Source organism: Pinus tabuliformis, chromosome 7, assembly GCF_031772625.1.
Source record: "Pinus tabuliformis cultivar Carrire ecotype Pingquan chromosome 7, CPIR1, whole genome shotgun sequence".
Lineage (NCBI taxonomy): Eukaryota > Viridiplantae > Streptophyta > Pinopsida > Pinales > Pinaceae > Pinus > Pinus tabuliformis.
This window is the reverse complement of record NC_142293.1, coordinates 894,813,170-894,885,258: the sequence shown is the minus strand read 5'-3', so window position 1 is coordinate 894,885,258 and position 72,089 is coordinate 894,813,170. Positions and strand designations below refer to the sequence as shown.

The window sequence follows — 72,089 nt, the reverse complement described above, 5'->3', positions numbered from 1 at the left end:
AATGATGTATTATTTTGACTTCAATTATATTAAATAAATTGATCGTCGATAAGTAGCAGTTTAAATGTGTTAATTATTCCCTCTGAATAATAACAAGATGCAAGTATTGGTGACTAGATCAATGACAATCCTATCAAGCAAGTTATTAACAAACGATATAATTATTCACGAAAATGATGGGCAACATGATCATTCTCATAAAACTATGATTATAAGAAGTGATTAAGAAATAGTTGTGATGATTTATTAAACTTAAAATAATAAAATAATGTATTTACTAGTTCAGATTATTTTTAAGGAAAATGTATTTCTTTCAATATAAAGTACATGAGAAGTGTTTTTTTATTAAAAAAAATTATATCTAATCTATGCGTTTTTATCTATTATCTTAGTTAATTGTTAGCAATGTATTAATGGGATATAGGTTAAAGATTAATAATTTAATGGATAATAGAACTACATTAAGTTAGGAGTTCAGCTAAATTATAGAAAATACTAAAAGAAAAAAGAGGTATATTTAAAGGAAACAAGGCTATTGAATTATATGTCAAAAATATATTTTAGTAATTGTGTGAAACAATTTAAATGGGTTAGGTTTTAAGTTATTAAGAACTAATAGAGGATTAGAGCTAAATTTAAGTGTTATTGCTTATGATATTTCTGCAAATGGATGAGTGAATATTTAGATGTTGTGAATTAGTTGTTAGTGGAATGCAAGTTACATAATAATTAAAGTTTGTATATTGCGGATCAATAGTTAGTGTGGAATTATTAGACATGGGTTATACATTATGCCTAGTAAATATGAAATACTTTTCAAGAGTTTTTCAAGAAACGATATGGAAAAGTTGAAGTAATTATTTGATCTACTAATGACAAATCTGCAACATTCAACAACTTGTATGGCATCAAGTCATTGTAAGGAGAAACAAATTCACTGTCAGTACCAACAAAGTATTTTGTTAGATCATTTATGTAACTATTTCCATTAACAAAAATAATATAAATTAGTCTATGACCTATCTACCCTAGAGTATCATATCAAATCTTAAATAAAACATATCAACAACATATGTACAAGATGCCTTAAAGAATTGATATATATAAAACAAAAATACAAGTCTAGTACTTAAGGTAAAGATCATAAGCTCCATACCATAATAATTAATAATGAAATCAAGATTTAAATAAGAAGAAACAAAACTTGAAAACTATAAACATGGCTAGGAGCATGAGACAAAATGGGGGCATAATGGGAAACCAAGGAAAGAAGGAAGAACGTCATAGAAATTGAATGAAGATGAAATAATGGGTTGAATTTTTTCACTTGTGGTATCAACGATTTTTTTCATAGAATAAAAATATATGAAATTAACAACGATCCTAACAATTAAAACTACTTTAAATGAAAATAAAAACATAAGTAATATTCAAATGAGTTTAGGATGTCTGTTAAAATCACCGTAAAACAATAGTAAGAAAGTGGTTAATATTCATAGTTAATATTGTAAATAACCATTAATATTACAGAAATAATGAATATTGCAAATAATATTCTTTGTAAATAATACATTGTTTTGAAGGTGGTATATTGTAATAATAAAATATTCATGTAAATAATATATGGAATATTGCCATGAATTGTATCGGTTTTCTTTGGTTAAATTATATTCTTAGTTTTTGTGGGTTATCGTAAACCATTACAATAAGAAGATGGTTCATAATTTACATGAATTAAACTGGTTTGAGAAAACTCTAATGAACCATTAATCACGCCAAGTGATTTTTCTCCATTATTTTCTTGTTTTGAATCATATTTTCTAATGCATGCTAATATGGAGCAGGCAATATGAGAGGTGAGACAACTTGAATTACCTTTAGTTATATGAATTTGTTGAATTGCATAATCTTGTTGTTCTCTCAGTGTTTTTTGTCTTTTTTTCATCCTTTCTTTAGCTATTCATCACACTTCCTTCGTGCTTTACACTCTATCTCCTTTTCGAGATCGCAATTTCTAATTCCTTATGTTTGTTGTGAATTCTTGTGTAATTTTCATATTTTGTTATTTTCTTATGAATTATGTTTGCTTATTTTTTTATGCATGCAGAATTCAAATTTGTAATTTTTCCTTTTTTGGGGGTGACAACAGGAGCTTGATCAAGCTCCTAAGCCCGTCACTTCTCATAAATACCATAAATAATTGTTGGCAGTCGGTAGGTGGGAATTACGTTTCCAAGGGCTCGATCAAACCCCTGATTAACCGTGTAAATCGCTCGAAAACCCTCAATTGAACTATTTGAATTATATATTTCAAGCGCTCAATCAAGCTCCTAAGGTCCTTAAAAACACAAATTTAGCACATTTTCTACAGATTTCTCTGCAACACCATTTTGTACCCTATCGAACTTAATCTAGAATTTGTCCTTAAGTAGCGGAGTTGATCATGTTGGATTTGTGAAGGAATCCTCTCTCCAATGCCATATGGGTTTGACATTTTCGAATTCATATGATATTTTTCATCTAATTTCTTTTAAACATAATGCTTGAAAGTTTTTTGGACAATTTCAAAGAGGTTGAATAAAAAATCAATAACATAAAATATACGAAACGAAAAAAATTCTAAAAATACTAGCCCCTTTATTTACAAGTCTTCTTCAAAAGGGTACTCTTGGTTTTTGAATTTATTTAAATAGTAGGAAAAAAAAAAAAAAAATCTTACATGAACACAAGTGTCTGAAAAATGCAATTGAAATATTAATTCGCCAAATTCGAAAAATAATAAAAAATACAATTTTGCATAGAAAAATAGAGTTTTGATATGCATACCCTAGTTCTCTCCGTGTAGATCATGCTCATATAATTTTTTTTAATTACACATTTTAGACCTAATTTATGCTACATGAACACATGCATGCCTAATAAGATGTGCAAAAATTTGTAAGGACGAGCATTTCATTTAATGGAAAATTGACAAATTATATGACACTAAAAAAATTTGCAAACAAATATCATTACGACAACAACATAATTCTCCACAAATTGTATTTTTACTCTGAATTAAAATTCACAACGCTTATATGAATTTTGAGAGCTTAAATTCAATAAAAGAGTTAAATTTTAAAATTTCATTGCCACATTTGGCTCAAAGGCGTAACCCATCTTCATACATTCACCCAAATAATTTTTGTAAAAAAAAAATGAAAATATTAACTCATTTTTAAAAGCTCAAGTTAATTATGGTAAGAGCTTATTAATTATGGTAAGAACTTATCATGGATTGTTTTAAAATATGGTAAAAAAAAACATGATTTCAAGTAATACAAATAGTCATTACATTCACAAACAATGTATACATAATATAGTTTAGGATGTACATATATGTGTCGTGTTTCCTTTTATGTTATATGTTCGATAGCATAACTAATCATTAGATCCACAAAAAAAATGTATACATAATATAGATTAAGATGTATATATGTGTGTTTTATTTTTTTAATGTTATTGTAGTATAATCTAGTCAATCATGGAAATTTGGTTTTTTTTTTAATGTTTTTCATTACTTTGAGATAAGTAAAATTATGTGATTTTGGAAAATCACACCAATTTGGATAACACATTTTGCTAAAGAGTTTAATGTTTTTATTGTAATTTTGGTGTTAGTGAATGCTCAATTTGTACGATACTTCAGAGAAAATCGTAAATCCATTTCAACCTAAAATTTGATCATGTGTGGACATTGTGACATAAATTTATTTAGGTTTTATCATTTTCTCTTAAATTTATTTAGGTTTTATCATTTTTTCTTGGTTAGTTTTAAAATAGTCCTTAGTTTTGAAATTTATTCCTATTATCAATTAAATGATAATTAAGTATTGTTCATTTAAGTGAATCATTTTTTCTTAAATATATTTAGGTTTTATCATTTTTTCTTGGTTAGTTTTAGAATAGTCCTTAGTTTTGAAATGTATTCTTATTATCAATTAAATGATAATTAAGTATTGTTCATCTAAGTGAATTTTTTTGTTGGAATTTTTCTTACATCCCTTATGGATCCTATGAACTCAGGGATATTTTGTAATGCCTAGAGTAGCAAAACTATCTTATGTACATTAACAAAAATCAAACAAATTAATTTATAACTTTCAATTGATAATAATACAAAATTTTAATTGGTAATCAAATAGTCCACATACGAGTAGGAGGAATCTTACTTACAAGACGAAGAAACCAACTTACTAACAATGTCATAACACAGATCTATTATGCACCAGTGTTTGATCTTGCTAACGGCAACCAATATGTGGGGGATGAATCTCCACCCAACCATAGGCTCAAGTGCACCATATCTCTATACTTAGCCACCCCCAAGCCTTCAATTAACTACCTATGTCAGTGTATCGTTGCTTTCCATAATTTTCTAAGAAAAAGATGTTTCACATCCTCCTCATTTGTTAAATAGAACTCCTTTATTTAAAAATTGAAGGAAAAGCTCCATGCACATGGTCCATTTGTCATCATGTATTTTTATTCTTATCTTAACATTTTCTTAATTTAGCTTTAATTAGCTTTCACATAAATTATCTTTACTTATTTTATCATTTTTCTTTTTTAAATAAAATATTGGTTATTTATTTATTTATTAAGATGTTTTATTTTACTTATTTATTTAATAATGCAGGGCATTACATATTAGAATTTGTTAAAGTTGAAAATAAAATAAAATAAAATAAAGGACCAATCCGAACAATGGAGCTCCCCCTCCTCATCATTGTGGCTAGGGTTTAACCCTAACCACTTAAACTTCTCGGTCTCCCTATTCCCTACTTTGTTCACGTTGCTAGTCGTCAATCCATGGCATCTGTAGTTACAGTTACTTCTTCAATTGTCAATATGGGTTGTCCCCCTCCCTCTAGTGAGCCTTTCAGGGAGGAGCCTACATCTAATCTTATCAATGGTTCTTCTAGAGATTTTCTTTCAAAGATGTCATAATGCTAAAGTCTTTTACTCACTCTCCCTCTTCTTTACTACGCAAAGCAACATCTATTTCCATTTTTGTTGACCCTATTGCTGATGAGTAGTGGATTTTCTTGGTTCTAGAAGATTGATTTATCTTTTTTATGGGTTTTGGCCTTGGTTAGCAAACCTTCAAGACTAGATTAATGAACTATTAGATTCCAATGATCAAACAAAAAGTTTCCATTAACCCTTATGCAAAGGGCTTTTATGTTGCAGAGTTTAACACCATCAAAGATAGGGATCTAATTTTTAACTTAGGTTTGTGGTTTTGGGACAACATAGGCCTCTGGATGCAGCCCTGGTCTCCCTCTTTCAATCCTCTGACAGACATTCTAGGAACAATGCCTATTTGGGTGAGGCTTCCTAATCTTTTACTTCACCTTTATGGTTTACTCACTATTTGCGCCAATGGATCAGCTCTAAAAATGTTAAATGTTGTCTCTCATGAACCTCAAAGGTGAAATATAGCAGCATATGCAAGATTGTGTGGAAATGGATTTCAATTCAAGGTTTCCAAAAAAAAATATTTTGTACGATCAAAAAAATCTTGGACCAAGAATTTAGATTATGAGAGAGTGTCCTTGCATTGTGGGGCTTGTTTTCAAATAGGCCATATCGCAACTCAATTCCAAAAGGGTCTTCGAAAAGAAGGAAACGCCAACAAAAATATTCCAGGTGGGTTGGATTTATTAAGGATTATTGTTATCTGGAAATCTAGTGTCTATGCAGAGCTGCTAGTCCCACTAAGACGGGTAGCTATCTTAGAAACAAACATATTAAAGTTACTTTTGTTTTCCTTTATGAGAAGTAGACAGGAGAGGATCAAAGAATACCAACCTCGATCTTTCGCTCGGTTCTTTTCTTGTCCCTTCTCCTCATCGACAGGTCTTTGCCGCTTCTCCCTTGACCACTCCGCTTCAAAGAGTACCTGTAAAGTCAAAGCAGCATAATACCTTCAAAGTGCAAAGATCTACAATCATAAACAATATAGGACCAGATATATATTGACCACACAAATGCATATACTATCAGACATATAAGAATGTGGAGGAAAACTTGAATAGCTTTATTGATATAAAGATTAGAAGAGAGGATTACAACCCATTGATCTAACCCAGCGTCATCCTCCCAGCATGAAACCCTTCTTCACCTCATGAAAAGCTTATATCACCCAACACTATGATATTCCACCAAGAAACCAACAGCACTTCCTTACAAGACACAAAATTCCAGCCTCTGGATCTCTGGGATGAGGGATCCATATATAGATGATTGCAAGGAGGTGAGTCAACTTCTGGGATTTTGATTAGTGTCTTCTCTCTGATAGTTCTTGATTCCACTTAGAGATTGATGATCTCTTACTCATATCTAGGCGAATTCAGAGAGGCAAGTGTCACAGGAGAAGTTTCTGGAAGATTCCATGACCATCCACCTTACAAACTGTCTCTGCCATTTGTCCATGCTCGCCCATCGCACCCTAAAGAAGGGCTTTTCAGTGTGCATCGCACTTTTTGCACTGGGCAGGTGAGATGCATTGCACCCTTAGCACTGAGAAGCCTATATGGTCCAGTTTTGGCCAGTTCTGAGCAGTTTCCTGTGGAGAACTTCTGGGAGATGATGTAATCAGCTGACCTTGTTTCTTTAGGGCATGAAACAACACTTTTAGGGACTCATAACCCCTTGGTTTATGGACATATATGATTGGGATTGTAGTGCCCAAAAATGTCTATAACAGTTGCCCCCTAAAGCAAGAGATAGTTAATCTTTTGATGTCGGGTGAAATGCTTTATCATGAGGATCTGAGGTTTTTCGAACTGGAAGGTGACCTGTAGTAAGATACAATACAATACATTATCTCCATAATATTTTCATGATCTAGCTGAGGCGGGCATTCCCATGCTCAGCTTTATAAATTCATTTTCATGTACATATGACAGACAACCGTCTATGTGGCAGACTGATGATTCTGATAGAGCCATCATCCTTTGATTCGGATGATCATTTGTGCAGCAATGATGTACATTTGATGTCTTTATTTTCCTGAATATATCGCAGCCCAGATGGATGAAACTAGATCCGGGGTCTTCAAACTCGTCCAATCTTCGCCCAAAGTACAAGTCGATCCATGTGAAAAATGTTCTAGAGTCGAACATGGAAAGACATCGCCTGATTACCAGCCAATGATGTAAGTTGTTAACAGGCGCGAGAGGAATCACCAATAATGATGATGACCCTCAAGGTACGGCAGTACAATTCGCGTGGTGTGAAAATGGGACTTGGCGTCGAACACCACGCAAAATCTCTCGGTCAAAGGCCATTGATGTAAACCTGTCACCGAAAGTGAGAAACTTGCCATTGAGGCATGCAAGCTTCAAAGTACTGAAAGGGTTGTTCCTAGGTCGACTTCTTGGATAATGAGTTGATGTCGACAAGAAGTGACCCATCATAGGAGGGCCTTAATGAATCCCACATCTATGACACGGAACGGAGCAAATGACTTTTGGAGGTGAAAACGATCTGATGATACAAGGTTCAAGGTGGTGGTCATGAAAGAATGAAGTGTAAAGGTATTGCAGTGGATGAGACACAAGATGGGTTGGTGAATTCTCTAATCGACTTCTCTTGAACATATCGGCGACACTTGAAATGGATTTGTAGCATTAACCCCAAAGATGGATGGTATGATGGACCAATGGTAATATTACCGGTGAACGGAATAACCCGACGCGACTCAGACATGGAGTGAAAGTGTTATGTTCAAGAGCGACTTTGCTACCAATAAATTTTCTTCAAGTTTTCTTCCAAATTTTTCCCCACTCATTGCTGACCAGTACCTCTATTTTTATCAAGCTTGAGGAGGATAACATATGCTTGTTCTATAATATTCCCTTCGGGCAAACCCGTTGCTATGTTTTAATGAGCCTAGCGACAGTGAAACTCGTTCTTGTCTATATCGACAAGTTTGTCGCTATTGGTTTTAACGAGTTTAACGACAGAGATAACTCGGTCCTTTTCAATTTTAGAGAGTCCGAAAGGGATGTAAAGGAAACTCCAATAATCCTTTTTCGTCATATAATCCCTTAAGTCCGAAAAAATATAAAATAATACGAAAGGGATGAATTTTCGATAATTTTAACGAGCCGAACAAAACAAGCGCTCGATCTTTTTGTGTAATAATCCCTCAGGTCCAAAAAGATTAAAATCTAGAGGAGGGATAGCACTCCCGGTAGCTTTAACGAGCTGGAGAGGCCAACTGCTCGGCAATCTTTTCATATTTTACGAGTCAGACGAAAAGAGCTTAAAGGAGACTCATTTTTTGAGGAACGAGTGATAATTTCAGGTAGCAGTTGATTCCAGGTAAGGTTTGGAATTTTCCAATCACGGTAGTGTCACAAGGATGGCTAATAGGATCACTCTTTGCAATTGTTCCTCAAAAAGGGGTAAACAATCAAATGGAGGTGAATGATCGGCTAAAATAGAGTGGAGGTGATGATGAGAACACGACCAAGGCTCAGGAGCTGATGATAATGCATTCACAATGGTTATTTACCGGAGATTGGTTCATTTTTTAATGAGCTTAAACTCTGGGGAAACATTTGCTCATTGCTTAGGTTTAATTTTTAACAAGCTTGAACTTCACATAAAAACTGCTCGTGCCAGTCGTATAATAAGGATGTCTCATCGATAGATTCCATTTTTATGGAGCTTGCACCTTTCGAAGCTTTGCTCTGTATCCTTCCTTTATGTAAGCTAGGAACGACCAATCCTACGAGTTTAAAGGGTTTGAGAACCTACAAACTAAGAAAATAAATGGTCGCTCTTCACTTGCACGCAAAAGGTTTGCATGCCCCCAGGTATAGTGAAGTAGAGTTTCGAGGTTACCCCTCAATTTGCAAACAAAACATTTGCTTCGTCAGGAAAGGCCTACCTTTTATAGGTTACCCCTCAATTTGCAAACAAAACATTTGTTCTATCAGGAAAGGCATACCTTCTAACGGAGGTATCTTATCTGGTCTAATCCCATTTTCCTATACGGACTGGTGTCGGACCAGTCATATATCCTTCACTGCAACCTACTCTATACCCAGAGTTTTCCTGCCGGAGCAGACCAGGGCGCATGCCCCCTGGGTTTTAGTCACGACCCTCCAAATTACTCGCGTTCTTCAGGTGGACGAACTGGAGTTTGATGAGACATTCCTTGCATGAAAAGACCATTTAGGGATGGCATTTGACTATTAGCTATGTGTGAGCTGGGGAATGAAAGCTGGTCTATGAGCTAGACCAATCGGCCTTCATATGGAAAACACATTACCCGAAAGAGTGAGGAGACAATGGATCCCATGCAATAAATATAGTCACGCCCAAGGAGTAGATTATAGTCTAGAGGTCCTTGGACTACCATTATGTTCATATAAACAGTTTTCCATCTTAACGTTATAGGCACATTGGGGAGGATCCCTAACAGTCGACTGGTTCCTTTGTCGAAGCCTGTCAGATTTCTCATCTCAGGCAGAAGCGATGGCGAACCAAGCGCTTTCCAAGCAGTTGAGGAAAGGATACTCACAAAAGCCCCTTCATCTATGATGGTACCGACCATGACCATTTTGTAAGCTTGTACAATGATTCGGAATGGTACATTCGCCGGTAAACGGGGTCTGCCTAGTAGATTCCAATCGAAGGAAATGACTAGGTTTCTTGGAGGTGGGACTGAATAGACGGCCGGATACGACTCTGACGAACTTCCTTCCTGCGGTAAAGGAATGGGTAGATTGCCCCCATGTTCATCGGAGTCTGTGTTTACGAAAAGAATTTGAACAGTGTCGTTCTCATTCTCTTCGGTGATTGTATCATCTGAAGATGGACCTTCTGAAGACAAGACCGGGTCGACTGCCGCCTCAACCTTTTGACTTTCGTCTAGTATGGATTCAGCGGGTTTATCTTCAACGATAGATGTTTCGACCGACCACAATGGCGTGTCAGTCGAATTTTCAACTAGTGATGGACTCGGCAAGAGTTTCTTGTATCCAGGAGGAAGCCGTAGCGGTGAAGCAGGACGGTTATCCAAGACTCTTTTAGCTTCGTCTAGGAAGGGACAACGGTGGACGACGTGATCGCCTTCACACAGTTTACAAGGAAATTTACATTTCCTTTTCTGTCCAAATACTTCGATTTCACTAGTTGATGGTGTACTTTCAACATGATCTTCAGAGGTTGATGACACCGGATTGTGAAAACGAAGAGACCGGTCCCTTAAGATCCGAAGGATGCAAGGACAATCTCGATGATAGTGGTCTCCTTTGCAAATGACACATGGAGATTTAGGCTTAGACGGTGCAGTGTGTGGATTTTCACTAGACGATGCCTGGTTACCCCTTTTTGCCTTTGGCTGCTTCTTCTTCTTCTCTTTCCCCTTCTTCTCCTTCTTAATTACTTGATTTTTGAAACTCAAGGAGGAGAGGGAGAATCGGACGAAGTAGAAGGTTGGGGAGTAACTTTAGTATCATCTAGTTGCTAACTCGATTGTTTAGGAACCATGGTGTTCTGAACGACGAAGGTCGAGAAGAGCCATATTGGCAAGCCAATCGCCAATCCTGGAAGTGACAATGTGGCCATATGAGGTGCACCAACATCTCCCCAAGAGAAGAAAGGACTAGGATTTCCTCCAAGGGGAAATCCTTGGTTGGTGGACTCCATTTTCCTCAACCTAAGACCAACGTGGGAATAGTGATATTATTCCGATTAAAATAAATTTTAGCACTTTGACACAACTTGTTTTTTCAATTTTTAAGAGTCGAGAAAAAACAAAAGATGACTCTAGTCGCCTTCGATTTTTAATGAGCCTGAAGTGACAAGTGCTCAGATGGACCTTTTCCTTTAAGGAGTCTGAAAAGGAACGAAAGAGACTACTCTGGAAATCTAGACAAAGGGATTACCAAACCAATCGCAAAACTGCAGAATACTTTTTACGGTACGGCAGTCAATCTTCCTAAATGCTATGTTCAGTGCATTGCAATCGATAGGGCGGCAGACACGACTTCCTATAGATAAAGGATATAGCCTATTGTGGTCTCCCAATATATACTCGACAGTACGTGGGAGCACAAGTCCGTACTGGCACTTTTCGTCTCAAAGAGGAGGAATCACCCAACCAACAATGAAAGCGATAGTTACTAGGCTTTACAACGCCGGAATACGTCTCTAGCCTAGACTTCTAGATGTTGTGCGTTATGTTCCAAAGCGTTTTTATGTTCATTGAATTTATTTTACAGTTGATCTTTCTTAAGAAATTTGCCTTTCAGGTTCACCACGTGATGTAGATATACAATTCTTAAAATGCAATCTAAGATGATAAACAATTGTTTAATCTTCTTTTTGCAATGAAAATCCTAGCTACTAAAGAAAGAGGGATGATATTCTTTCAACATAGAGCAGAGAGCACACACTAGATGCACACGGGAGGTGCGATGCATCCAGATTCCCAAGAGGAGAAAGTGTGATGGTCCAGGGACGAGACTTCAACTTGGTTCTTGGTCACATTTTGCAGCTTAGTTCAGGGATTTAGGCCGAGCTAATGATAGTCAGTAAATAGAAATCACAGGGGCTGATCTAATGAGGTTACTAGAGCCACCACTAGGGCAATTAGGATGTTTGCAAATCGATTGTTCAGTTTATAAACAAAACCCGGAGATAGACTGAAGCAGCATTGATCTACTTTGCACTTGCATAGCAAATGCAGTTCGAAGGCTAGCTGGCTTAACTTCAGGCTCCGTCTGTAAGTTTATAAAGCAAACAAATGTAGACAAGCAAACAATATATTCGCTCCCCAGCAGAGTCGCCATTTTGTTATCGTGGAATCTAGTGTCTATGCAGAGCTGCTAGTCCCACTAAGACGAGTAGCTATCTTAGAAACAAACAGATTAAAGTTACTTTCGTTTTCCTTTATGAGAAGTAGACAGGAGAGGATCAAAGAATACCAACCTCGATCTTTCGCTCGGTTCTTTTCTTGTCCCTTCTCCTCACCGACAGGTCTTTTCCGCTTCTCCCTTGATCACTCCGCTTCAAAGAGTACCTGTAAAATCAAAGAAGCATAATACCTTCCAAGTGCAGAGATCTACAATCATAAACAATATAGGACCAGATATATATTGACCACACAAATGCATATACTATCAAACATACAAGAATGTGGAGGAAAACTTGAATAGCTTTATTGATATAAAGATTAGAAGAGAGGATTACAACCCATTGATCTGACCCAGCGTCATCCTCCCAACATGAAAGCCCTTCTTCACCTCATGAAAAGCTTAGATCACCCAACACTATGATATTCCACCAAGAAACCAACAGCACTTCCTTACAAGATACAAAATTCCAGCCTCTGGATCTCTGGGATGAGGGATCCATATATAGATGATTGCAGGGAGGTGAGTCAGCTTCTGGGATTTTGATTAGTGTCTTCTCTCTGATAGTTCTTGATTCCACTTGGAGATTGATGATCTCTTACTCATCCCTGGGCGAATTCAAAGAGGCAAGTGTCACAGGAGAAGTTTCTGGAAGATTCCATGATCATCCACCTTGCAAACTGTCTCTGCCATTTGTCCATTCTCGCCCATCGCACCCTACAGAAGGGCTTTTCAGTATGCATCGCACTTTTTGCACTGGGCAGGTGAGATGCATCGCACCCTTAGCACTGAGCAGCCTGTATGGTCCAGTTTTGGCCAGTTCTGAGCAGTTTCCTGTGGAGAACTTCTGGGAGATGATGTAATCAGCTGACCTTGTTTCTTTAGGGCATGAAACAACACTTTTAGGGACTCAGAAGCCCTTGGTTTATGGACATATATGATTGGGGTTGTAGTGCCCAAAAATGTCTATAACAATTATAATATTGTTTTGCGTGTTAAATCTCCACATGTATATGCTCTTAATAAATCAACTCCAACTTCTTAAGAAAAAGAACAAGAACAAGTATCCCAAGGCCTAAAGACAAAATATCTAGTCTAACATTATTCAAGGCAAGAAATTGAAAGAAATCTAGGTTGTCATCCAATGGCAAGTTGGGAAACCCAACATGAAGAAGTTGAAACTCTATAACAAGAAGAATCATCAGTTCAAGATACTCTAAGCCTGGAAGAATCATTAAGTACTCTACCTACTTCAAAATATGTAGGTTTTAACCATGTACACTTGATTGTTGCAAACAGATTCTTAATCAATTAGAAAAGATGCAATGAGACACACACACACATTTAACACAAAAAATTTACCTTGGAAACTCAAACCAAGAAAATCACAAATATGTTTCAGTGTATTATTCTTTTATAGCATTCCAATACAATATGTATATGTCATAGCATCCATAAACCCCGAATCAAATAAACCATATATTAGAGTATAATCATAGTAAACATAGTACCTTAACTGGAGTTACAAAACCATTGGTTGAACCATTGTGTATCCTAAAACTGTTAAATGTGAAAACCATGTGCCAAAAACTACCAAAAAATGAACGCAAAACCCCATCTAAGAAAATATTTTTATAGGCACTGCCCTGAAACCCTCATGTACAAGGGAAATATGTGGGATCTTTTGCTCTCTTCACCCCCCTCCCTCCCCCACTACCCCCAACACAAAAAATCACACATGGGGGTAGTCGCATAAATAATATGATACATACCCAATAAAAGAAGCCAGACTAAAAGTAGGGAAGAAGAAGAAGAAAAATCCTTTGTATAACCTCAACCAATGGTGACAAGAAGTTGAACCCAAAGCCCAATTCAATCGTGTGTTGTTTTTGTATCTTGATATGAAACCAATTTGTGTGAAAATACTCATGTAAGAAATGTTGGAATGCATCTCTTGTGAGTTTCTATATAAGTCAATAACGTTCTTTTTAGGTGTTTTGACAGTCACTAATATAGATCCATCTACCTCATACTTTGGGCAAGAAAGTTATTTTCAAATTAATTCAGTTGTGTGTCCCAACCACAAATTTTTTCTATATATATAATTTCCACATCACCCTGTATTGAACTAGTATAACACCACCCCAAGTGACCACATCAAACATTGCATATTCACATCACATCTCCAGGGAAGCACAAGTACTCTCTGGCATTTCTTCTCAAATTTCAAAAAACTAGACTTAAATCTATCTCAAACTATCAGAGCTCCAAGGATCTAGACCACTTTTAGGTATATTAGAGTTGTAAGGCACTAGGCCACACTTGGTATATCAAATCTCTAAGGCACAAGACCTCATCTTTGTTTATCAAGGCTCTATGGCACTAGATCGCTCTTGGTCTCTTGGGGCTCTAGGGCACCAAACCTCATCTTGGTCTATTAATGTCACGCCCCTACACCTGCGGTAGTCTTCCAACCGCTTGTAGCAAGGTGCGGCACCACCGAACGCTTTCTTTTCACCAATACTAACATTCGTGGACTACGCCTACTTTCACATTAACATTACTTAGCTTGTGTTTCGCAACCAAGTAAACTTGCAATTATCCTTTATACTTAATGAAGCCCATACTCATTCATTATCATCATGCAATTATACCAAGAACAACAACAATTGCAACAAGTATAAAGGGGAGGGGCAACTCCCCGTAATGTGAGTCTGCCCGACAATATATTAAGAATATCAGTTTTACAATATACAAGTGTGCCTTGCCAAACCAAGTCTCACACTTAGCCAAATATTACAAAGAGAGGCAACCCTGCCTTTTACAATACATGTACACCTCTTGCACGAAGGGTGGTGCTCACCCGAGCCACCTAGATACCCCTGCCAAGTCCTGCACAAATCTGCACATCCACCGCACCCCGGGCACACCTTGCCCACTCTTCGACCGACTCAAGACAACCTCCAAGTGCACCTTCAAGTGGAGCGCATGAGATATGCGCAGCTCCACTTATTTCTGCGCACTTCTAGTTTACCCCTTGACTCTTATGCGTAGAAGAGATGAGAGAATGTGATGATCAAATGAGCTCTAAGGCTCACACATATATATCCATCCTAGCGTGGGTTTACATGGGGTGTGCAGCCCCTTGGCCGACCCCCAAAGCCACCAACAAGCGCCCACAAGACTCTTCTTCAAGTCGGCTTGTAAGCTCTCATAACCATCGTATAAGTTTCGCTCCACACTTAGCCATATTTCTAAGTGTCGTGCCTTTCGTCGCATTTTGTTCACGGTATCGTCGCATTTCTTCCGCAGCACCGTCGCACTTGTGTTTGTCGCGCGCCCATCGTGCGCCCGTCATGCGCCCGCGCGCCCGCCCGCGCCCTCGTGCACGGCGACTTTGCCCGTCGCACAATCGCCCGGACGCCTTACAATTAAGGCTCTAAAGCATGAGACCTCTCTCAATCTATCAAGGTTCTAAGCCACCATACCTCATCTCAATCTATATGGGCTCTAAGGAACCAAACCAAGGCACCCATTTCCATACTCACAAGCCCATAAACTCCCTCCATTATAACTCCCTTAGATACATGGCCCTAGACAACAAATTTTAATCCCACAACTCCACTAGTGAGAAACACTCCATCCCTTCCCTGGACTTTAGCATCACAACTCTAATATTAGGCACTCCACCTTCTCCAAATGTTCCTATGTCTCATCAAGAATTATGCAAAGAAATGGTGTTACTTTGTGGATATTCTCCCTCATAAATAGGGGCTCCCATGATGTCGTCAAATAAACCAACCCTCTTAGTCCATTAATGGATTCTTTGTCAGTCATCAATTCAAAACTTGCAAACAATGCATTCATTATAATCATAGCATCATCATGTCCTAGAAAATAATCCACCTGTCAACATCAATTTTATCACATCTTGAATAGTAAGACACCACATGCTCATGCATTCCATCATTAAACATTTCATCATAAAAATTGTATGCAATTAACATGTGCCATCACATACTGAAATACTATCATAACATTAACATATCTTTTATCAAAGATATCGCATTAGATTGACATAATAAATAAAACTACATGTTAATGTAACATCATAGCAACACAATCACTTGCAAAAAAATAAAACATTAGGAATTTTTTTATTGTGATTCATCAACAAAAATCAAATTCATTAGCATTCATGTCAATGAATACCAACTATTACATTACAATGATTTCATTAAACATCTATCTCAGATCTCATTGGCTAAGTTAGATAGTCTATGTTATATCGTTATTACTACGAGTATCATGTGATCATCAAAATACCAAATGCTTTCCAATAATCATTTCATCTTCATTCATAAGGTAACTTTATCAAATATATATATTCTAATATTGAAGATCAAACCTATAAGTTTCTCTTCCTTTCTTAAAAGCCTTCTTAATAATAGGTTAATGTAGTCTAGTTCTATAGAATATATCACTTTGGGAGGTAATAATGTCTAGCTTATGTAGAAAGAAACTCCAATTTTATGTAAAATAGGTATATCTCACATTCACCATGGAGCAAAATACCCTTGTAATCATTTTTACATAAATAAATGAAATTATGTTATCCCACATGCAACATAGGAATGTAATATCTCAATAACTCTTGGTATATAATAGAGGTTACGATGTCTCCTAAGACACAAAAAATGTATGATAGTCTTATCATTGTAAAATGGCAAAGCATTTATGGTGGTGTTCTTTCTAAGGTTGAAGATTTCTTAAGATAGTAAAGACACTATTCCATTCCCATGGATGTTTCCCCAATTGAGATTTTACCACATAAATACAATATGTCCTCTCATTTTTTGTTTCATTTTTTTTATTGATTAAATGTTGTTATTATACATAGGAGGTTAGTAAATTTATGTTGTGTTCTATAGTGTTATATGTTTATACAGATTTTCAATATTCAAACATAGTATGAAAGTAGGTAATTGATTTCTACCTCTTTCAGTTAAAAAAATTGTAACAACATTTTTTTTTCAATTTAGGCACTTATTATTTTGTAAATTCGTCACCATATCTAGTAGCCATTAAGGCTTTTCTTTATATATGGGCATTTCACTACACAATTGCAACAACAAAAAACTAAACATGATCTCATTGTCCAACATAGTGAAATCAATTAAGAACAACTATTGGTTTGTAAAATTTGGCTTTGGTTTGTCCATTTTTTAATCGATTTTTCCTAACCTGGCTTTGGTTAATTTAATTTTTGTTTGAACCTACCGTTTTTAGGCACTTTTCAAGTTTGGTATTTACCACGCTGCTACTTTTGCTTCTTTTTCTTTTTTTCTTCTTTCTATAATAAGTACAAAGCCTAATGATTTCTTCCAATGCATATTGGTGTCCATTTTGGGAAAAAAAAAAATTTCTAACAAGTTCAAATTTGTGTGATCTATCGGTTGTGCCCTTTAGAACTCAGCTTGGAGCACTGTACAACCTTGTATGGTTTTATGCGGCCATATAGGCTTTGTTGAATACATATTTTTTGATCAACCTATTTTTTTTTTGTTTCACGAGCTACAAGCCTCAAATCGTGTGGTCACTGGTCTTTGGACAATAACATATGAACAAAGTTTACTTCAGGTGACCACCCAGTGTCGCTCCTAAGTAATGTAACCAGAAACCACATTAAAATTAAGCACATTCGCTTTACCCTTGACCATGTCTTTCAATTGTCAAGGTTTTGCATTCTCATGCACCTATGCGGTGGTGTGGTAAGTCACAAGGAAGTTTTTTTGTTAACCTTGTTTTTAAAACCACAAAAAATAAAAATAAAAAAGTTTTCACTTCTGTTTTATTTTAGGTTTAAGTGTGTTTCAATTTTTTAAAGAATTTCAATAATAAGTATTTTGATTGTTATATTCTTTTTTATTATGATAAATAAGTATTTGGTATAAAATAATTTTTCCCTCCTTATAAAACTTTCATTTTATTTGTTTTGAAAAAAAAAAAATATTATAACATATAAATATTATATTAAATATTATTTGGTGTTTGGTATAGTAGTGTTTGTATTTTTTTGAATCTTAAGTGCTATTTTTAAGAAATAAAAAATTTCAGCAAGGTTATTTTCAATTATTTTCATTTATTGCAAACATATCGATCCCAGACACAATAATCATTTAAATAATAAAAGTTATTTAAGATTTGTTAATCTTGGTCTAGTGAACTTTGATTGGTAAGTTTCTCATAGGTACAAAACTATTTCGATTTGCTTGTCTTTTGTGCTCGTTTTTTATTGCAAAGGTTTAGTTTAATTTTTTATTTACCGTTATGACATCATATGTAGTTCTTGTTCCTACGTTAGTAGGCTCTAGCTATTTTCTATGAAAGAAAAACATGGTTAGTGTTCTCAAAAGTATAAGCCTATGGCAATTGGTTAATGGTGAGCACAAGTAGTATATCGATGTTAAAGAGTTGGCTATATGGAAAGAATGATATGATCAAGCAATAGGACTCATTGGCCAAACAATTTCAGATAGTCTTCAAGTACATACTGAGATTGGAAATAGCTCAGCTAAGGTATGGAAACGCTTAGCTTCTTTGTTTCGTAAATCTGATTATGTATCTACTTATTACCTAGAAAAGAAAATCCATGAATTAGATTCTAAAGATTTTGATAAGATGGAACTCTTTCTTACTAAACTAGAAACTCTTAATGAAAAACTTAATAATTGTGGCAAAGATTACAAAAAACTTATACAACCATGATAATTATTGTAAAATATAAATTGTGATCTTTTGATATGTTCATCCAAATTAAGAATAGAGCAAATGAAATGTCTAAAGGATATATGACACCTCTATAAAGGTCTGATTAATGAGCAAGAAAGGTTAATTGCTTTTGAACAAATAAACCCTAATAAATCTCTCACGACACAATAAAAAGAATCCTAAGAAATTTGTCAATAAATCTCCTAACTCACATGCTAAAGGATCTCCCCAACACTCTCCTAATGATGCCTCTAATGAAGCCAATAAAACAAACGTGTTTAATCCTTATAATTATTGTGGAAAAACCAACCACCATGAAAAAAATGTGCTTTAAATAATAACATGATCATGCTAAAGCCAAGAAGAAATCCTCCTCCTAGTAGCAGGTTGCTATTTGCGCCTATTATGTTCAACCAAACAAATCATATTCTTCTATGGAATGGATTATGGATTCCGGTGCCTCTAACCATATCCCTGATACTTCGTTGTTTTCCTCTTATGACACTAACAAGCACACATCAGTGATGGTAGACAAGTTTTAGTAGTAGGTTTTGGTAATATTCAAGCTCCTAATGGTATACTATAGGATGTTTTCCGTGTTCAAGCAATTCCATCAAGTTGATTTCTATTTATCGTGCATGTCAAAAAAGGTATATGATTGAAGCATGGACATGTAAGTATGTTCTTAAAGATATCAAACACAACTTCAAAGTAGTTTCTTCAGGTCTTGTTGATCGTGATTTTGGTTTAAATACGCTTACTATGATTTTGGTTTATATACGCTCATTCAATTAACAATTAATCTTTTTATTCCTATGTTGTTCATGCTAGTGAGCAAAGTAAAATATGGCGTCAAAGATTAGGTCAGTTGAATTATGGTAAAATGCAATTGCTATCTAAAAGGATACTTGGCTTACCCCATGTTTCTTCCCCTGAAGGTGTTTGTGAAAGATGTGTACTCGGTAAACAACATATGGAAGTGTTTGCTAAAGGTAAAGCATACTACAAAACAATTGCAACTAATTCATAGTGATATATGTGGTCCACTTTGAAACCCCTCCATCTCATGTTGACTATTTTATTAATTTTATGAATGATTATAATAGAAAAACTTGGGTTTATCATTTGAAACATAAAAGTGAAACTTTTGTTAAATTTAAAGAATTTAAACCCATGGTTAAAAATGAATCCGCTAAAAGTATAAAAGTATAAAGGCATTGCAAACTGATAATGGGGGGAATTCACTAAAAATAAATTTACTGCATACTTAACTATGCATGGTATTCAACATCAACATATTGTTCCTTGTACATATCAACAAAATGGGATATCTGAAAGGAAAAATAGGACTTTAGTTGAAAAGGCTAGATGCATGTTGTATTCAAATGGATTACATAAAAGGTTTTGGGATGAAGCGATTTTGTCGTGCTAACTACATTTTAAATCGATTTCCTACTAAGGCAGTTATGTAGGTAACTCCCAAAGAAAAGTGAAACAGAAGAAAACCTTACATAAGTAACTTTGCGTGCAAGTCTCACAAATGTATTTGTGTTGGTTATAGTGAGGATTCTAAGGATTACAGGTTGTTTGATCCATCTATCCAACGTGTCATCATTCAGCAAGGTGTTTAGTTTAATGAACTTTTTCCTTCCCTTGAGTCTTCAGAACCTCGTGTTCCTTTAACTTTGCCTTACTTTTTCCTTCCCTTGAGTCTTCAGAGCCTCATGTTCCTTTAACTTTGCCTTCCTCTCTTGTTACTCATATCTCGGTCTCGGTTACTCCTTCCAACTCTCTGCCTAATATTGATCCTAGTTCACCTACCTCTTCAAGTGATCCCCCTGAATTTTCCATTTCTTCATGGGTTGTAGCTATTCCGGTATCATTGCATGCATGTTGTTTAGAGTTTTTCAGAATGTTCATGTACATTAATCTAAAATAGGAGTAATTGAGGTATAGCAAGAAGTTGGAACCTCTTATTTGGTACTTTACAAGATACAAATGGTGTGCAAGTCGCTCTACCAGAATAATCGATTAAGTTTTATCAAAGTTCAAATGTATCTGCCCACGAGGCTTTGCATTGACGGTGAATGGGTGTAGTGTTAAGGCACTAGTAAGGTCCATATTCACCAAAAATCAATGCAAAGTACACATCTGATCAACCATGGCTTGGTCAAATAGTTACTTCCAAGGAGAACTACTGGATACAACATAAACAAAGTAGTTGCCAAATGGAACAATTACAGTAATATGTCTTACAAATATTCATCTCCAAACACCATAGGATGTATAACAACACTAATAATATTATGAAAAGCCGTTATTCGTAAGTGGTACTGTTGCTCTAGAATCTCCAGATTGAAGATAATGTTCATAGCAATAATAATGTCCAGGGCAATTTTATTAATGCCAAAATTCTTTGGCATAATACTTGTTAAGGGTTCACAATTTGGTTACAGCCTATCCTTCATTATTTTCAATCATTCATGAGAGACAACACAAGATACAAAAATCACAGGCTGTAGTTTGGCAGGACTGGAGTTGAGGGGCAAGCGATCTTCCAGGGTCTTTCAATCAGGCTCTAGTATTCAGGCACTACAGGACATGAGGAGAAGTAGAGTCGTCCAACTTCTCGGGCAAGAGACTTTCAAATACTTTTCCTGATCCTGTGAATAAGGGCGTACAAGTTATTGGAGGTACTGGGGTTTTAGGTAGAAGCCTGGATTTGGAACTTGAAATAAGTGGTGAAAACGTGGAATGCACAGGTGAGAATGACTCTAGGAAAAGATACAAGGGTGGAACAGGCTGCAAAACTCGTGGGGAAGAACTTAATTGGAAGGTTTCAAGGTAGGAAGCTAAACAACAAAAGCTTGAATGACTGTCTACGGAAATGGTAGTTTCCTATGTTGAGTAGCCGGCCTATCTTTCATATATTGGCTCGGGGCCAGTTAGAGTTTTCCTTTCCTAATGAGGAAGACGTGTCTAAGTCTTTTAAGGAACAGTGGTTCTAGGATTGTTTGTACCTATCATTAAGGGCTCGGTTGGTCTGTTTTGATCCCAAAACAAAAGTCTCATGGAAGAGCCAGATCTGGGTCACACTACTGGCCTTTCCCTTCAAATTTTGGATCAAGAAATCGATGAGGGTAATAGGGGATTCCCTCAACAGGGTTCTAGAAGTGGATCTATCCTACCAATCCAATCCTACATAACTGTAGCTCACGAGTTGTTGCAGATAGACTTAATAGGTTCTAGTAGATTCGTTGGAGATCAGAGTGGGAGATAGATGTCACATACAAATTTTGGACCACTGTAAAATTCCATTTTGATGTGCACATTATCATTTGTATGGCCATGTAGTAGCTAAATGTCCTCGACATTCTTTTAGAATGGTTAGTCCAAAAAAAAGACGTGTTTAAAGGTAAGAGGGTAGAGATTAGAAAAATGGGTGATTCCGTTGATATTTTGAATGATGTGGCTCCAGCTTCAAAGTTCAAACGTTGTAAAAGGGGTGGAGCAGATTGGTTTTGGATCAAGTCCTATCAACCTATTGGTAGAATCAAGCAGTGTCCATAATGCTTTACAGGGTCAAGTAATTGAAGGGCCAGTTGTTGTCTTAAATATAAAGTATCGGGAAAATGCCTTGGTTCCTAATTCTAGTAATCGCTCTGTCAAGATTTCAATTGCTTTGGAACAGTTTCAACGTTGTTCTTCCATTAGTAAATCTGGGGAAACCACTGATAATCCCATGAAACCACCGATAACCCCATGAACAAATGTGGGTTCCCAAGTAGGCTTTAACCCTGAAAAAGGAGGGGAAGGATTCGAAACATAGATAAGAGAAAGTAAGTGCCCTAAATAGGGAGAAGGAGTTCCCATTAGTTGAGGTATAACCACTGGGACCTAAACCTCTGTAAGTTGTTAACCCCATGCTCCTAGCACCGAGAGTAGACTCACAAAAGGTGTATCTAGTTCTCCTCGCAATAAAATTGAGATGACTAGTCAGAACTTACTATCAAATCTAGTGGAAAGGAAAAATGGTATTTAGCTCCAACCTCAAGAAGTTCACCCGACAAACCTGAGGTAAGATTCCTTCAACCTGTGATAGTGAGTATGGGAACAAATCCTCTGATCTAGGAAGATATTTCTTAAGATCAAAGAAAGGAGCTCCTGTTTAGAGAGTCTTCCCCTGGGAGAGGCTTGGATAGGGACCCAAGTATTGAAATTGTCTCATGCTCAGTAGGGAGACGGTCCTTTTTGAGACATGCACAAGCTGGAAACCTGAAACAAATCAAACAACGAAAAAAAAAAAATCCTTGTTGGGGGTCCTTAGAGTGGGACTAAATACCCAGTGGGATCCTAAATGATTATTCTTTCCATCAAATGAGGGATCTAGGAAGTACCCAAAAAGATTTTCACTGGCTTGTTTGGTGGAATTGAATAGATAAAATGTTCTTATGGCACAGGAAACTACAGGGAAGGGATGTGAAATTGTTCACGGGTTATCTCGTTTGCTTAAAGATAGGTTGTTTTGTCATTAGATGAGACTGGAAATTTTGGAGTTCTTTTAACAGTATGAAGAAACACTCTCCTAACATACACTGTCATTGATTAACGTATCTAGACCAAATTATTTTCAAGATTCCACACAGACCATTTCAGTTATTAATTGTTATGGTCCTTAATACTTATGAGGACAAACAAGCTTATTGGAACTTTTTCTTTGATCTTCAGCTAGTTAAAAGGGAGAGGATTTTAACAGGAGATTTTATAATCTCCCGAGCTAGGATTTGGGGTCAGTAGGCTAGGATAAATAGAGAGGCACCATATTTTGAGCACACGCTAGAAGACTCTAGTTTTGTGGATGTGGAACCCTTGGAACTAACTCTGACCTAGCAAAACAATAGATGTGGATCTGAAGGGATAGCCAATGGACTATATCATTTCTCCGTATCTGAACTCCTGCTGCCAAAAGTGGTCTAGGGCATGGGGAACTGGTTGGTTTTTTAGATCAGTATTATTTTCCTACAAATGGAACATCAAAGCGGCAAACCACCAAGTCCCTTTCAATCCCCATTGGTTGGAGGACAAGTACAGAAAACTGGTTGTATATAAATGGTCCAAGTATGACCAAAATTCAAGGGAGATGGCCAGTTTTGAATTCATCTCTGCTTCAAAATGGTACGAAAAAAGGCTTCATTGAGTGGGCATCAAATAAAAGACAAGATATGGATAAGGAATTAAAGGAGATCAAGAGGGAGATAAATCCTTACTTCCTATTTGTAGATTGTCCTTTTGTTTATAAATAGCAGTTATAGAGAATCTAGCAAATTTAAGGAAATATTAAATCTATATGGAAATGCAATAGGAATGGAGATTTATCATTCATTTGTTTCAAGGAAATATTAAATCTATATGGAAATGCAATGGGAATGGAGATTAATCATTCATTTGTTTCAATGGACTGGGCGATTGGGGATGAAAACAGATCCTTCCAAATTTTCTTTTCAGAATTCATCATCTTAATGAAGGTTTTAAGTACTTGGGATTCTTGTTAAAAACCTGACAGCTATGCTAAAAAGGGAATGGGGGTTGGTTCTTGGAAAATTTTGAAGCTATGACTAACAATTGGAGCAACAGATGGCTGTCAACTGGTTGGTTGCTGTTTGAGATTGACTAAATCTGTCCTAGAGGCAATTCCTGTAATCTGGAATTCTTTCGATTTTATCCCTATAGGTATTTTAAAAGCTATAAGGAGCCTTGAACATAAATATTAAATATATTGCCTCAGGGTATTTTTTTTAGATTGGATAATAAATCATAGGAAATCTATCAGGAATGTTTCCAATCAAATGGAAAGACTTGGTTCAATCTTTCCCAATTATTGATGATTACATAGGTTGAAAAATTGGCTTGGGCAAAAAGGTGAGACCAGGTACTGATACTATTCTAGGATGTGGACACAGATTCCTTATGACAGAAAATACAGTTGACTCACTTCATCATGCGTCTCGTCATGCTATACCAAGTTGCAGATGAAGGCACAACAAATAGTTGGCAACAAGGTCATATATAGCTGATTTTTGGGGTTTGGAAGGTGAACAGCCAAATGATTGAAATTCTATAATAACTATCTCAGAAAGGGTCATGTCAGATTGAAGGATGAACCTGATTTTTTAGCGTGGGCCAAGAATAAAGGTGGAGGGGAATTCACAGCAAAATCGGGATACAAAACTATGTTTGAAACAAATAATTTAGAGACTTGGTGGTGGTGGAAACATCTATGGAAGTTAAAGCATCAAAAAATCTGGAATATTTCTCTAGTTAGCTCTATTGAACAAGGTCTTGAGTTCGGATAAGTTGCAAATGAGAAGTAAATATGGCCCAGGCAATTGCATGTTGTGCAGGAATGATGGTGAATCTGTTATTTATTTGTTTATTCAGTATCCATATACACAAGCTTTGTCTGAGGAGAGAAAAAAAAAATTACAGGTATACAGGATGTAGGTAATGGGAACACAGTTAAAAAATATCTGAGAGCTTGGCTTGAGAGAGAAAAAAACAGAAACTTGAAAAATTAAGGGCAGTTCCTTGTCTGGTACTGTGGGGTGTTTGGTTGGCTAGGAATTCTAGCATCTTTGAGGACAGCCCCTTACCTTTATTGCACACATTTTGTACAGATTTCAGCTATAGCACAGTTGTTTCACTGAGGACTCAGTTTACGGCCAAAGACCTATCCATGAGCTATACTACCGATTGGGGATTCTTTGATGAAGCTTATCAAAGAGATCAGGATTATAGCAGCACTGGAGGAGTTCCTTATTTCTCAGATACACATTAGATGAAGTTTAAACTCTAAAGCTGGACTTGGTGTCGGCATAAACAACAACAGAATTAATGGCATTGAAATTGTTGCTGAGATGTGCATTTCATAGAAACATCACAAGACTTCAGATATACTGGAAGTCTACTCTGGCAATAAAGTGATGAATAGGACCTCGTGACCACAAAATGTGATGCTTAGTTCTTTGGGAGGCAATCTAAAGTTGCTCAGTTCACAGTTCGAGGTTCTCTCTTACCCATGTCTTCAGGGAATTAAAGACAGTTTCAGACTTGCTGTCTAAGGAAGGTCAAAGAGTGGAAGAAGGCCAGATGATACTGATGGAGATTAAAGGGAGGATCACTTCTGTGACTATTCATCACATATATATCATAAGAAATTGCTGTTTTTCTCTGTTCGACAGAGTTTTGCTTAGTTTTAACTTTTAAGCATATAACTTGACAATATTATGTTTAGACAGCTATTCAATATGCTCTTCTTTGTGGGCAATGTTGTAATAGGACTATTGAGGACAGCTATGTAATGTTATCAGCTACAAGCTATAAGTTTCAATGATCATCTTTATAGATGAGTAAAGGGGGATCTCTGATTGAAAAATGCTCATGCACATGAATAATGTAACTTTCATTCTGCCTATGAATAAAGTTCACATTTTCTGTGGTTAAAAAAAACAGTTGTGAGAATGAACAAAATACCTCAAATGCATGATGGTGTTTGAATGAGCACAAAATCTAGATATTTTTTACAGAATGCACAGAAAATTGGCCCGACAGGAAAAAGATTTTAACAAATTTTAATGCAAATCTAGCTCTTATGCCAATAAATCCAAATCTAAAAGCACAAGGAGTTAGGTCAATCACTTATCCCCATTATTGTTGGGAATTTGGTTCCTTCCAGGCTAGCAGATGCCAAATTTGAATCCCACTATCTTAGGCACACTATTCTACATAGCAATGTTTACTGAAGATGCCATCCATGAATATGGGGAACCATTCCTTGGGTTCATGAGATTTTCTTGGAAAATAAAACTGAAAGCTAAGGAATAAAGTTGGGTTAATTTAATATGATCTTTTTCCTTTGAATCGGCATAGATCCAATCTACCAAATTTGAAGCCATTAAAATTGCCCATCAAGCTTTGAATATTATCAAATAGAGGATTAGTTCAAAGGGGACATATAATTATACATCCACAGAATCAGTAATTTTTTTATCCCAACAAAACTTATTTTAATATCAACTATTTGTATATGAATGACAGCATCCTCTAAACAACACTACAGTTCACTTTGCCTCTCTTACGTTCTTAACATTTCCTTTGTTGGTAAATAACAGTGCAACATGCAGCTGTGAATGTTACTAGTACAACAACGGACTAAGAAGCACAATTTATTTCCTGTCCTTGAGAGAGAGTGATGTGGAGTAACGATTAATCCATCATCAAGGAATTTGTTATATTATACCAGAGATTCATGTACATTAGAAATCAATGTCCTATCTCTCAACAGCATCTCGAGTGGAAATCAAAAGGTGCAGCAATCTATATGGTAAATTCAAAAATCAAAAAAATCCCTAGAACCTCAAACACGTGACTACTAAACTAAAAATTATGTAATTACAAATCTTCCAATAGATGAGGCCTACAAACATTAACATCAATATGAATCCTGTTTATTGAATTAACTCAACAGATCATCTTGATCTACAGCTAAACCAACAATGTCGATGCATTCATATTTTCCCAAAAACTCAACATCCCAAAGAACTACAAAGAATACAGCCACTAGGAAGGTTGCGGATCGTGCCATACTTTACACTTTAGCAAGAGCATCCTCCCGCTTTTTGCTCTGCTTGAGAAGAATTAACTGTAGGTTTCAAATTAACATCAACCATGTCCTCCTGCTTTGTTGATGAGAGAGTCTCCATTCCTGGCAATGCAGCAGCTATCTTCCGGAACAATGCCTGCATTGGTCACTTGAACTAGAATAAGATACAGACCTTGAACACTGCAAACAATACAGTTAACTGAACACTGAGATGGCAAAATATTGAGCATGAGACATATTTTAAAGTTCTTGATAAAGAATTCACACCTTGATGTTAAACCCTGCTTTTGCACTGGTTTCAATAAACATGACCCCAAACTCCCGTGCTTTGGCGTCACCTTCCTCAATAGAAACTTGCCTGGCAGAAAACATTAAGTCAAAAAAAAACGATGTGTTACACTTACTTTCCAGAGTTTAGTGAAATAAAGCATGAACCTCTGCTACAAGAACTACCGTAATAAGGACAAACAGAATCCAGAGACATTAGAGAGAATGATGTTTAATTCTTCCAAGCACACAATAAATACATAGATACAGAAATGTAAAGCTGGGTAGCTGAAATCACATGAATCCAGATTTAACAAAAATGCTCTTTAGAAATATAGGCAAATTTCTAGACTAAATTTAACTGCAACTAGAAGGTGACGAGATAAATATCATCAGAGTTTAACTACAACAATGAGGCATTGCAAGGTACAAAATTCAAATTCTACTATTCCAGTAAAACACATCATCCCACCATATGATTTTGCAACCTCGTAACACTTTTCAAATTAAGATTCAAGTATGGACTTGAGAATGAAACGAGATCACAGTTTCATCCTTGAATTGTGAAAACTCCAAATTTGACTTAAGCTTGTGTGATTGCACCAAAAGAAAGCAATAAACACAGACTGTTAAAAGCTGAAGCATTACCCACATCCCGTCCCCTTTTTTGAGATGAACATGAAAAAAAATCAGTGTTACATAAAAGCCATAAATTCTGGCACTTATCACTATTAATTGCATCCAGACATGGCTTTGCAAACCAACAAGTGTGGTTCATCATTAGGACCAAACGAATATAGCGGTTACTTATTAATATTTGTTTTTAATAAATTAATAAACTAATATCATAATTTAAATATTATTTTTCAAAAACTAGTAATATTTGGTTTTAAATAGTGTGGTTTATCTGGTCCTGATGATGAACCACACTTGTTGGTTCGAAACGCGTCGGCCAAAAATTTCTCTTATGTGATTTCTACCGAAAGACTTTGCTTAATTCTTTCCTTTTTCTCTGCACTATGTTTCCCCGGCACTTCGTTCCCTCTTCCGGCACTTCGTTCCCTCTTCCGGCACTTCTTTCTTCTTTAGTGTAACAGAAGTGCAGCCCTTATTCTCGCACATGTGAGAGGTACCCTAGAGAATTAGGGTCCTTTTCCTTCGATAGAGAGAGAGTCTTCTTCGCTTGACTTGAGAGGCCTTGTAGGCCTAATTTCTAACCCAGACAATGATGAACATGTGACTGTGACCTCACCGCTGATATAACTGCAGACTGTCCTATCTTTTCTCGCCTGTGTGACTGTATTAACGCTAGAAAACAGTCCTTAAATCTTCAGTGATGACTTCTCCTTCTTCACTGTCCTTGGAGGCTTTTCTTTCATCCTTTAACTTCCTTTTCTTGCCTCCTTACTTCGCAGATTTCAGAGATATGAAATGCGTTATCTTTAGAGGAGTGGACAGCCTCTATATATAAAGGACTGTCCCTCCTTTAGGCCGACTTACTGCTTTGAGGCCGACTTGTCTTCCTTTCCTGTGATAGGTGCTATTAATGGTGCCATTGCTTCTTTTGATGGTGTCTTTGCTAGGGGAAGACTTGACTTTGCTTGGAGGTGTCTTCTTTGACTTTTATACATAAATATACATAATGTAACATACCCTTAAGGTCTTCAACATAATTCTTTTGACTCTTTCACTCACCTATAGCACTTTAAAATGTGCTAGACCTACTTCAATGAGCAAGAAACTCATTGACATATATTATAAAAATAATATTTCTTTTCTTGAATAAATACAAATATCAAAAGTACATTTATGAAGACCGAACCTAGTTACATTTCCTTCATCAAAAAGGACAATTGGTTCAAATACCATTTTTTCAGTTTAGCAAATAATTTAATACAGAACAAGACTTGCTTAAGCAGTGAAAACCTTTACAGTGAGGGATTTTATGGTCTCGCGATTTGCTTTAGGGAAAAGGATTTTCCATCTTTGATGAACCCTGTCATTTGGGTCGTGGTTCTAGCTTGGGTGGTTAAAGAGAAGTCATTAAACCCAACTAGGTTCAAATCTTGCTTCTGACATGTTTGGCCCTCCTAGACCAATTGGGCCTGGCATGGTACCAGCAATCTGACTCCTGGTAAAGTTCTTGAGGGTTGGGCAATATGTTCCAAACATTTTGAAGTCAGTGGGTTATAGCTAGGGTTGTTAAGAGGAGTTGTTATCAACCCCATCCATGTTCAAGTTTCTCCTATGACATGTTTGCCTTGCGTGGTCTGATTTAGGGCAGCAAGATACCAGCAACCTCACTCTCACTTGAAATGCTTGAGGGTCAGACAGTATTTCCAGACATTTGAAACTCAACTGGTTGTCACCCACATGACTGGGCATTTGGCTAGTTCCAGGCCAGCAGTTGCCTGGCTTGAATCCCCCTAATCTACACCAACAGGTTTACTAGGAATCCTATCCACAAATGTGGGGAAGCATCCCTTGAGTTCATGAAGACTGATAGTAGAGCATTGCAAAAACTTCTTAGAAAGAGCACAATGCAAATATATCCTTGCACAACATTCCATCAAAGGTTTTGACCTCAATTCAATTAAAAAAAATGACAATTCAAAATCCAGAGTCCAGACTTTAGAAAGAGAGACTTCAGTGAAACATATGCTATTGATAAGACAAAATTATATGCAAAACAAGATATAGGCACAAAGGCAGTCTCAACACAACAAAACACGTCAACGTAAGAATATCCAAAAGTGAAGGAGAAAGCATGCTCACAACTACATATCTGCCAATCTCATCATGACATTTCAAAGAAAACTAATTTCAAGCATAACACACAAAATATATCAAGCCTAAACTTCCAGACCAGAGATAATCTTCCACAGCTACATTATAGGAATTTCATACTTGTATTGTTTATGACCTAAAAGCACATGCTGCATGAAAAAGATGTGTGCACAGCATTCAATATCATCACAGTGATGAATCTATGAAGGATCAGAAAATCAATTTTCTTCATGTAATTTATTATTTAAGTTTACAAAGGCTACATAGGAATTCCATAAATCATTACTGCGCAAGTTTGATTATATATTTTTGTAAATGTGTCAACTGGATCTAGCTTGGGTAATTGGAAGGAATGATTGTTATCATTCCCATGTGGGTTCTATTCTTGCTCATGAGATGTTGACATGGCCTTGAACACTGAAGAATCCCCTAGGTACCATCCTCAGAATGAGGGGAAGTGCTCGGTGGTTTAACAGGATATATTTTCCAAAAATGTCAATTGGGTATAGCATGGGAGGTTGTAAGGAAAAGTTGGTACCCTCCCAATCCAGGTTCATATCCCACCTAGTAACATGTTTGCTCTTACTGAGACAATTGTTGATGAACTGTATATGATATATTGAGGAGTTGTTGACCGCTTTCTGCCAGAAAAAACTTAGGGTTTACCCAGGCTACCGTCCTCTAAGGGAAATGCTTGGGAGGTTTCCCACAGGATATATTACCGCGGAAATAAAAGCGGATATGTGTATGGGCACAGACATGTTTCTGTGTATAGTTTGAAAACCACTTCTTGTAGTTAGATATACTTTTAAGTCAGTTTTAATTCAATCTCATTTGATCTTTGACTTTCTAAAGAAGACGCAATTCAGTTTCCCACGAGATTTAAATTCTTTGATCTGCATTGCTTCACACTTGGTTAATAAAACCAATTTGTATGGTTTTTGCTTCTAAACTTGGTTTCTGGAGCGCTTGTGCATGTGATTTGGTTTCATGGATGAAATTCTGGTGTTAGTTTACAGAAGATAGTCTAAGCATAATAACTTGCAACATTATTAAATCTTACATTGAAGAAATTCATATTTTGAATCTTACAAGGAAAAAACAAAATACAGATGCTAGAAACTGAGTTATATCTATCGTAAAAGTACCAGTTCAAGAGAAAGAATTGCATTTAAATCACAGAGCACTCAAATTTCCAGTTTTAGAACGGGAATACCATGTCCTGTGTACGTAATAATTACCACTCAAAATCAACTGCAGTTAGTCTCTTTATTAAGTAGAAATGCTAATCTTTCCAATAAAAAATGATGTGTGCTTCTGCTGAGCATTGAAAAAGTTATGGCCTATTCAAATTAAAATTTTGAGAATTCCCAAATTTTGTTGAACTTTGTAGCTATGGTAAGACTTCATAATTAATATTTTAGCCCTTGAAATATATGATGAAATTGTAAGACATGTTATTTATGTCATTTTATTGATTAGTCTTTGAAAATATTAATGTAAGACATGTTCTTCATGTCAGTTTCATAAGAGAAATTTTTTAATTTTGAAATTTGAATTTTTGGCTCCAAACTTGTCAAAGTTGGCCCTCCTTCAAGTCAAGTCGGCCCCATTGAAGAGACACCCATTCGGACAAGCAGAATGCTATATATAGAGCACTTGACCTCCTCCACAAAGCACCATTCGACCTCTCACAGGACAAGATATTATCGGCATCCAAGTCGGCCCCATTGAAGAGACACCCATTCGGACAAGCAGAATGCTATATATAGAGCACTTGACCTCCTCCACAAAGCACCATTCGACCTCTCACAAGACAAGATATTATCGGCATCCAAGCAAAGAAAAAGAAGGACGAAGAAGGATGAATTCATCTCTAGTATTTCTCTCTCTCTCTCTCTCCTTGATTCACACATTTGACTTTCTGGGCATATTCTGGGCAGCAGGGTCGAAATTCTCGGCAGCACGGCAGAGTTTCTAGGCATACTCTGGGAGGCCAAAATTCGGCATAGGTAGATCAGAGAGGGCCGAAGTTGTTGGGCAGGAGATTGACTTGACAAGAGGGTTGTTTGACCAGGTTTAACCATAGCATTGTTGGTCAGTTTGGCCATCATAGTTGACTAGCAATATTAGGTGCATCTATTGTTGAACTGAAGAATTTCTCTAAGAAAAAGGTTGCTGGCTTTTCCCCCCAAGTGGGTTTTCCCAAGGTAAATCTTGTATTCTCTATAATATCCCCAATTTTGATTTTCTGCGTTAGAGACGATTTTTGGAAGAGGCAAATCCAGAATTGGGACTAAGGAGGAAAAGGGGAAATTGCAGCTCTAGTGGAACGTGCACGCCCACAAGAGAGAAATTTGGCCCAAGAAGGGAACTCGCACTCTTGGAGGAGAAAGAAAGGAGGAGGGGGTGTGAATTAGAAGAGAGAAAGAGTGGGGGCCACCAAGGGAGAAAAGGAGGCCAACAATTATAAATAAAGAGAAGAGGCCTTCATTTGCATCTTTTGACGATTTAACTTCTAACACAAGTTTTCTTGAGTTGTTTAGCCAAGTCAACAGGTGTTGTTTGGCACGACAGATTCCCAAGTGGGAATTCCATCTCTACCTTCGGTGAACTCTGAGTATCACCGTAGGAGAGTAGAGAGAAGTCTATTTCAGGACTTCTAAAGGAGCTACTTTGCAGATCATTTCCAGTTGGTGCGTATTTTCCTTGGGCACAAGAGTTGTTCGAAGCACCCCAATTGAGATCAGCTATAGATTGCTAGAGTTTCAAAGCATTTGCAAGAGTTTTTCCCACACATTGCAGGAGATTTTGTAGCAAATTTGTTGGGCTGTGAGGCAAGGATTTTGAGGAGCCATTTCTCTCACTTTAAACATTGTGCGGGTGTTTCTAGATTAGCCTATGCAAGGGAAGAAGGGAAAAGAATTTGCGGAGAGATAAGGGTTGGAGATAGGAGGTGTTTCTCAGTGGAGAATTAGTCGAAGCTGGGAGAAATTTCCCGTGGTAGATTTCGGGCATAATTCACTAATATCAAAATTACGGGGCGTTTTCTGGCCAGATTGGGCAATTTGCACTTCTTGGGGGTCACCGGGGTCGGTGAATTCAACCCAAACCCTTTCTAGGTTTTTGTGGGTTTGGTGAGTGAAGGCTAGGATTAATTTTGCAAAATTTTCTGAGCACTTCTGAGGGAAGAATTCATAGTTCCATCTAGCAGCCGGCAACAGAAATTGGAGAGCGTAGTTCACCTTAGGACCATTTCCACCACTAGGGTTCGTGAGATATTTTTGATTCTTGCCAGGTATCTAGTGAGGAGGCCACCATCAGAGTTTCAGTTCATTTTGGGCACTCTTCAGATTAGTCCTCCAGTTTCCTTCCAGTGACAGCGAGTAGTTCTTCTTGGACATGCGCAGTTCTTCTAGGGGATCTTTCTAGCATTTGAGCATTGTAGTCATTCTAGAGTTCTTGCCATAGCTTGCAGTAGCAAGCCCAGGTTCCTCTGATCTCATTTATTGTACTCATATTTATCAAAATTAATACAATGACTCAGAGTTTTTGCTCATATTTATGTGTTCAAATGTGTATGGTTGTGCATTTCTGAATTTTGTAGTTGTAGCTAGTTCATTGCTTCTGTTATCTACGGTATTTTTCCAATTGGCATATTACAGTGGTATCAGAGCATGATCTTGGCCAATTGTGGAGTAGCCAGCAAGGTCATGGAAGAATTGGGCATGTATGTGTTGAAATATGTAACTAGGTTCGGTCTTCATAATGACATATGTAATCATGATTTTATGTATTTGATGTAAAGAGAAAAATAAAATTATTATGATTATTCTTAAGGCATGGGTTTCATGCTCAAAGTTATTTGTTTTAAAGGTCTGGCACCTATTGAGTGCTTTTAGGGCTTGTAATTGACTCTACACGTCAGAAGAGTCAATGTCATGTATGTAAGACCCTTTTTGGCATGTTACATATTGTAAAGAAAATTTATGTAAAGTCAAAAGTGTCAAATAGACCCTCAAAGACCTCGTCATGGTGCAAAGATCAAGTCGGCCCTCATAAGTGGGCAAGTCGGCCTAAAAGAAGCAATTCGACCTAGTAGGAGATCTATATATAGAGGAGACCTCGAAATCAATTGAAAAGGAAGACAAGGAACTTATGAAAGCACAAGAAGAGCAAAGGATACCTAGCAAAGAGAAGGAGAATTTAAGGAGAAGAAAAAACAAAGTTTTTAAGGATTGTCTTTGGGCTATACACCTCATACGTGCGAGATATTTACGGCTACTTTTTGCTGCAAGAAGTGGAATTGCTGAAGCCAAGTTAGGGTTCCAAGTAGCATACTTTGCAAGTCAAGTTTCTTAGAATGAAGGATCAACTCAAGCGAAGAAGAAAAGAAGAAGAAATCATTGTTAGGGTTTCTGTAGAAGAAAGTGTTGGGGGTCGAAGTTACAAAAGAATTTGTTGGGGGTCGAAGTTGCACGAGAATCTATTGGGGGTCGAAGTTACAGAACTTTTTGAGGAAGGAAAGTTCATCGAGAAGGAAGGATTGACTTGGCCTTGGAGGGGACATTGACAAGGGTACTAGGTCTTGGAAATCGTCATTTGAAGTTCTACAATAAGAGAAGAATTCTTGTGGGTTTTCCTCTCAAGAGGAGAAGTTTTGGCCCTCGCTGATAGCCTATATCTTTTGGCCTCTTGTCTCTTTGTTCTTTATTGATTAGTAGTTGTTTGATGATAAGAACACAATAATAATTAAGTTGAAGAAGAACCTAATCAAGATAAGTAAAAATATATCACAAGTTGTTATCAAGTTAAGAGAAATCACTGAACCTAGCTACCCCTAGATTTCTCAACATGGTATCAGACTAAGGTGACTACATCAAGGAAGGCAGCTTAAAGAAGGATACTCAAGGGTCAAAGCTCAAGAAGATCAACTGGGAAACATCAAGAGCATCAATCATCAAGAAAGATTAACCCGCTCATCATCTTAAAGGATGTAACTAAGAAGCATCAAAGAAGGCCTCAAAACCCTAGCTCATTCAAAGAAGGGTTCTTCAATTGAAGCTTTCCTGGGAAGCTCACGCATTGAACAATCTTCATCTTAAGGGAAAGAAGACCTCAAAGACCCTACCTCCACTCAAAGAAGGACTACACATTGAAGCATCTCAAAGTCTCTACATCCAAGTGAAGCAGGAAGAAGCATTGTTATCATCATCAAGGAATCAAGGTGATCTCCCTCTCTTTGAGTCAAAGGAAGACATCTTCTATTATCAACATCATCAAGAAAGGCATCAAGTAGAAGATTTCATCATCTAGGAGTATCTTCACTTGACAAGTAAGTATCTTTAAATCTATATCTGAATCTAACAAAATGACTTCATTTTGCAAGGAAAACAAAAAATTGGTTGGGTCATCGAACTTCCTTGCATGGAAAAAGAGGACAGATTTAATCCTCATAAAGAATGAAGTTATTGGACACATCAATGGTAAAGTCTCCAAACCATCACAAGAAGAAGCTCAAGCACTATCAATGCATATGAAAGGGGAAATAAGGGCTCAAAGGATTCTTATAGAATCCATGAAGGATCCCCTCATCCCTTGTGTAGAAAAGTTGGAGACACCAAAAGAAATCTATGATAAGCTAGTAGAGCTGTTTTCCATAAGCACTATCAGAGAGGTAATATCTTTGAGAACCGAGCTACACAAGATGAAGATCCAAAGGAAGAAGGAATAGCCTCATACTTTGAGGGTATCATAAATAAGAGACCAACTGCAAGAGTTGGGGGAAATAATGTGCGACAAAGAGATGCCCACCGTGGTGCTCAATGCACTACCAGATGAATGGGCCAACTTTGTATCAAGCATCTATGGAACGAAGAAAGCCACCCCATTCAGTGAACTCTAGTCATTGTGTAAGATTGAAGAAACCGGGTTGAAGGCAAAAAGCGATGTAGGACCAAGCGAACAAGTTCAAGCATTTGCTGCCATGGCTAGGAGAAAAGGAAAGTTTGGGAAGTTTGGTCCTCAGAAAAAGAAGAAGATCGATATGTCAAAGATCTAATGCTATGGCTATTAAAAATATGGGCATTTCAAGAGACATTGTCTGAAACTCAAGAAGGATAACAAAAAAGGAAAGAAAGGAATGAAGCCCATGTCACCGAAAAAGTGGAAGAACCTCAGAAGAAGAAATCAAAGAAGGAGGAAGTGAAAGATCTCTACTATCATTGAGATAATCTCCATCACTTAGTTCTTTTGAGTTATTGTAAAAAATAGCTATCATGGTAGGAAGCATTGTAAGTATGATAGGATGCATCATATTAGGAGATGGCATCATGGTAGAAGCATATGATTGAAGCAAGAGCTCATTATAGAAGCTTGAAAGGATAGGTGAAGTAGACATCTACATGGATGTAGCAGTCATCATAAGGAAGTAGCTCTTGGTAACCTCTTTGAAAGCACAAATAGTATATATGGTTGAAAGAAAGTCATCTAGCATGATAGAAGATAAAAAGAATTCATCATGCATCATCATCATTAGAAAGGAGCATTTGCAAGATGAGGATAATCAAGATTGTCCATTGGAATCTTCATTAGAAGGTTCACCTCTACTTGGATTGATCATTCCACCTTGTGTGGGATCCATTGTTTAGATGAATGATGGTATGGTGACAAAGGAGTGCAACATGTCAAAATAGTTGAAGAACTTTCAACCAACGAAAGGAAGCTACCGAAGGAAGTCTAGATGACCCAAGGAAGAAAAGAGGTAGAACTATGTATAAAAGTTCATGGGATACATTATGTGAGGAAAGGAAGAAGGATTCATGGAAAAGTTTCAACTATGGTCACATAAGATAAGGAATCAACATCCGATATCTAGAAGAATCTGATGTGAAATCTCCATGGAGAAGGTATGAAGACCTTCATAAGGTAGAAGACCCTTGACATTGGAAGTCTTAGAGATGTGTTTATGAATATGTAGGATGTTGATGGTGCAAGAAGCAGATGTCATGATGAAATACCATCATAAAAGGTAACTGTGATTTGATGTTCATTTTGATTTTTGAACAACATCTAGTTGGGTTGATACAAGTCTATCAAAAGAGAGATGTAGATGTCACTAATAACTAGTACTCGTGTGATTGGATGGAAGATCCTGAAAGAAACATGACTAAGGAGAGGTAGCTATGTGAAGAAAAGTCAGATGTGGACTGCAAGATCACTTTCCGAAGAAAATAAAGATGACATGATTATTGGTTCAATCCTATGGTTCGATGAAGGAAAGTGATGGATGGACGATGCCCTACAAAAGATGAAGGCCCCATGATGAAGAAGATGTAGTTCATGACATCGAAAGGAGGAGCCCTACAAGTAGCTAATAATACCATGATCTTCACCAAAGAGTTGAGAGTTGTTGTTGATAACATGTCCCTAGTTAAGAGAGAGCTTAGTCAAGTCCCTGGGTGTGAGGGAGCTTGGGTATATTCCTTTACAGGAATGAGTATATCCTCCCTAGTTGAGAGGGAGAGATAGACACATCATTCTTATCTTCACCCTGTGAAAAAAGAATGGAGGATTGGTAAGCATTTGGCTTCTGATACTCTTTGAGGATGACATAAGGCATCCAAGATGTAAGAGTAGTCGAAGAGGAAATTTCTTGAGGATGTGTTATTCCAAGATATGAATTGTCCTAAAAAGACATACCCTGTGAACAATTGGGTGGGGTATGTGCTTTGAGAGATAATGATGATGGTGTCTATCAGTCATTGATCTCGCCAGCATTGTGCTCTGATCTTCTAGAGAGATATAGCGATTAGTCAAGGCCTTGCTATGTGACAATGTTGGTTGGTATGATGCAAAGAGATACGTTGAATTGATAGTCTGAGAATGTCCAAGTACCATGTATGGATTATGAATACCTCCCTAGTTAAGAGGGAGTGTTGAAATATGTAACTAGGTTCGATCTTCATAATGAGATATGTAATCATGATTTTATGTACTTGATGTAAAGAGAAAAATTAAATTATTATTGTTATTCTTGAGGCATGCATTTTATGCTCAAGGTTATTTGTTTTATAGGTCAAGCACCCATTGAGTGCTTCTAGGGCTTGTCATTGAGTTTACAGGTCATAAGTGTTATTGTCATGTGCCATTCGTTGTTGAGATATCCATTGATGAGGTGTCTAGGGCACTGTCCGAGTTTTTAGGTGATAGCAGCACAAAACAGATTGATGAAGTGCCATGAGACATATCTCTAGTTGATGAGGTGTCAAGAGGCACAGAGTTGTCCACTGTTGGTGAGAATGCCTTGCATGTTGGGATGTCTATGGAGGAGCAGTTGGAAGCTCATGTTGAGCCCACGATGGAAGAGGATACACAGCCATCCTTTGGGCTAGCCATTGATGAGGGGAAGCATAGAGAGCACACATTGGGATTTCAGCACAGTTTGCTCCAGAGGTACGTTGACTAGGCCTACAGCGTTATTAGCCCACCCCTATGCATTGGATTGAGAGAGGTGTAGTTGTCTAGCCAAACCATAGGGGATGACCAGGTCAGCAGGACTAAGCGACATGAGCTGAGTATGACACTTCATCAACATGGAGGGCTTATTCCTTCCACAAGAGATTGTGCCTTGGATCCCCCTTTTGTGATAGGATAGCGAGGTATTGAGTGTTGGCCCTCAATTTTGGTCATTTTTGCCTATCCTAAATCCATTCATTTACCACCATATTCCATCTTATTTCACTTACATATGCTTCATTTTAGTCATATTTTGCATATTTAGGTAACTAAATTAAGTTTTTCAATTTTTAGAATTTTTTGTAAAAATTGGGTTTTAAGAGTAAATTTGGACTGCATTAAAAATTCCCGTAATAGCTCCATTAAAGTCATATGTGCAAGACACTTGAGCGAGATCTAAGTGCATATTTGGAAAGCTTGGGAACCACAGATGAAAGAACACCTATTGGTTCGGTCAAACTAAGCAAACACAAGCCCGGTCAACGTTGATCAAACTTGACTTGTCATTCAAGAATCCCTAGCAAAAAGGGGCAAATTTCTTATTTTGTGGGATTTTCCTAATTTTGTGAACCAGACTTGATGAGTTCGACATGTATGGATGGATTAGGATAGATAATACTGTTAGAGCCATTATAGCAAAGTTTGTTTATGATTTGTCTATTTAAACACAGTTCATGAACCATTCAAAGTGTGTAATTTTGTATTGAGACTATTGGAGACTTTTGAGATAATTTGAAAAATCAGTTCTATTGTTCTATTGATGTTCATGTTCAACTCCAAGTATAAAGATTTCAAAGCTAAGTTTACTACTCATTGGCTTGGGCCATATGAAATAGAAGAAATCTTTAATAATGGGGCAAAAAGGAAGTGCCCAATCTTCCTTATGAAAAAAATTGTTTTGATAAATCTGTCATGCCATTTGATTCTCTGCTACTGTACTAGTGATGTATGCTCAACTGCTTGTTGTCTGATCTCGTCTAGTTCATTCAACTGCATAGGTCCAATCCCTCGGCAGTATTGGGGAGCGCTTTCAAGAGGCAAGACGACAAACCCCACTGCGTGGTATGGCGGCTGGCCAACACAGGGCAGTTTCGCACGCACCAAATTGGTTCATGATGTATGGAGTCCATATATTGATTGCACAAAGGGACCTAAGACATGGTACAAGTTGGCGCCGCTAGCTGTCAGGACTATGTCGCAGTCATTCTGGTTATGGGATCTAGGGATTTGGTTGGTTGATTGGACACTTTGTTTTGTGATGAGCGGGATCAGGACAGAGGATGACCTTGTTCACACTTGGTTTGACATGTGGGGAAGCGTTGAGGCCTTTATCACATGTCAAGACTGGTCTTCCTTGTTGCTGCTATGGATCAGGGTGAGTGTTGGATGGGTAGGTCGTGACATCGTGGAGGTGCCCGGGCCAGATGCGTTGGGACTCTAGATATTTTTCCATCAGGTCCAAGGAGAGGAGGATACAGCTTGCACATGATGGGTAGACCATCATGGTCAGAGTTGCACAACGACAGCATGGTGGCACCCGTTTTAGACTAGCATGGGATATGGGCATCACAAGAGTTGGCAGTACAGCTTCCCTTAGGGATGAGCTAATTTCTATAGGGAAATATCATTCAGATTCTCCATTGGGTTTTTGTGACTCGATGATGGCATGGGGGACTTCATCAACATGGCAGGTTGGTCAGCAAGAGGATATCAAGGGAAGCCCATGCGGGAGAGACTTCATCCCCACGAGGATTGGGTTGTATCTTCAGGAGTTTACCCTTGGAGTGCAAGAGGTGGACTACTTGATAGGGCAGCTTCATGGGAAGTTAGACAGAGTCCTACATTATCATGATGCTCTACTTATTGATAGTATGCAAAGGGCTTTTGGTACCTATACCTGGTTGGACAACAAGCAGAGCAAGGGGTGCTTCACAATGATCAAGATGGCTTGGGATCCAGGTATCGAAAGATTCCTTCATGACCAGACGATGCAAAGATCCAAGATGACTCAATGGCACATTTGGGACCCTGGTATTACTAGTGGTGATAGCGTGATCAGCAGTCAAAGGGGGCACTTGTTCAGGCATTGCATGAGGACAAGCAATTTTTTGACAAGGAGGACTGTAATGTCCCCAATTTTGATTTTCCACATTTGAGATGATTTTTCGAAGAGGAGGCAATTCCAGCATTCAGACTTACAAGGAAAAAGGGAAATTGCAGCTATAGCGAAATGTGGGGCCCACAAGAGAGAGAAATTTGGCCCAAGAAGGGAACTCATGCTCTTGGAGGAGAGAGAAAGGAGAAGGGAGTATGAATTAGGAGAGAGAAAGAGTGGGGACCACCAAGGGAGGAAAGAAGGCCAACAATTATAAATAAGGAGAAGAGGCCTTCATTTGTATCTTTTGACAATTTAACTTCAGAACACAAGATTTCTTGAGTTGTTTAGCCAAGTCAACCAGTGTTGTTTAGCACAAGGGATTCCCAAGCAGGAATTCCATCTCTACCTTCGGTGAACTCCAAGTGTCACCTTAGGAGAGTAGAGAGAAGTTTATCTCGAGACTCATAAAGGAGCTACATTACAAATCATTTCGAAATGATGCGTATTTTACTTGGGCGCAAGAGTTGTTTGAAGCACCCCAATTGAGATCAATTATAGATTGCTAGAGTTCCAGAGGATTTGTTTTCCCACACATTGTTAGAGATTTTGTAGAAAATTTGTTGGGTTGTGAGGCAGGGATTTTGAGGAGCCATTTCTCTCACACTGAACATTGCACAAGGGTTTCTAGCTAGCCTGCGCAAGGGAAGAAGGAAGGAATTTGTGGAAAGATAAGGGCTAGAGATAGGAGGACTCAGGAGTTTCTCAGTGGAGAATTAGCCGGAGCTAGGAGAAATTTTCCATGGTATATTAGGAACATAATTCATTAATATCAAAACTGTGGAGCGATTTATTGCCAGATTGGGCAATTTGCACTTGTTGGGGGTCACCAAGGGTCAGTGGATTCATCCCAAATGCTTTCTGGGTTTTTGTGGTTTGGTGAGAGGATGCTAGGATTAATTTTGCAAAATTTTTTGAGCACTTCTGAGGGCAGAATTCCTAGTTCCATCCAGCAACCAGCAATAGAAATTGTTAGAGGGCGCAATTCACACTAGGACCATTTCCACCACTTAGGTTCGTGAGATATTTCTGGGTCTTGTTGGGTATCTAGTGAGGAGGCCACATCAGAGTTTCAGTTCCGAGCTCTCTTCAGAGTGGTCCTCCAGTTTCCTTCCAACAGCAACGACCAATTTTTATTGAGCATGCACAGTTATCCTTGGGTGATCTTTCCGGCGTTTGAGCATTGTAGTCACTCCTAGGTTCTTGACATAGCTTGCAGTAGCAAGCCTGGGTTCCTCTAATCTCATTTATTGTACTCATATGACTCAGAGTTTTTGCTCATGTTTCGTGTTCAAATGTGTATGGTTGTGCATTTCTGAATTTTGTAGTTGTAGCTAGTTCATTGCTTCTATTATCTACAGTATTTTTCCATTTGGAATATGACATTATCTTTGTGCATTGTGATCTCTATTGTCCTTGTGCATTTATGGTTGAATTTCTGAAGTGTAATTGCTTAATGATAAACTGGAATTGCTAAAAGAAGATCTACATCATTAGAAATAATTATCAGTGTTTCAGAAATTAGTGCTTGTATCTATTGCACTTAAAAAATCAACAAATTTGATATCTAAAAATGACCTTTTGTCTTCTTTTGATTGTTGTGCCTAGACCCTAAATGATGTCAAAGTTAAATTTGGGACTGTTGCATCAGAAAGTACATAGTCTGCTTATCCTTTTGAACTGTTGAACAACCCAATTCCATTAATAAAAGACAAAACTATCGCATATTGAACCTACCCTTGGAAGTTTTTAATAAAACCATCTTACCTTATACTTCACATCTGATATTTTCCACAACCAAATTTGCTTTTGCTTCAATTCCACTTTTGTAGAAAATCCACGAAATTCTGCAACTACTAATATGAACAATCTGAAAACTACCTTCTTTTCATATAGACACAGAATTTCTTTACAAAATTTTGCAGCGGAATAGGAACAAAAATAAATGCAATTCACACAATTCAAGACACAGAATTTTTATAGGGAACCAAAATGGGAAAACCCTCTGTTTGTTTACTGATTGAAACTGAGCAATTGATCTCTTACAAATACAACTTATTTCAATCTGAAAACAAACTTGCTTTCTTGCCATGAACCAGGCTTACAACCCTTGCAAGATTGTTGATCCCTATCCGCTCTCTATCAAACTCACACAAGCACCAACCTGTGCTCTCTACTGCCTTGTCTCACCAACTCGTGCTCACAAGACAATGATCGAGTTGTTACTTCGTTTCTTCTTTATAGCAATTCAGATGGCTAAAATTAGTGAATTTCTAATTAAGGAATGATTTTGTGATTGATTGGGTTAGCATGAGTTAACGGGTCATGAAACTCGTCCTATTTCAAGTCAAACACTTGAAACTCAATCACTTGTGTTTTTCCTCAATCAACCCACACTAGAAAATCAAGAGCTCGACCTCCAATTTCAACACATCAGTTAACTTCATCCTAACTCGTCCTGACTTTTAGGTACTGATTCCTAAATAATAAGAACTCCTCCTATTTTATAGGGAATCTCCTAAATTTTAGGAAATCGAGTATGACAAAGAAGAAACTCGCATTTGACTCCTTGAATTAAGGCAAAATCAAGGAATCACTTTCTCACTACTATTTTCAACAACTTTCTCTTGTGATTTGCTACCTCATGCAAATTGCATCACTACTGATTTTCCAAATCAAATTCGAACACCCCACTTCTTTTCCCAAATGCTCTAGGACTTGCCTCTGATACCAAACAAGACTTTATAGCTGCATATGCACATGAAAATAAACACAATATATGGTGGGTAAAATACTAAATGTCATATATATCTTTAATGATGTTGCAACAATACACCACAGGGTTAACCTGACGTAGGTTGTTCATGTATCTAATACATGTTTGAACCATTCTCACACCTATCTCGCTATATATTTTACATCATTTAAAGTGCCCAGAGAGATAAGGTGTCTTACCAATCTATATTAACACTATCTGTTAACATTATCTTTAATATTATCTTATATCACTCTCATTTTATTATAAGCATGGTCAATAATATGCAAGATATTAAAAATGGACTTTATGCCCCTCCAATACAATTTCCAAGGAATTGATCCACCATTCACTCTCAAACATCTACTAACCTAAAACTCATTCTCCTTGGTTCTTGTTGTCATATTCTAGAAAGATTTCTATCAAAGAGGCTTCTTCTTCTCACCGCTTTGAAATGAAACTCTTATTTTAGAAACTAAATATATATAATATTATCAATCATATATGATAATGACAAAGAACCATTATGTTAAGCAACGCACCACAAGACTATTTAAGTGACATATATTCCATGGTTTTGCAGTGTGCTGGTACACAAAATGGCATGAGCAACATAACGATAGTCACAAGCACTTCATGGTAAAGTCATTGCAATAATAGAGAACCAGAATTGAGCCCCAAACCACTTTATTCACAGACGAAATATGTTACCCAGTTATCCTAAACATGTGCAAAGCATGAAAAGAAATTAGAGTGATGGCTATCCAAGTAGGGGATCCCTTACAACATCTGCAAATTTGGGTACTTTTCCAGCAACATTTCTAACCCCCAAGTGGCTTTCTATATTGGAAGCCCATTCCATTTGACCTTGTACTTGGAGAGTTGCCTTCTACAAAGATTCCTCCCCTTCACTGCTAGGAAGCCCTCAGGCTCTGATATCTTCTGAAAAGATTCTTCTCCTTCACCGCTAGGAAGCCCCTCAAGTTCTAATATCAGCTTGCCCTTTATTTGAGTAACCTCACTGCCCACTTTCTTTTTTCAAACATGAGAGAATTAAGACATCATAAAACTTTCTCTTCTTAAGAATGTCCAAAGCATAAGACACATCACCCACTATAGGGACCATATAACTTGACTTGAATTTTGTTTTTATAATATTTTCAGAGGCTAGAACCGGATCATGAGCAGGAGATGAAGTGGAGCATTGAGACTCGAGAGTGGTATTTCCCAAAAAGCCTCAAGAGCGGAGCATTCGAGGAGCTATATATATATATATATATATGCCAAATTAGTTGCATAATATATGTAAACATGCATGTTTGTGCTACTTGTAGATGAATATTACATTATTATGCATTTAGAAATGCCATGCATGATTTCGTAGTACAATATTCAAATTTCAAAACAAAGCACTATGAATAAACAAGCAAAAACATCTAAATGAGAAGCAATGTTCAACCATTGCTTACGTTGGGATCCTCATCATTGATATCATCCTTATATTTTGCCTCTTGTCTAGCCTTTGCCTCTACAACAATCCTTTAGGGACATCAGTCAGCACAACCCAATTTTGATGAAATTGCATAATCCAAGCATTAAAATATGGTTGAAAAAGCTTAACATGCCTAATCAATGATTTTGGTTTTTGTGAAGGATACATTTATGCTAAGGTTATGATAAAGAAGTTCAACAATCTACACCACCAACATCAAAGGACATAAAGGGCTTGATTCTCTTGATTAAAAGACAATCACATACCCTCATTTGTGATAGAATCCAATGAAAATGCTGCAATCCCACCAAACTTAAAATCTTGAAAACCATTTAAGTCTACTGAAAGAATTTTGAATGGGCTATATCATATCAATAACACCATTTTAAAGTCACCATCGTCACTACTTTGAACCCAAATTCAGATCTAACCAGAGCAAAACTCAATGACATGATCCATAAGAAAGCACAACCATTTATGTATAACCATGGGAATCTTTTGTTCAGAGTGAAGTTCAAGTAAAGTTGATCAATATCAAAGTAAAGTACTATTGTTTATATCTACTGAAATATGATAAGCACAACTTAGATTTCTAAACATCACAAGTATGAAAATGGATAAAACAGTGATATATTGTGTTATTGACAGTTATAGTACATATAGGGACCATTACCTCTTGTCTACAAGGTCTGTTTTGTTGCCAACAAGGACAATAATCACATCACTACCACGTTCAGTACGTACTTCTTCAATCCACCGTGCAGTGTTTAAAAAGGATTGTCTGTCTGCACAAAATCAGAAAAGCGGTCACCAATATGGAAAAGTTAATTGAACTATACTATTTCTTGTTGAATCATTTCAAGAGCAAAATTATCAACTAAATACAACGCCTATATTAACTTGAGTTTTATCATTGTTCTCAAAAGAAACTCCACAATAAGATGCTTTTATCAGAGTGCTGCTAGGATAGATGACCTCTTAGCAAGTGGTACCAACCTTTGGCATGGGGCAATAGGTATCAGAGCTCAGTGTAGACTATGTTCTTCAAGTATAGAGTCAAGACAGATGATAATGACCATTTACAAGTCAAGGTAATGCATGTCAATATCTCAAAAGACAAGACGTAGTCCTACTATGGCATGGAACTTTGTAGTCAAAACTTCCCATGAGTTAGCCAAAGTACAAATTTGTCTCAGGCATATCACTTGTTGGATTTATTATCAGATGAAATAGTGAATGAGATAGAACACTTGTATATTTTCTAAAAGCTGGTACAACATGCTTCCAGAAGAAGCTCTACAATTGTGTTTATCCTGGAATACTGACTACAAATAGAAACTTAAAAGATAAGTTCTTTTGTCCTGGAATGATACTAGGATAGACGACCTTCTGGGAAGTGATATTCATAGGTGATACAAGACACTGGTTTTAAAATATATTAGCTGTAGAGAAAAATATGAAAATCTAAAAAAACACCTACTATAATTGAGTGCTGGATCAAAACATGTCCAAAACCAAGAGTATAAAGACATAATCTACAGATATCCATGAAAAACAATTCAAAACTGTAGACATCTAGAACGAACTTCCAGAACTTCAACTGATTTAAAAAAGAATGTAGTCAGTTGAGGGATGAATTAAGGTGGTTCCAAAAACACATCAAATTCAAATTTCAATTGACATTACATAGCAGCTTAATGGTCATCAACCATAGACAAGAACTCCCGATTCATTTCAAATGTATGGAAAAAGAAAATTTAAGAAATGGAAGTTCACTAAAGTTGGCATATGTTGTGTTTCTACTCAAAAAGAGTCATAGAGGCTCTTTTTGCGAACAACAAGAGGCTATTTTTAAAAATATCTAATAGAATCTTTTTTATAAGAATGTTGAACTGGCATAAAATTTTGGATGCCCATATATATTGCAAATTTGCAAGCCACACTGAAGCCATTCAGGTCAATATTACTCACTTGCAACATCGAAAACAATTACGGCAACAGATGAGTCGCGAATATAACTAGGAATCAGACTTCGAAACCGTTCTTGACCAGCAGTATCCCTACATAAACAGAAAAAGGAATAACAATTTTGTACTTTATAAAACATCTTAAATAATACAAACTTGAGCAATTGATACTTCCTTTGGAATTAAGGCAAAGTTAAAATCCCAGATTCTATCAAGAACTTAACTGCAGAACAAGTCATATAAGGATATTCAACCTCAACAACAATTAAAAACAGTTATTTCAATAACAAAAGAAAATATTATAAATATAAGAATTATCATCGATCATTCAGATGCTTATACACAAGAATAGATGATCACCACAACTGCAATCGAACTGTCCGATCCTCAAGGTACATCGTCTTCGATAGAAAATCAATACCAATAGTAGCCTGCCAATAATATACAGGTCAACATTCATTTCTAGATGGTATCTCTTGATATACAACTGAAAACAAAGCAGTCTCTCTCTCTCTCTCTCTCTCTCTCTCTCTCTCTCTCTCTCTCTCTCGAGTGTCACCAAAGCTTATGACAATGCATTATACTGACAACTTACAAGCTTAATCTTAACTTTGAATCTGAAACTTCTTCTTGCTGATTCAAAATAAAGCTTCATTAAAGGATGAGCGTTTGTTAAGTTTCCTCAGTTAAGATGTATTCTCAATAATCAAAGTCTACCCTGAGAAGATACATATTTAAGCTAATTGTCCACGTCATTTTCTACCTTGAGTAATACATTTCCATTTATTTTAATCTGTAAACATAGCAACTAGAAAAACACGCTGCTGAGTAATTACATGAGACAAAAAATATGACTATCTTTCAAGACAGTGGCCTTTAAGCTAAGACAATTGGAATGTAGCTTTAGGTCACATATTATCAGTTCGAGTTATTTTGAAGCATATATATTCATGGCAGAGGAGGTCCATGTCTTTGACTGTTTCAACACATGTTCCTTAATTTTTTTGGATGGATGGGTTACATAAATCGAAGGGAATAGATTACAAAAATCCATATTCTTAAAAAAAATATGTGCATATTCTTGAAAAAAAATCCTATTTGCACAAGACTTGGGTCAATAGCATGTCCCCTACGTATACATATGTCAGATTTAAGATATAAAGCAGTGATAGATGGAAGGAAAATCAGTCACCATGATGGTTTTTGGCAACTGAATTGTCATTCATTTGCAATATATATATATATATATATATATATATCAGTACTGCTGAGTTCAAGGTTTTAAGATTTCTTCTAAAACGTGCAATCAACAAGATCTATGGAAACTGTAGTTTGGTTATAAATTGGATGAAAGTGACAGCTCAGCTATCTAATATTTCTCTCAGACCTATAGGTGGCCAGCCAAAAGAGGTGGTTAATTACTTTGAGACTACACCTTCACACACATCTACACAGAGTTGAACAAGAAAGCAAATTGTTTGTCAAAGGAAGCACAGCAGGTAGCTCAGGGCATATCGTAACATTTTATAATATTATCACGAACTGCCCAGACATTTATGACCACAATGTTTCATGAGGTTACAGAAACTGAGGGGGTTGAGCTTTTGCACTGTGCAGTGCTCTACAGCCCAGAATGGGGGAGACATTGTCATGTTAGCATCAGATAACGTTACATTAAAAAGTAATAAAAAATACTTACATTTAAAAAGAGAAAATAAAAATACAAGGTGGCAATAGAGTAAAAAATTACAAGTCAGCTTTAAAGTAAATTTAAATTTATGTTTTACCCCGATGGGGGTGGGAGAACGTGGGCACATGGGTTTTCAGGGCGGGGAATAGCCCCTCTCGGTTAATCACCTAATTGTGTGGCAGAGGGCTTGCATGCAAGAAGGGGTGCGTGGAAATAGTAAAGGGTTTGCACAGGTTGTCAACCTGTGCATACTCCTTCGGTTCTGGATCGCTATACTAGAATTTTCTATGCAAGTGGCACAGTTATTGTGGTGTTTGTGGTGATCGGGTACGCAAAGAGTGGGATCCCGGTGAAGCTGAATTTCAGAGCCTGCTCCATCTTTGGTCGAGTCCAGCGAGGAGGAGACGCTTCTGGATTTGGGTTGTTGGAGGACATCAGAATTGGGGCTTTGCTGTGGATTCCTTAGTAAGTTTTCTAGTCTGCGTTTTCAACATTCATACTATATTACCCTCTTGGAGTTGAAGGGTAAAGTCTCATGGTTGTGTCTGCACCACGTTAAATCAGCCTCTGGGATGAAATTGGCCACCAGGACTTCAAGGTCCTTCACGGATGCAATTGGAGTTTATTGGCAAATGTTTGGGTAGTGGGATTACTTTGGGTATCTCCCTGTTCTAGTTCTGTTGCTGTGAGCGGGAACCCCTGGCCAGTGCTAGGTCCCTGCAAATCCTCTCTTTGGCATAGAAGTATTGGGTCTCTGGTGCTGCCCCCAGAGCTTCCGGTACCGTCCTCCTGTTTTGCCGAGTGCCGTGCCTTCAGGGTCGGGGTCGCAATTGAGGAGTGAAGGAAGTCGATTGTATTCTGCGCTGGTATTTTCGAGGGGAGAAGTGGCAGTGTTAGCAGGCGACTACCGTTCTTTAGCAAGGTCTGGGTTGGGAATTATTGGAATCCCTCTGCTGGCTGCCATGGCCTGGGGTGGTGGCAGGGTCTGCACACAGGGCTGGTCGTTCGTGGACGATTTTGGTCGTTTAGCACAAGTGTGATTATGCACAAACAGCGTGGGAGTGCTCGGAGAGGGGAAGGCCCCAAAGGACAAAGGGTCGAACACCGAGGAGATGCAAAGGAGTTGGGGAGAGAAGGTGGGGTGGAAGCAGAGCTGGAGGAGGAGGTGGCCCCTTCTCCTGGACATGCCGACCTTCCTCCTCCCTTCGACATCCTGGATTCTCAGCTTAGGCATGTCACACATCTCCTCAAGCAGTTGGGTCAGATTCGCCATGATGACCGCAATGAGGTAATAAGTTTCATGAACAACCTACAGCACAATCATTGGAACATGCAGGACAGGATGGCTTCAATTCAACAGAGCCAGAGGAGAATGTCAGAGTGAATGGAGCACCTGGAAGGGAGAATGGTTCACGTTGAATATCAAGTGCATGACAAACTTCGGCCTCCAGATTTGGCGGGTAATGAAATGGACAATCCAGATCCAGCTCACCCTCCTGCTCCTTAATGTCAGTTGGCTGTGTTTTGATCTTAGGGATATTTTGGGCCTTTTAGTCTTTCTATTTCTGGACCCTCTGTAAGTTTTGGCAATTTGTGATCAGCTTTTGTGCTTCTCTTCTAGCCAACAAATTCAGTAGGAGTGAGGCCGAAAGAACAAGGAAATCAGGACTGTCATGTTGTAATCAATGCATGACCTAATAGAAGTTTTTTCACCGGCAAAAAAAAAATTTAATTTATGTTTTTGAGTTAGAACTAGAAGTTAAAAAATTTGTTAATTTACTACAGTACAATAATAATAACAACAAAGATTTACTTTTGATTATGAGTTGTTCATGGAAATAGAAAAGAAAAATGTATACTTAGTTTGTAATAAGAAACGTAATGAAGACTTGTTTATGCTCATAAGTTACTAATGAAATTAGAAAAAATAATTGTTTTCTTAATAGTTGACAATGAACAGAAAATATTGGACTCTAATCATAGTTGAATGCACCGAGAGTAGTGAGGTGCTCTACAGCCCAGTATGGGGGAGTTGCCATGTAACATTACATAACAACAACAACAAAAATTAAATAACTACAGATGTACATATGTCTGTGACAACAACAAAAAAATAACTATGGATGTACATGACAACATCTAGAAAAGTTAACCCAGCGTAGATCAATCTTAAATCCAGATCTATCAAGCACCAAGACAGATCAAATTACTTAAGAAGTAAGCTTTTAATCATTTAATATGAAGGATTTAGTACATGACACAGAAAAAAGCCTAGCTTTTCTATTACTGGAAATAAAAGAGATACACTTCATGATCCATGCCATCAGTATAGCAAGAAACATTACATAACAACAACAACAACAAAAATTAAATAACTACAGATGTACATATGTCTGTGACAACAACAAAAAAATAACTATGGATGTACATGACAACATCTAGAAAAGTTAACCAGCGTAGATCAATCTTAAATCCAGATCTATCAAGCACCAAGACAGATCAAATTACTTAAGGAGTAAGCTTTTAATCATTTAATATGAAGGATTTAGTACATGACACAGAAAAAAGCCTAGCTTTTCCATTACTGGAAATAAAAATGATACACTTCATGATCCATGCAATCAGTATAGCAAGAATTTGAGTGGACAAAACCAAATGTATGTTCATGATCCATGCAATCATTTAATATGAAGGATTTAGTACATGACACAGAAAAAAGCCTAGCTTTTCCATTACTGGAAATAAAAATGATACACTTCATGATCCATGCAATCAGTATAGCAAGAATTTGAGTGGACAAAACCAAATGTATGTTCATATTAGACACAGAAAAACCTAAATTGACCAAAGTTCTACCTTATAGTTGATAACTAAATTCACAAAATAAAGAAACTTAGTGCAGCCAACAAAAATTTAAGAATTTTATATGAAAATCTTTGGCATAATCTTGTTTTGATTTCCCATATTCAGGAGTACATTTTCCAGTAACTCAGAGATGAAGATGTTTGATGTGGCCTTGTTTTGGTGTGTGGCCAAACATAAGGGGAAATCTCATGGCATGGATGAGATGATTTGATGGTTGCATTGGCTTTATGATTTTACCTAACATGTTCATTTTCCCATGTAAAAGTGGTGGAGCATGAACATACTCGGGCGAGCATTAGAATAGGAAGAATAACCTCTAGTAAGCAAGAGTAGAAACATTAGACTTCATTTTCTTGCTCCCTCTCACATCTTGGCTTATGCCTTTTTCATGTAAAGCAAAATTTTGAAGAACAAGTTCCCATACGCAACTAGGTGTTACCACTCTGAGTGCATATGTACTTTGAAAGATTCCAATACAACTTGGATCACAGGAACTTATATATGTTTAGAGATATAAACATGGTATTTTACATCGGCAGCAAGTAGCAGGTTAAGTGCACAGCTAAGAAACTGGATTCGTTGAAAACCCCGTGTGTGTCCCGAATTTGACGAATCGGACACGATTCAGTGGTACACGTGTCCTCCAAACGTGTCCGAGCGTGTCCCACACGTGTCCGAGTGTGTCCTCCAAACGTGCCTAGCATGTCTCGATTTCGAGACACATGTCCCCTTGAATTGCATGCCGCACGGCCCATAAAGGGTGGTTTTGGGTCATTTCTCCCTCACTATTCTCTGTCTCTCTTGTTGTGGGTGTGTGGGAGCGACTAGCAAAGGGTTTGGGAGCATTTTGGAGGCGATTCAAGCGACAAGTGCATTTTTTTCCTGTTTTTTTGCATTTTTATTATAGCAGTTTGCATGTACATTTTTTTTACAAGTTTGTGCATTGGTCCTTTATTTTTTAATAGCATTCATGGCTCAATCGAGGGCAGCACGGAAGGGGCAAAGGAAGGGGAATAATGTCCCCATTGAAGATGCCCCTCCTATTCCAATTTCATCAGGGTCTGCAAGTGTTTCCTCTATTAGAAGTTGGGTTGCAACAGCAGCTTCAAATGTTGAGGGAAGAATTAATTTAAAAATACAGCAGGCTCAAGAAAACAAATATCACTTGTGGAAGTATGTCACAAGAGAGCAAGGGCCAAGAAACAAGTTGAAAGAAAGAGGCAATGTTGCTTGGAAATGCAACTATTGCAACAATCATTTCATGAGCACTTATTACCATGTGAAAGCTCATTTGTTGGCTTTATCAGGTTGTGAAATTGGAGCACGTACACAGGTGTCTTTAGCTAAGAGGAAAGAAATGGAAAAAGAGGCCAATTTTGGTGTGGCAAAAGTGGTTGCATCATCTAAAAAGACAAGAATGATGATCCCCTTCCATTCTTGAGGAAAAGCAACAACAAATTTCCATTTGAGAGTTTTGGTGGGGAACAAGCAACAACAAAAAAAGGCAATGGCACTTGGTCCAATGGACAAGATTTTTCAGAAAGAGAAACGGGAAGAGCTTGATCTCACCATTGCATTCTTTTTCTATCAAAACTTCATATCCTTTAATGTTGCACACTCACCTTTATTTATTGAGATGTGTCGAGCTCTAACTCAAGGGGCTCCATTAGGGTATGTGCCTCCTGGGTCAGAGAAGCTTAGAACCACATTGTTGACTAAGGCAAAGAAAGAGGTGGAAAAAATGCTTGAGCCTATTAAATCAGCATGGCCAACATCTGGGGTTAGTATTGTTTCTAATGGATGGACAGATCTAGCACGCCACCCACTCATCAACTTCATGGTGTCTTCCTTGAATGGTCCAGTTTTCTTCAAATCAGTGGATGCACTTGGACAATACAAAATTGCACAATGTATGGGTGAGTTGTTCAATAAAGTTATTGAAGATGTAGTTGTTGATTCTTGTGTGCAAATCATTACAGATAATGCACCTGTTTGCAAAGTTGCTAGCATGATTGTGGAAGCTAAATATCCACAAGTATTTTGGACACCTTGCATTGTCCATTCCTTGAATTTAGCATTTAAATCTATTGCTTCTGATGTGCTTTGAATTGGAAGTATTATTGAGGATGCATGGCATATCTGCAACTTTGTACAAAATAATATAAATGTCCTCACAATCTACAAGGAGTACACCAATCTATCATTGTTGAAGATTGCAAATACACAATTTTCCTCGCCATTCATCATGTTGAAAAGGTTGAGTGAGGTCAAGACCGCTCTTGGAGCCATGGTTATTTCAAAGTTTTGGTCTTTTTGGAGGAAGACAGATCAAGCAACCTCAAAAAGAGTGAAGGACACAAGAAATAGCAAATATTTTGCCGAGTCCCATCAATCTTCTTCCTCCAAATACAATTCCACAACTTCCTAGACATGCCCGCATGCTCGGCAACGTTTTAGAAGTTGCCAGCTTTGCCTTCTGAACCAAGTTGTACACTACAAAGAAGCTTGGACTTTGCAACTATTTTGAAGGAGAACCCACATAATTTTAGGACTTCAACTACAAAAAGAACCTGATTATGATGACAAATCAAAAACATGGATAAGAAAAATTATTGTACAGCTTTTTAGGGTGTTTTTTGGGATCAACAAGTGAATCTATTATCTACTTTCACTACTTATATTCAGTGTTCTCTTTTACATTGGAATGAATACTACAACGATTATTGTTTCATATTGGCTTATGCACTATCAGCTTACTCTTTTCCATTTACCTCATATGCTGCGTGCTTGGAAAAGAAGCAGGACCAACAGAAATGAGTCATATTTCAGATACCATTAAAGATGGGGAAGAAGCTTTCTTTACAACCCAGTATGGTACAGATTCAAAATTAGCAATTTTGTTTTCTTTTTGTGACTCTAGGTACATATCTCTTTCAAAATAGAACCAAGTAAAAATAATCTGGATTTGAATAGTCAACTTCAGGTATTGCAGCATATGCTGGCATGTGGGTTTATAGGCATGCAAATGCTTATGCGAATTACTACTGCTGCACTGCTGCTAGACAGTCAGAGAGAGAAGCTTTACAGGTGCTCATGCTGATGGCTTCTCAGCTATTCATGTAGTAAGCGCATTGCAATTATAGGACTAGCAATGCTATGTGCCTTGTTCTATGTATATACTACATATTCAAATAGGAGTGGATAATCCAAATCCAACGAAAGTAACTGGATTGCCTCTTCTTCCAGTTGATTATATATTTGCAGCCTCATTTGTAACCCATTTTGCTTAGCTTGGAAAAGGAATACATGTAAAAGCTGCAGACATAGATGTTGATCTGGTTGGGAAAGTGGAGCAAGGTATTCATTAAAATGATCCACAACCCAGCTATCATTGCTGACTTCAATGGAGACAATGTTGGCAATCATACGGCTCCTGGTGCTGACCTTTTTGAAAGTATTGTTGTATAGGACCTAGGTAATTTGCACAATGATACTGGGGAGAACCATGGCTATACTATATAGGATTGAAGATCCATCTGGGTAATAAACAGTTGGACAAGCCATGTTTGGCATCTTGGAATAGTTTCCTAGATTTGCACAATGATACTGGGGGAACCATGGCTATACTATATAAGATTGAAGATCCATCTGGGTAAACAGTTAGACAGGCTATGTTCGGCATCTTGGAATAGTTTCCTAGACTTGAAACTTCCTCTCCTCTGCTCTCCTCCCATTTGTTATTCATTGTTTTGATTTAAATGTATCCTTATGCAAGATATCTTCCATTAGAAGTACACATCATCCAAAGTATGAAGTCACCCATGAAAGATTCCATGGCAATTTTTTAGAGAAGGATATTCTGTCCTTATATTTTTGGCAGTTATTACATTTGTTGTGTCTTCAAGTTGCCTTTCTTACACCAATCAAGTTCTCACGGCATGGTTACACTTTGCAATACGTGGACCAGTAGGAATCATAACAGCCTATATTTTTATTTGGATCACTCAGTATTATACAGATTACAAGTATAATAATGGCCACAAATAGGGTCTTGGGCCTTAGTTTAGAATATGTTGTATGAGAAGTCTATGAAGTCTCTATTTGGCCAACTGCAGCACCCAGACTGCTCTTGGAGACAGCCTGGGTGGGTATCCATACCTTCTCAACAAAATTTTCTTTCCCACATGCTACTTCAGGGTTATTTGAGTTTCAGAGATAGTTCTGTTTAGCTGAAGATTATAACTGCTGTTCAATCAGTTCAGACCTGAAGTTTATTCTGGTACATTTAGTGCTTATTATACTGCTGTACAACATTTTTACCCAATTTATTTCGGTGACCATAGAAAATTGGCTGTGCTGATCTGCTTTTGCATGCCATATCAGTTACTGTTAATGCAGTTGTTGTCTCCACCACAGTTTCGGCTTATAACAGTGGTGTCAAAGCCCAAATTGACATCTGAATTCATATCAGATTTCAGTTACAATATCAGATTACATATAAAGTTTATAACATGTGTTATTAAATAGCTGGGATTACACACAGGTAGCCTGCCTTTTAGAGTTTACACATGGAATTTGCATTAGTTCTCCCTGAAATAATGAACATTGCCGTGCTCTAGTAAGACATAATGCCATCTTTGGCAAAAACAGACAAGCATGCATATGACAGCACATACCCAGACCATAAGAGCAGAACTTGGCTGAATCAGGCCTTTCCATATGAAAATTTGAAAATGAATTCAACTGAATTTCCCGTAAATTCGGATTCAATTCATATGGAAACCCTACCACATCAAAAAGGTCAGTACAACTAAAAATTTGCATTTCTTTTTCAAAACTGGCAATACGAACCATCTTAGGCATTTATAAATACAAACTGCAATTGATTGTGTTAGGGATTATACATTACGGGATCATCATTTTAAAGATGCACTTGCCTTTATAAAAAAAATTGGGGGGTGTATTACTGTACTGTATAATCCCATATTTTTTTCAAATTTAATTTTTCTAATACAATTTTTCATTCCAAATCATACCAAATCAGAATCTGAAATCGTTGCTGGTAACTACGATCTAGACTACCATAAAGACAATCATAATCATAAAGAAAGCCTAGCAAATAATTCCTGCATGAAATTTCAACAATGAAACAAGGAATAGTTAAAGTGCATCATACTGATGAAGTTTCAACCAAAAATCTCCATCGCCAGATAGGGCAGAAACTGAGTCATTAAGCAATACGAAGACAAGATTTGCAATACAACGACGAACCAGTGAAATCCATATTCAGGACGCGATCCAATTGGTGAAAACTTGAGGGTAAGCGTTTTCCCCATGTTGGTCAGATTTCAAATTTGATAGTGGCGTTTACTAGACAACCGCGCTACTTACAACTATAACTACGTTACAAACATCAGAAGAACAATCCAGTAAACAAAACTTAAGAACAAAAGGGAGAGCTGCACCAGGCCCTGATTAAGGTGTTAAAGGGTGGATTCTACTAGCACGACAAGTCCTTTTAATCAAATCATGTCACGGAAGCATTGACCTGAAGGCTAGAACCCACTCTTCGTAGCTATAATTCGGACATCACAGAGTGGATCATGGATCAAAACTATAATGTACAAAACAATAAAATTGTTACTAATGAAACCTCGATAATTCTAAAAATAACAAGCCAGCATTCTATAAACCCATGCCGAGGCATTTCAGAGATCAAAAATACAAATGAAGGGCTTCTACCATACGTTCTGTTTTCAAATTTCTGAAAGGGTCACCTGGTAAGTATTGTCGAACTTGTCGTACATGAAGCGAGTGATAATGCTAGTCTTCCCCACAGACTGATCTCCCAGGAAAACCAATTTGTATTTGGCAAGTGGCGACACAGTAGCCATTCTGATATCCAATCTCAAACCCTATTCCGGGATTTCTCCAACTGCCGGCAAATAAGTATGGAAATTAAAAGAAATCAGCACCCTTAGATCCGCAATAACATTGACATCAATCCTAATTCACCATTATTAATCCAATTAATCAATAATCGATGGCAGTACCTGCGTTTTGAAGAGTTAGGAATTTCTGCGATCGATGGTCTTCAGGGGGAGGGGGAGCAGATTCTGCACCTGAAAATAGTATTTTCGCACAATTGCAACGACCCAGATCTGGAAGAGGGGCGGGAGATCGGAAACGAATGTGCCCACTAACAGATCGCGGGCCGAGAAAACAAAAGAAAATGATGACCTTGGTGTGGAAGATGTTTCGGGTAGATCGAGTCAGTTGGCGTCAAAACTTGAGGATTTGTTTCCGTCAAGGAACAGGGTAGAAATTATAACTGGCAAGTGCCAAGAGTTTAAAACTAGCGATTGCTTCTTGACGGGGCAGCGAGACGCCGTTAAAATTTGCAGCGTAAAAATAATTTTGCGGATTATAATAATCATAATAATACGATATCAAATTAATCAATATTAATATCTTTTTCCTAACTAATATCTCTGGTTATATGGCTTCATTAATAGAAGTTTACACATCAAATTTCTTTTTAAGAATTATAAGACATCATAAGAATATTTATTTAACTTACACGGTTCTAGATTCATCTTAAAGTGTCTTTTCAGGTTAAATTTAAATTTTGATTTACCGAGCATTTGAAGAATCAAATTTTTAATTTTAATTATTATGTTTACTATTATATTACATATAATTATAGTGGGTTAATATATTATTATACCGCAGTGGAGTATTAAGTATTCAGTTTTATTATATTTGGTTACGCATTTAGTGTAATTAATTCTGCTGGCTTCGGCCATATTGATTGTAAAAAAATATCTGTACGCTTCGGTCATATGTGGATTTTCTCTCTGAAAAGATATGGTATTACTCATTCAGTGTTATTTTTGACTAATGTATTAGTTTATCTTTGACCAAAAATTTATGTGGCTTATCCATAGTTTAACCTTTAATTTTAGGAATTTATTTTTTATTTAAATTTATTTATCTTTAAAGTGATTGGTTGAAATCTTATTATGGGTTGTTTAGTAACTTCCATTTTTATTAGTTACTTATTTTATGTTTTTACTTTTATTTAATTTTTTGATTTTTTTCTTAATTTTCTATTATTTTCATTTACATAAATTATAATAACATATTTTAATAAATTTAATTATAAAAATTATATATATTAATAAAAATAAAAATGTTAATATATTTTAATAGAAACAATATTAATTAATCATATTTCTTAATTTTTTGTGATGACATTTAACAACACAATATTTCATTAGTTGTTTTATTTTTGTCATTAAATTTGTCTTTATTATTTTTTAGTTTAATTAAATTATATTTAAGCTAATGCGCAAGCATGAGCTACTATGTAGCCCTTGTTACATTACATAATGTTTTACAACATAATTAACATTTTAGAACACTTTTCCGCACAATAATAATCATATTTTTATTAATATTTATTTAAAATGTATATTTTATAGCTTTTTTTTTATGAGTGACTCATTATATTTATGAGTAATTTAATCATATGTTTATTTTAAATTTATATAAATCAACATAGATATATCTTAACTCTAGATTATCGCAAACATTTTTTTTAGTGCAAAACTTAAGGAAAAATTTGTATAGAATAGATTCCTTTTGGATCTTGGTAGATTCAAGTTAAAATAGATTTATGTTGATTTTGAATAACACAATAATAAAACATTTTAACTAAAACTTTATTTTTTAATTTTCACTTGTTTTATATAATATATGCATAGTTGACATTGATATATTTCATTTATGTTTCATTTTCTACACATTGAAAAACTAATACATGTTTCTCATATTGGAAAGTATAAAAAAGCACACACACACATAGGTCGCTATATATAGAAATAAATATTATTATATTTGTGTTATAAAATTGTTACATGTTTATGTGTGTGTATGTATAGAATTATTTTTGTTAATATTTAAATGCTATATGTCAACTCCATATTAAACATTGAACATTGAAAGAATTACAAATCTCTTAGTGAATTAAAAAGCTCATATTAAACAGTTTTTGTTTTTGATATTTCTAAAATGTTATACATCAATTTGAAAATTTAATATTTATTTTTCAATATTATTAAAAAAATTAGTTTTCATACATTTGATTGAACCATATCTTGAAGGTTTTCTTGCGGCCTTTGCACAATATAATGCCATGAGGCAAATATAATGCCATGTGGATAATTGCCTCGCATATTTTATGTCATAATTTTATGGATATGGTTTCAATATTCATGCATGATTTTTAAAGGTGTAGTTTAACTTATAAACGAAATGGCATTTTTCACGACATTTTTTCTTATTATTTTTAATCAAAATTGGTCAAAGATTTTTAAAAAATTGAGTTTGAAGGATAATTGCCTCACAAATTTTATGTCATAATTTTATGGATATGGTTTCAATATTCATGCATGATTTTTAAAGGCGTAGTTTAACTTATAAACGAAATGGCATTTTTCACGACATTTTTTCTTATTATTTTTAATCAAAATTGGTAAAAGATTTTTTAAAACTTGAGTTTGAATTGTTTAATCTGATTCGAGTGCCCCAATGGTTTTTTAGGTTTTTGAATCCATATATGCATTCAAAAATGTATTTTAAATAACACAAAATCTTGAAATTGTATTTTCGAAATTTGGTGAATTCCGGTGAACAGGTTATTTCGTCTATAAGTTAGACTACCTCATTTTTAAATATTTGTACAGTCAATTTTTATTCTTAAATCCTTGAAAACATTTATACTCAGGTAAATAACATATTTATCCTCAGTTACTTCCTACCATAATTTAAGCAAGTTTTACAATTAAAAAAAAATGAATAGGAATCACATAGGAATAAAATGTAAATAAATATAATTATCAAGATTTATTTCTCACCAGTGTTTATATCTTCTGTTATGTTCCTATACCAATAGGTGTCATATATCATGACTGACTTGGTTTAACTCTGAAATATGATCATACTTTTGCTTGTTGCAAATGTTTTCCATATTTGTAAAAAAACAAAAAATTAAAAAATGTAAAGAGGGTATGCCCTAAAAGAAAAATCAATGGGCAAAAATAATAAAGAAAATGTCAAAAAAAATAAAGAAAATGAACCCCAAGAAAAAGAGAAAAAGACCATGAAAGTGAGCAAGTCCAAATGCCCCTGCTATTTTACTTTTTGTGTAATAAAGATTGTGTGCAACTTGTTACTTATGCCACAATCCATGGTAACCAAATAGTTTAATCTTAGTTATTCCATGTTTTCAATTTCATGTTTATAGAGATAGAAAATAAAATCTAACCAAACTGTTTAATCTTTGCAGATAAGTAGATAGGTATAGTGAATAAAAGGAGCTCAACAGTTTAATCTGAGCCCTTGGATGTAATAAGGCTAGACTTAGATAGATATCTATATGTAAAAGAAAAGAAAGTGTGATAAGGGTTTGCCAGTTTAAGTGCACCCTAATAAAGAAGTAAAAATGCTAGGTTAAGTAGGTAGGGTAAGTAGATGATTGGTTGCAGAACAAAGGTGTGATGAATGGTTAAGTTTAATGCTTTAATCTTTTTGCTTTCATCACTTAGACAAAGCATGGAGCACAGTAAAGACAGCATATCAAGAATTCAAAGTCAAATTAATTAACTTCCTCACTCATTTTCCCCTAATTTTTACTAATTTCCCCTAAGTACTAAAGGCACCTACAATAAAGGAGCTTCTCTAGGAAATCGCTGCCGCTCAGGACCGAAGCCTTGGCCTGCGCGCGCCCTCTGAGATTGCATCCCCCATCCGGCATCGCGGCAGCCTGGGCCTTGGCCTCCCGCCATGGCCCTCCTGGATTCCCCTCGGGAGGAAATCGATCCACAAAGAGCTTTTTCAAATCTAGTGAAATCCCTCCCTCCTCAACGCCCCAGACCTGCACTTTCGAAATTTGTTAAGAAATTAGATGTTCTTCAAGAAGTTCAACTGCCTCCAACCCTGCCTCGCATGGCAGCATTATCTCTTGCCGAAAAAGGTCTCATAGGTCAATTTACAGGCCTTTGGCCCTCTCCAAGAACAGTTCAAAGATGGGTTGAACGAAACTGGTCAGACAAAATCCAAGGGAAAATATCAATTAGGTTTTGTGGAAAAGGGTACTATACATTCCATTTCGAATCCAAAGAGGATAAGGATTTAATCTTCAGAAACGGGCCGTATTTCATGGACTCCAGGGGCCTCTACCTCAACAAATGGACCCCAGATTTTGACCCCGAGCTGGATGTTCCCAGTGTTGTTCCGGTTTGGGTCCGTCTCCCTCACCTCCCTCTCCATTGCTGGGGAGATGAGTCTGTTCGGGCCATTGGGAACGTTGTAGGCAAATATATTGATCGTAGCGAGCCGAAGGACAACATGCAAGCTTGTGCAAGGATCTGTGTCGAAGTGGATCTAGGCAAAGGACTGCCGGAAGCAATAAAGCTGAAAGTGGACGAATGGAGTCATGTCCAGCAACTGGACTACGAGCAGATACCATTTAAATGTAAGGTATGTCACGAATACGGACACTTTGCTAATAGATGTTCTAAACTTGTTGATGCAGAGAGTGACGAGCAAGAAGGTCATTGGGAAACAGTCAAAAAGAAGAAGTCTGCTCCTCCACCCAAGCCTCCCCTGGAGACTGATACCCCTGGACCCTCTGTTCCACGCCCTTCTTCTTCCTCCCCCTCTCCATCTGTCCCCCTCCCGCCTGATCCGCCCCTCCCCCCCTCTTCTAACCCCTTTCTTGTCCTCTCTACTCTTGAGTCTCCCCCAGAAGATCCCCCCTCTGAGCCTTCTGATCCCCACCCTTCCCAGATCATCTCATCGCAGGCCTCCCTTGAGCCCTCTCTATCCAGAATAACCAGAAGCTCTTCGAAAGAACATGGAACATCCAATGACATCTACAAAAAACCGGGACCTGGTAGAAAATCAGCCAAGCAACACAGGGATGAGAACGCCCAGAAAGACATAGCCATGGGGACGCAAACTCCAATAGAATCTTTCATTCTGGGGCATCAAGAGAAAGAGACAAGTCACAAAGAACAAGAGAGGCGAGCACCTCTCCGCATGCCCAATACCCAATGATGAAAATCTTATCTTGGAACAGCAGGGGTTTAGGGCACCCCTCCAAAGTTGCTGCCCTCAGAGACCTAATTCACAATGAAAAGCCAGATATTATGTTGATACAGGAGACAAAACAAGACCAACATGAAATGAGAAGAATAATAGATCAGCAGAAACAATATATAGGATGCATCAGTGACTCAAGAGGAGCCTCCAGAGGAATTGTTACCATCTGGGACAACAGTAAATGGAACTGCACTTCAACAAATCTCCACCAGAATTGGATCAGAACCGCTCTGGACAGCAGAACAGGCAGCCACACAGTAATCATTTATAATGTTTATGTCCCCAACCATTACAGAGAAAAGGAAATCTGTTGGGATGATCTAAAGACAAGTATCGATGGGGAGCTAAACTCAAACATCATAGTAGCAGGCGACTTCAATCTGGTTTTGCATGCCAATGAAAAAAGGGGAGGATGCTTCACTCCAGATTCCTTCAGAGGTCGACTGGAGGCTATCACTCAAGAACATGAATTAGTTGATGTTGTTCCTAAAAATCGCAGGTACACTTGGAGTAACCGTAGGATTGGCAGCGGCAATATAATGGAGAGGCTTGACAGATTCTTAGTCAATATCTCGTACCTCTCTTCCTTTTCTGTCGGATACGCCAACGTCCTCAATACCTCAGCATCCGATCACTACCCTATCATTCTCACTCTGGAAACCCATTGCCCCCTCGGGCCTATCCCATTTAAATACAGCCCCCTTTGGAATTGGATTCCAGCAGTCAGAGAAATTGTCCAGAAGGCTTGGAGCCAGCATGTAGAAGGTTCACCAGGCTTCATCTGGGAAACCAAATTAAAAAGAACCAAACAGGTGATAAAGGAATGGGCCAAAGAGAATTACAAGGAACCTGAGGAGGTTAAAAAGAAAATCAAGAGTGATCTAGAGAGTGTCCAATTAAGGATTGAAGAACATGGCCTATCTCAGCAAAACAAGGAGCAAGAAAGCGCTCTCTATACACAGCTGAGCCACATAAACAGGGAGGAAGAAACCAAATGGCGTTTAAAATCCAGGCAATTATGGCTCCAAGGAGGAGACAAAAATACAGCCTATTTTCACAAACAGGCCACTGCTCGAAAGCTTAGGAACAATGTAAGCTCAATCTTGGATAATGAAGGAAATCTGCACAGCACTCAAGAGACCATTAGAAAGGCCGCCTCCGAGCATTACAGAGATCTCTTAACTGAAACCAAAGGAGAAGAGGACTATACTGATCTACTCCAGCACTTACCCAAAGGAATCACTAAGGAGATGAACGACAGTCTAAACAAGGAAATTGAAGAAGAGGAAATTAGAAGAGCGATTTGGAATCTGCATCCTGATAAGGCGCCTGGGCCTGATGGATTCCCCATTTGCTTCTATAGGGTGTTCTGGGGCCTTATAAAAAAGGACCTGACCAAGATGATCAGATGGATGCAAAGGAAGGGTAAAATAGGAGGGTTCACCAATGCCACTTTTCTTGCCCTCATCCCCAAAGAAAACCGACCTACTTCCTTCTCCAGATTCCGTCCCATCTCCCTCTGCAACTCTTCCTATAAAATTCTGTCCAAAATTCTAGCCTCTCGCCTTAAACCCCTCCTTCCCTCTTTGATCTCTGAAAATCAAGGAGGTTTCTTGCCTAATAGGCAAATCACTGATTCCATTCTTCTAGTTCAAGAAGCCATACATTCGAGCCTCTCCAGGAAGGAAAAAGGGTTCATCCTCAAGCTTGACCTGGCCAATGCCTTTGACAGAGTCAGGCACTCCTTCCTTATAGTTGTTCTAAAAAAGATGGGATTCGAGTTGCCCTTCATTAATCTTATAGCTGCTTGCATCTCTGGGCCCTGGATCTCCCCCCTGATCAATGGCAGACCAGGTGAAGCATTTCAATCTTCCCGGGGTCTTAGACAGGGCTGCCCCCTCTCCCCCTATCTCTTTATCCTCATGGCGGAATCCTTCAGTCAAGCTCTAGACCATAACAGGAGAGTGGGCCTCATAATGGGAATCAAATTCGGGAATGGAGCCAAGAACATCAATCATTCACAGTTTGTTGATGATACCTTGTTAATTGGAGGAGCTTCCACCACAATAGCAAGGAGGTTCAAGAAACTCCTTGACCAATTTATGGGGTATTCTGGAGGCTTGGTCAACCAGCTTAAAAGCTGTATATATGGATGGAATACTTCAAACCAGGTTATTCATAGTATCGCAAATATATTTGGTGTCTCCTGCAATCTGGAGTGGACCCATTTCTCCTACCTGGGCATGCCAGTGAGCCTAGGTCCTTTGAAGGTTGGAACCTGGGACGGAATCATTGACAAGGTGAAGAGGAAGGTGCAGCAATGGGGATCACTGTGGCTCAACCCAGCAGGCCGTCTTATTCTTCTCAAGTCAGGTATCACCTCTCTTCCCCTTTACCGTTTCTCTCTTTACCAAGCTCCTGCTATCTTTCATCACAAAATGGAAGTTGTTCTCCGCCACTTCCTTTGGCAAGGAGGGAAGAACGACAAAAGCAAGTTTAATTTAGTCAGCTGGAAACATGTCATCCAAACCCAAGATAGAGGAGGTCTCGGTATTAGGTCGCCTAAGTTCTTAAATCTTGCCTTTGGTGGGAAAATTGTATGGAGGTTTATAACAGGTCCCTCTTCGTGGTGGAAAAGGGTGTTGGAGACCAAGTACCTAAACTTCCCCAGGCAACAACTTCTTGGCTCTGATATTCCTAACAGAGACTCCTCTAAAATCTGGCGGCTATGCAAAAAAGCCATCCCTCTCATGATTCAGAATACTTCTAAAGTTCCTGTGGGGGGAGCTAGCATCAACATTGGAACGGATAAAATCTTGGGACAACAACCTATAAACATGCATGAAGAAGCCATACCCATCATTAATTTCTTCAACAACAGGGGTATATACCATCTGGACCAAATCTCCAGCTGGGATCCCCATTCTCACATCTGGATAGGGTGGTCCTTCCCGGAAATACCCAGCGAATTAAATCCTAGCCTATGCTATCTGCAGACTCTCCTTCACAGTAAAGCTCCCATCAAGAAGAATGAGAGGGATGGTTTTCGTTGGGATTTAACTGGAACAAATTACACAGTCAAAGCAGGCCACCAATATCTCTGCAACAACACCTTTCCCATGACTTTATGGAACCACTGGAAAATGGTTTGGAGGTCAGAGGCGCTTCCAAAAATAAAAATTTTCATATGGCTTCTGCTGAAAGGAAAAATTTTAACAGCAGAGAACTTGAAAAAGAGAGGCATCAATGGCCCATCCAGATGTCCCAACTGCTACAACGCCGAAGAAACGATGCACCATCTCTTTGTAGAATGCCCCTTTGCTGTTGATTGTTGGAAAAGTTTGTCTTTCACAGGTAACATACCCTGGAATCCTCAGCATTCCATAGCTGAAGCAATTCACATTTGGAGAAAAAGCTGCCCCTGGAAAGAAAAAAGAAGCAACCTGGTGAAGAGAGTATGGAATACTCTTCCTTATACCTTGCTATGGCGAATCTGGCTAGCAAGAAATCGGAAAATATTCCAAGACAAGAGCTCAGTTACAAGAATAATTTGTAACAAGGCCAAAAATCTCGCCCTGGAAGCTATCTCAATCAAAACTTCAAGCAGGATAGATGCAACAATGTATAGTGTGGAAGAGCGAGATTTTATTAGTTACATTCTGGACAAAAATTACAGCGCACAGAAAGGTAGCATGGTGAATGAACAACGCAGTCAGGAAACTAACTCCTGGAAAGTCAGATTAAAAGAGGAGGAGTTCGTCAACTGGATACAAAATTGCAACTGCTTCTATCTTTTTTTCGATGGGGCATCTAAATCGAATCCAGGTACAGCCGGAGCAGGGGGACTGATCATCAACGCTAATGGGGAATGCATCCTTCATTACGAATGGGGTCTAGGGAAGGTCTCGAACAACAGAGCTGAAGCGTTAGCCCTGTTTCAGGGACTAACTCAGCTAAGCAAACTGGGGATAAAATCGGCAAGGATCTTTGGGGATTCTTCTGTTGTCATCCACCTCATGGTTCACCAGAAGGAATCGCCCAATACCCTCCTCCAGCAAGTCATCAGGCGCAATCAACTGCTGCATCAGACAATGGATGATTTGCAGTACTACCATATCCTTCGTAATCTCAACAAGCAGGCCGACGGATATGCCAACAGAGCGTGCGAAAGGACAGTAGGTAGCTTGTGTTGCAACTCTGAGGAGATCCACCAGCCCTTGCCATGATCCGAAACAAGCTATTCTGCACCAAAACGGACAATACTGACAGAAAGGATTGGACTCAGATCTACCAGGCCTTTAGCAAGATTGCTATCTGCATAGGGATATGGCGCAGATTTTATCTTCTCAAAATTCTTATCAATCTCAACAGCCCCGCCGGTTTCTATCTTTTCAATCCTGTTTCTCGGGCTTACCTGGACAGTTTACTGACCTTCCCGTGCCTCCCTCTGGATTCCCTCTCATTCGTGATTGGCTCCCTCCTCCCCTTATATCTTCCCTCCCTCCTCCCTATTCCAGCGCTCTATCCTTGATTTCTCCTCTCTGCGACTCATTCATCCCTGCCTATGTCTCCAGGTGGATCTACCAGGTCCTCAAGAAGCTTTCTTCTTGCTATGTCGTTATCCGGTTCTCCTCTATCGCCTTTGTATTCTGGAAGTTTTATGCTCCCCGAGTTGCTGACCGAATCATTAGGCAGCCCCTCTTCGCTCCCATCCGCCCGCTAATCTCCCCATCCTCAGCTTCAACTATGGCTCGCAATGAGGATTGCTTGCACTGTTCGGACCTGCAAGCTGAGATGGAAGAAATCAGAGCCCAGCAGCATGTGTTAGACAACCAACAGAGGATTTTGGAAGCAAGAATCAATGACCAGAACCGCATCATTAATGACAAATACCGAGCAGAAATTGATCTCTTCTTGCACAGGGTCTCTTCACTTCATGAACAGTTCAATCATTTGTCAAACAGGTGCAGCCATGCGGAAGAGTCCATAACGATCCTGAAATACATGATGGACAAACGCAACAACGCAGCCCCAAGCTCCTCAAGCGCCAAGCAAATAGACAGGGATGAAAAGCCGGAGGAATCTACTGCAAGGCACATTAGTCATATAAACATAGATTAGAAATGATTTGCAAATGTCAGTTTTTGCTGCTCCAATATGTAAGAGTTTACAGTAGTTTAGAAGTCCTTAAAGACAGAACAAGTAGGAGTAGGATCAAGGAGAGATATCTGTTTTGTAACTCCATTGATCCAGGCTGCCCTCAACACTCAATGTATCTCAGGAGTCCTGACTCCCCTCTCTTTTTCAGTTATTAATACAGCAACCGACTTTGTTAAAAAAAAAAGGCACCTACAACAAGTTAGAGGGGCTCAGAGCATTTCTCTGACTTTTGGAGGGACCAGACCCTCGGCCAAATAATTTGAAATGCCTAAAGTACTTAAGCCCCCTTCATCAATATTTCCCCTCCATATATTCATTCATCCCCTTTATAAGGTTTTTCCTAAATAAAATCCCTATTTTACTTAGGAAAATTAAAACATTCTGTATATAAAAAAAACCCTCATATTCATTTAGCCTAAGTCATAAATGTTATATGATGAAAATTCTTTCGGAAACATTTAACATAGCGCATTTCATATCCTACAAGGTCATATTAACTTTAACTAGTATTATTATTTATCTCCCAAGAAAATAAATCACCCATTTCTCGTATTTTTATTAAAAATCCCAAAAATATGTATCCCGCCCCATTGGTTTGTAAAATAACCATAATAAAGTTTGATAGATGGGATTAATTAATCGACCCGCGATTAATTAGGAGCCAAACCCCCCGCCATCTTAATAAAGGATTAATTAATCATCCAGATTATTAATAACTTATCATCCAATCATATCACCCCCGATATGATTAAGGCATTTAATTATGGTCGGGCCCCTCCAGTTAACTCCCTGCCTCCTTCCAACGTCGACTACCGTCCGATTAGATCTCCCAGAGCCGACGGCTATCGCTCATATCGCGCGAGCCCTTTGGTCGAACGTTAAGCACGCGATATGGGCAGTTTTCCGAAACTCGTTGATGCAATGTGTCAATCGATCAATGGAATCGCGCGACCCTCCTCCAAAACCACTCGCCTCCTAAAAGCAGTGCGATGAAACCCGCTTACCGCCTCCCATAAACAACAAAATGTCGCGTCATTCAATTGAAACCAACTGTCACTGTCGTTAACCCACCAAAATATTGACTTATGCATAAAAACAAAAATTCATTGTTTTCCCTTTTTGTCCGAGAAAACGACCTCTACCTCCCATGCACGCACAAAGTACGTCCCTGTCCAGAAACTAACTTTCAACTGTCAACCGCCAATAGTTGCTGAACTCCAAAACTGCTCCAGTCTATTGTGCGCACTCGCAGATCCGTCACCATAGCCAATTGTCCCTTCGACCATTTGAAAACAGGTATTTACCTTACTTTCTTCCCGGAAACCTTGTTGTGAAATGAACTTCCTCTAAATTGCTTTAAAAAACCCAAAGTTTTCAGTGCAATTGAGTCGCTAGCTTAGTCCCAATACTTCCCGGCACCTCTGTGTCAACAATTTATTGAAAATCCCCATTTTCTTCCTTGAACACACAAGAACCAGGAATGGAAACCCAAGTTGCCTAAACATTGCTCCAATCACTACTCCTCACAGGGATTTGGACTATCTCCCCTTGGCCAATAAGGATTTTCAAATTAAAGACCTTACTTTTGATGACAGCCCCTTGAAATTCTACTGCAGGTACCGAGACAATTACCTGAACCACTCTGATAAAATAGGTCTTTGGGAGTCCAACCTCCCCAAATATCAGTTCCCCACTGTCCATATCTTCCCAGACATTGTTCACCAATGCCATGCAAATTACAACCCCAATCTGAGAGCTGTAATGTCCCCTAACCAAGAAGTTCTTTTCACCATTACAGCTGAGTCCATAAACGAAATGTTGCAATTATAGCTTGGCCAGAACCTCACTCCTCTTTCCATTGCAGAATTACTTGAGAAATCTACCAAGCTATCCAGTTTTGAAATCAACCAAGTCTGTCAGACTTTCATGGAGGAAAAATACAGGCCCAAAGAACCTCCTCCTTATATGTCAATCTTCTTTACAAATCTTGGCCAAGATATCATCACCATGATTGCTTGCATTTTGGGTTTTACTACTAGTGAGTATGTAGATGAGTTTACCTTAGCCTTCATGACTATTTTTACCCCTAGTCAACCTCCTGCAGCTAAATTTGACTATGCCACATTCATTGTAGGCAAGATACATGACCAATTCATGAGATTAGAGAATGAGAGAGTCTTTAAATATTCCACAATATTGTATCATCTTTTTCTTTACTACCAGTCTGATAAATTCCCTTTCTCTGTACAAAAACTTGATACCAGAGGGAATCCCAGGTCTGTTGTCTTCTGGACTTCAATTTTCCACTATTCAGCTTCTTCTCCTTATTCTTATATAGATTTCATTGATCAATTTGTCCATCCTATAACTACCATGCTGACAGGAAATTCTCCCCCCTAGAATCAGTGATGACATCAAAATAATCCTTCAGTTGTCAAAGCAGTATAGGATAGGTGACTGGTACTTATACCAGAATCATACTAAGATAAGAGTCTATGGGTGTGAAATGCCTCCCTACAAATTGCCCAAGTATGTCGCCGTGAGATTATTTTCCCTGGAGTACTACACACAAATAATCAACTTTGATCAATTCCACTTCATGAAAGCAAAAAAGAAAGCCCAGCTGAGGATCAAAGATCACCTAGGCCCATTTGTGTGCAACAACAAAAAAGCAAGGCAAGCAGTAGAGGAGATCCTAGAGAGGATGCATTTGAAAAAGAGTTTTATTTGGCTTTATGATCCTCACAGCTTTATCTGTGATAGAAGACTAAAACATAAGTTGTCCCCTTACATTCATCATAGAATTCCAAAGATAGAGCAATATGCTAATCAAAATGAATGGGTGGAGGGAACACTCATAGAACAGGATAGTGAAAAGGTTGAAGTTGAAAATGTGATGAAAGATTTGGAGAAGAGACTTGACCTGGACTCCTTTGTACAGGTACATGCAGAGTCTCCCAAAAGGCCAACATTGGAACCTAGCACTCCCACAGCAGAGCCTTCCCAGAGGCAAACTCAGGAACCAAGTGTGTTGGCATTATGATTCTGGTATGGCTTTATGATACATATGTTGTACTTGATGGCAACCCACTCATCTCAGATGATAAATTATAGTGCAGAAAAGTTCAAGCACTTATATGCAGAGAAAAGCTTATTCTATGTAGAGAAAAGTTCACGCACTTATATGCAGAGAAAAGTTTATTTCATGTAGAGAAAAAGTTCATGCACTTTCATGTTGGAGAACTTACCTTTGGTCCATGGTAGTTAGTCCTTGGTATTTGAACCTATGGTTTTGGACCATGGTACCTTGTCAAAAGTGTGTATATGTTGGAGAACTTACCTTTGGTCCATGGTGGTTAGTCCTTGGTATTATTGAGCCCCATGTTTTTTGGCCCCTTGTATTGGTTATCTATGGTATTGATCCATGATTTTAGGAAGAAGCTTGCCTATATAAAGCAAAGGAGATCACTTGGCTAATTCATTCTTGCAAATCGAATATCTTAAGATCTGAAATATTGGGTTATTGTTTTAAAAGTTTGATCTATGAAAGGGAAGTTGAAAGTGAATCTGTGAAGGGTGATCTCTCGAGCGCTGCAGCTGCGGAAGTGTGGAGGCGCCACAGAAGGCGCAGTGCGGAGGCGCCACAGAAGGCGCAGTGCGGAGATGCCACAGAGGCGCAGTGCGGAGACGCCACAGAAGGCGTAGTGCGGAGGCGCCACAAAAGGCGCAGTGCGGAGACGCCACAGAGGCACCACAGAAGGCGCAGTGCAAAGGCGCCACAGAAGGCGCAGTGCGGAGGCGCCACAGAGGCGCCACAGAAGGCGCAGTGCGGAGGCGCCATAGAAGGCACAGTGTGAAGGCGTCACAGAAGACGCAGTGTGGAGACGCCACAGAGGCGCCACAGAAGGCGCAGTGCGGAG

General features: G+C 37.8%; 1 protein-coding gene across 1 annotated transcript; it reads right to left on the bottom strand.

The window, feature by feature from the left end:
* Nucleotides 1-26,940: 26,940 nt before the first annotated feature.
* Nucleotides 26,941-57,791, bottom strand: LOC149250491 (ras-related protein RABH1e). The gene is made up of 6 exons (XM_089459113.1): nucleotides 57,621-57,791; nucleotides 47,649-47,719; nucleotides 47,293-47,381; nucleotides 45,995-46,106; nucleotides 27,616-27,706; nucleotides 26,941-27,484 (listed from the first exon to the last, which is right to left on the bottom strand). The coding sequence occupies exons 1-6, from the start codon at nucleotides 57,735-57,737 to the stop codon at nucleotides 27,341-27,343; spliced, it is 624 nt and encodes a 207-aa protein (XP_089315239.1). The 5' UTR covers nucleotides 57,738-57,791; the 3' UTR covers nucleotides 26,941-27,340.
* Nucleotides 57,792-72,089: the final 14,298 nt, after the last annotated feature.

Excerpts from the sequence above, each read along its gene's own strand:
- LOC149250491 (XM_089459113.1), bottom strand. The coding sequence starts at position 57,737 with ATGGCTACTGTGTCGCCACTTGCCAAATACAAATTGGTTTTCCTGGGA. Across the intron at positions 47,382-47,648 it reads ACAGTTCGATTGCAGTTGTG|GGATACTGCTGGTCAAGAAC; the intron begins GTGATCATCTAT and ends CTGTTTATGTAG. Across the intron at positions 27,485-27,615 it reads AAGCAGGGTTTAACATCAAG|GCATTGTTCCGGAAGATAGC; the intron begins GTGTGAATTCTT and ends TGACCAATGCAG.